The sequence below is a fragment of the Haliotis cracherodii genome, unplaced genomic scaffold, assembly GCF_022045235.1.
Source record: "Haliotis cracherodii isolate W230 unplaced genomic scaffold, xgHalCrac1.p SCAF_6, whole genome shotgun sequence".
In the NCBI taxonomy this organism is placed as follows: Eukaryota; Metazoa; Mollusca; class Gastropoda; order Lepetellida; family Haliotidae; genus Haliotis; species Haliotis cracherodii.
Window position 1 is genome coordinate 65,391,571 of NW_027266319.1, and position 72,089 is coordinate 65,463,659.

The window sequence follows — 72,089 nt, forward strand, 5'->3', positions numbered from 1 at the left end:
CACTTCGGGCTTTCCTCCCACTTTAAGCTGACACGCCGTGATATGACTGGAATACTGTTTCAAGCGGCGTTGAACCCAACTCAATCTTAATGCTGGTTATACACCATGCACGTCGCTTTTGTTTCTAGTGTGGGTGATTATCCTTGATTTACCAGCGTACTGAATAGAGTCAATAGACACCACGTCTCTGAATGGATGATCAGAGAGCATTGAGAGCATGAAGAGTTCATAGAGGATTTAATCTAACGTCATATTCACGTCGAATCACGTCAACCATCGGAACAAACGCTAGATTATGTCACTCTTAAACCCATGACAAACGAAGTGAAAGTTACGTAATGACACGATTACCATTGATTAGCTGCATTCACATCTTCAGCGTTGAGTCCAAGGACTCAAATTGACTTACTTGGTAAAATGTGATTGGCTTCAAATCTATTTGGCCAACAGAGCACAAATGAGACGTTCTATCCTCAGTAATGAAGTCAAGATTGGACATCCATTATTGATGCTTAGAGCCGGGATGGGGGTAATAAGTTTCATGTGTAATTGAACAATAATCTAATAGTTGGGTAAACGGAATGGGTCAAAAGTTTCAAGGGCAAATGTTGGAACCATGTAAATAAAATATTCCTGATCTGAAGTTCCTGAAATTCCAGCACGGTAAAACAAATAAGCCTCTGTTAATGTTGAGGAAGTTGGGAGAAATTATAGCGACATTGGCATCCATGGTCCAGCCGGATATTGCTGCTGGTTGTAATTGAATAAGTTTATCTCCTCGAGAAGCTTTTCTTTCCAACGATAATGGGAAGTGAGGTTGAAAATGACTAGATTTGATTACGGAGAATTTCTCCGCTGTTGAGACAGGAACAGGCGCATTAAACACACATGGGGTTTAGACCGTCTGGGAAAGTGGCCGAAATGACGGTGGAGGGTTTATGGAAATGTCGCCCGATCTGTTTGAGGTGTTGCCTATATTGTTTAGGAAATTGGGGGGTAATCTGTCTGTTGTACGTACTGTGACCTGTTGCTGGAGGAAAAATTTTTTAATTTTTTTTTATAATGGCTCATTGTATAGTCACGTGATACATACTACATCTAAAAGGGACAAAAAAGTTATGTAAAAAATGGGGATACTCTTATACAGTGAAGACTGAGTTTCTTAAAGTCTGTGCGGTATATAAAAGTAGCACATGATGCCTAAATTACCCTGTTCGGTATATTAGCGATCTCGCGTAATTGACGTCAAGGTTTTTCACATAAATGCGCATCTGTTTTTGTGTCTTTCATGAATAGAGAAATAAGCGACGAGGTAGACAGTTTCAAACTCCTCACTGGCCATACAGACACCTTGGCGAACATATATTTCCTATGTCAATACAAAAAATTATTGAAATTGAAATTTACTCTTTGTTGGACATGGGTACAATGTGAGAAGCCCATTTCTGGTGTCCCCTGTCGTGGGATTCGTGGAATATTGCTAAAAGCGGCGTAAAACCATACTCAGTCCTATAGAGAACGTGGGATTTCGAACATGGGCCTTCGACGTGACGAGCGAACGCTTCAACCACTTGGCTAGCCAATCGCCTCTCACAATAGGAACATGAAAGATGTCGAACTAATAATATTAACCCAAAAAACACAGTTGATCTTTCGACATACACCGACATCGCGACACCCATGTGTACTCATGCCTGCAAAGGCGGACCCCCCCACCCCCACCCCCACCACACACACTGCCACCCTCGCCTCCCTTTTGAAAACCAAATGTAGGATTCGCCTTTTGTCTGATAACCAGCTAACAGCTACCCGCAGTGCCAATCCTTGCTTGTGTTAAAACCGCTTGGACATACATTAATTATACGCGGTGTTCGTTAAATATCTATCTGGAACAGACACAAAATGCCATCTAGTTCTTTAGAGTTACTTTGGAAACTTCCCTAATTTGATTTCGGCCTTTGTAAAGAATGATGCTTTCGGTTGGTTGATTTTCATCCGTTTTCCAGTTATATGTACAAAAAATGGGCCAGAAATACTCCAATGCTGAAAATTGAACATGTTACCCAACACACGGAATCTAAATTCTGAGTGATGCCTTTCTTAAACTAGTTATTCGAAGCTTCAGTCTTTCACATTTTCCGGGTCGAGATTGACACGTTACACTGAACCTTGAATTACTTGTCTGCGAGTGATGATGGAATAAATGAACTGTGGCATCCAATCTGAGGGAATCCGTCATCTTCAGTTAACGCCAACGCGTCATGTAATATGCTTATGTCACAGTCTCTCTGCGAGTGGTTAACTTACAATGCATTCCATGTCAAAATACCGACGTGTGGGGGGCTGTGACCTTAGTAGAATAATTGAAATCGACATGGCCCTACAGTCTCAGGCTACATCGTGTCATCTGTCGTCTAGTGGCCTAGTGGTTAAAGCATTCGTTCGTCTCGTTGAAGACCCAGGTTCGATTCCCCACATGGGTACAATAGTTGGTTGGTTTGTTGTGTAACGCCGCACTCAGCAATATTCCAGTTGTATGACGGCGGTCTGTAGATATTCGAGTCTGGACCAGACAATCCAGTGATTGATATCATGAGCATCGATCCACGCAATTGGGATCGATGACATGCATCAACCAAGTCAGCGAGCCTGACCACCCGATCCCGTTAGTCGCCTTTTACGACAAGCATAGTCGCCTTTTACGGCAAACATGGGTTGCTGAAGATCCATTCTACCCCGGATCTTCACGGGTCACATGGGTACAATATGTGAAGCACATTTCTGTATCTCCAGCTATGATACTGATGTAATATTGCTTAAGGCGGCGTAAAACCATACGCACTCACTACTGTTGTGAACGGAGGTCAAGTTAACTTTCCGTGAAAACTGTCAATTTTGAAAGTTAGTTTATTACAACTTTTGCATTTGATAAGTAACCAAAATTTAATGACGATGAAAGATAGTATAATCGTTCATTTCTTGATTATGAAACCCGAAGTATCAACAAAAATAACAATGTCATTCCTCAGATGGAGGATACGCATGTAGCCTGTCCTGGATGGTGGTCTCAGAATGTCTGGCACTCCTAGGCGTGACTCTCTGCTGCCAAGTCTGCCTGAAACAGACAACCCGTGATGATCCGGTGTAGAATAGGTCTTCAACAACCCATGCTCATCGATCCCAATTGCGTGGATCGATGCTCATGATATCAGTCACTGGATTGTCTGGTCCAGACTCGATTATTTACAGACCGCCGTCATATAGATGGAATATTGCTGTAAGTGCAGTCAAAGTTTCACTTCAAACTCACGTTACATTGCACTGGGTACTGTAACACGTTCATTACTCAAGAAATTGGTTTGGTTGTGTGGAGGCAATTGACCCCAAAGTTTGTGTACCGCTATTCAGAGTTTACCCAACATGTCCTTTTTTCAGTTTGGTAACGTTTCGCAAAAGTTGAAAGATGTCCATCATCCATAATCTTATTAAACTGAAAAGTACATTCCTCGAGCATTTGTGAATACAAACCTGTCAATTTGACCAATTTTCTGCCATTCTGAAGATTGCACGCTGGGTTTTCACTACATATGGTATTGTAAAAAAGGTATTCTATTACATAACATGCTTTATCATAATGCTTTTTTCAATGTTCTGTTTTAAAACCATCTACACCTGTATTGTTTTAATAGTGTACAGTGAGAAAACTTAAACAGGCTTTCCTTATGTTCAGTTTGAAATACGACGTAAAAAATCTCATCTCTCTTTTATGATAAATATTTCACTCTCTAACAATGAAGAAAAAAACCATGACCTACCAAACAAAACACCACCCCTGAATATCATATAGCCCGCCCCTTCGATAATATAAACGCTATGAATTTACATGTCACTAGATTTAATCATAAAAAATAGTATGCAACATATGTGTCTGTTATGTTATAATCATGACACAAAATATTAGTGGAAGGAACTATATTCACGCCACCTTACACACGTGTTCATACGCAGCCATTCTACAGCAAGCTTGGCGCTGTCATCACTCCATTGATTAAGCTTCATTGTTGGGCGCTGCGTGGTATACGTTACACAAATATACTTCATCATGCCATTATTCCTGCAACAAGGCAGCACAGTGTCCCGAGAGGTCAGTCACATACCACTTGACTATCTCTTTTTAAACCAGTATACGAAAATTTAAGCAAATTCTCCTCCGGCTGACGTCAAAGCTTTGGCACCATTCCAGATCTACGATTAAGACGCCATTGAGTGCGTTTGTTTGCCAGAGCAACAATAAACGCTTTGTTTATGTGGGCGCAAAGCAAATAATTTCTTCGTAATATTCGCTATGGAGGGGCACATATGGCTGTTCAAGTGAGAATGAAATTTATTCATTGAACTTATGAAAATTAAACTTTCACTGCATGACCCAGGAACTGATCCGTACCATCTGGACCATGGAGAAAATTGGTTCGCGAGGGGACTAGTGAAGTCCGCTTGTACGTGGTCCCCCGGTGAAGGAATGTTTTGTTGATATATCTCGATATAAGGATCAAGCCGTACAGTTGTTCACAAGGAATGGTTTTGAAAATGTGTGGGTGATCATTGGTGAATGTGTCCATTGTGTAATCTTATATCTTGCTTTTTCATAGTGCTAAACTTTCTTCTTGGTATTTATTTGGTAACATTTGTAAACCGTGGCATCATCATCATCATCTTAATCATCATCATCATCATCATCATCATCATCATCATCATCATCATCATCATCATTATTATTATTATTATTATTTACAGATTAAAATAAAAATGCAGCAAGGAGGGTTTGGATGATCCAGGCACAGTAAGGCTGGTTAGGCTCATCATCAGCTCAGAGCCCTTGCAACCTCTACAGGCAACCAAGACAACGAATGAAACTATTTGCCATATTTTTCCTGAATCTTGTCAATAATATAAATGATTTCATTGGATTTATCAAAAAGGACAAGATCTGGTTTGTTGGCCTTGATACGTCTGAGGAATTTTGTATTCATCATTTTCCATGACGCCCTTTACATATTCTTGGTCGTACCTAGGATGAACCTCTGTGTCAAACCCACAAGCATTGTGAAGACGGTAATAAAAGGATCGAGCCACTCCATTATGTCGCTTAAGATACTGTGTTTGTGCCAAAGCTGGGCATCCACTGACAATGTGTTGGGCAGTCTCATTAACTTTATTGCATATTCTACATTTTTTCATATTTACATTTTGAAGGAAAATCACACATTGACATTTTCGAGTGGGAAGTGATTAGTCCTGAGCAGCAAACAGAAGGCCTTCTGTTTAACTTTTCAGGCCAACTGATTTTATCCAAGATGAGGACTCTGCGGGGTTGCTGATCTTCTCAACACACTGCACATAAACTCGATGCAGTGGTCGTTTATATTGCCTCTCCTAGAAATAGTCTGGGCCGATTTGATATGGCACTTCGCTTGATTGACACTCATTTCTGTACCGTCAAGCAGTACAGAACCATCAACAAAATCAACACCGACATTGAGATTATGTTCCACATCCTTGTTTATGGATCGTTTAAGAAAACTGTGGAATGCCTTGTTTTCCTTTTCTTCTTCTTCTTCTTCTTCTTCTTCTTCTTCTTATTATTATTAGTAGTAGTATCAATAATAGAAGTAGTAGTAGTAGTTGTGATATGATGATGCAATGAAAAGCTGCCCCAAGTTTACACGCACACACACACACACACACACACACACACACACACACACACACACACACACATTCCTGCTATACACGCACATTCACGATTAAATACATACACGCACAGAGCAATTTGTACATGCACATTCACACCCTTATAAAGACACACCTACGCGTACAGCTATCCGGAGCCTACACATATATAGATGTTTAACGAAGAGAATTATTCCCCTCAGGTTGAACGAGAATGCTAGACGCGTTGCAATATACAGCCTCTGAACTAATACGTGTTGACAAATCTAGTTGTCGTCTACTGCGATGAAACATTTAGCCTGACCACTTGTATATTCTCAGCTAGAGACAAGTCGGTCTGTCGAACCCTGTTGCCTGTCTGGGAGGCCAGTCGGGCCTTGATTATCAACATATATATGTGCGAAGCTTCCCAGGATACGTCCACAGACAGCGAGACTGATCTAGACAGAGTCTTTCAAAACTTTGATGATGGAACATTTTTATCTCCTCTGGGAGAGCAGTCTGACCTAAGAGCATGTAGTAGACTCTGGACTTGTTGGAATAAGACCTCAGGACTCTTTCCGATTTTGTTTGCTGATAATTCATTTTTTTCTTCTCACATGGTATTCATTATCTGCGCTCCATAAAAACCTTGTTGTAGATTTTAACGCGTGTAAGAAGTATATATATATACCTGCCCCCCCCCCCCCCCCCCCCCTATAATCCAGACGGTAGTTATTCGAACTAAAATCCTGATACACGTGTGACTGTTATGGAGAAGTTCTACGTTGTATGCATGTTATCGTTTCAAACAGTCAAGGTGGGGTTTGCGGATTAACGTTGTCCTGTCTACAGAGGTTCACATATATATTGTTTTTGATTATGATTTGGATATGTAAGGAATATTATCTTTTGAAGCGTGGGGAAGACTTTTTCACATCAAGGTGTGATTTACACAACCAAATTACTTTCAGCTCTAAATGTGCTCCTTTTGAATTCCGGGTCTGAATTGACGAATGACGATCGGATGGTTTCAATGTCTGACTTAGCTGAGTGTAGGTCATTGGGACCCAGCTGTGGGATCATTGCTGAGGCTATGAATACCTGGTTTGGCCTATTCGTACTCTAGTGCATGCAGGTGGCCGAGATATAGCAGAGATCTTAGCCTTACTCTGAGAGTGTAGGTTCGTTTTCCACATGGAACATCACCCTCAAAATTAACAGAATTTGAACTTTCCTAAGAAAGTGTTTGCCCAAATATACCATGTTGCATAGGAACAGATTGTCTGTTCTTCGGCTATGGGAGCCGGGTCAATTTACACGTATCAGGGGGTTACAAAAAGTACGTGATCGGACCTTCATCGTCGTGGAAGCATCGGTGGCTGAGTGGGATAGATCGCTGGCTTTGTGTGCTGGCGATTAGGTTCCTGTCCCTAAGAGTATGGGCACAAATCGCATATGGGTTCGATTCCCGACATGGGTACAATGTGTGAAGCCCATTTCTGGTGTTACCAGCAGTGATATTGCTGGAATATTGCTAAAAGCGGCGTAAAACCGTACTCACTCACTCAGAGGCGCGCAAAGGCATTGATATGATTGAGACCAAACTTCATGACGCGAGTTGACATCATGGTGTCCCGGAAGTAGGCAAATATGTCAGCCTGTTATAGATTGTTGCCGCTGTTGTTCTTTGGGGAGCTGTTTGGATCTGCTGGTGATCATGAATGACACTTGTGACGATTAGATTTCGGCGGTCGGTACTTTTTAGACGTCAGTTGCAGAAGCTGGTACCACCGCTACATCCTGATGATGATGAGTTGTTCCACAATCAGTTGCTGCTGTCGTGAAGCTCGACATCCATTCAGCCTGGACATTTTACAATGCAACACACGTTCTGAGCATCAACAATTTGTGATCACATAACATACCTACCCTGGATGTGTTTCAGTGCAACTACCAAGGCTGGGGTTCCGACGATGCAGACCGCCTCCGTGGTCTAATGGTACAGCGTCCGCCCGGAGAGCGGAAGGTCCGGGGTTCGATCCCCGGCTGCGTCATACCAAAAGACGTTAAAATATGGTACTTGTTGTTATCCTGTCTGGCGCTCGGCATTAAGGGGCTAAAACAAGGACTGGTCGGCTCGGAGTCAGTATACTGTGTCTGAGTGGGGTATTCATGTTAAACTGCGGCATGGTATCTCAGTGGGCTAGCACTATAAATCGGCATAGTCCGGACTAGTACAAGCAGCCACACACACACACACACACACACACACACACACACACACACACACACGTGCATGCATTATATGTCGCTATATAATTGCAATACTCTTGGACGCGACGTTAAATCCAATTTCACCTCACTTCCGACGATGCATGCAGACTTATCAAGTGTTAAGAATCTGACGTCAATATACATGTATCCTTGAGACTGGTTTGCATAACGACATCATTTTTATTATCCGCCATTTTTATGACAAGAACATTTTTTTACAATTACAGCCCATATATATAGATGACGTCGGTATAAATTACACAACAGAGGTACATTTTTCAAATATCTTTTTTATGTTACCTGTACAAGAGACCGATAGCATGTGTTCAGTTTAAGACACATTCGTGACCAACTCGTGTTATTCCGGGACAAGCCGAATAGCGACTCGCGCCCCTCTCATGGCCATTTTTGCGACCGGGTTCCGTCTTAGCGCAAACGGGCATACCTAAAACAATTGTCAACTCGTTGCGTAATGGTTCACATATATTTCCCCATATATTATATATATTTCAGATGCAATTTAAAGCACATCTAGACATGTTGATTTATACAGTATGATTGAACACATTTAACTGTGTCTTGGGTGTATTTTTAAATGCAAGACATATGTAAAATCAAAAATTATTTCTGAGGGATTCTTTGACGAACAACTTAAAATCATACGCGCATTCTGATTGGTTTGTCGTATTTTCGCACAGAACATTCGTCGATAGGGGGACGAGTCTTCTTGAAGGTTACGGAAAGGGGCGAGTGGTGACGAATGTATAAGACGTTGATAGGGAGAGCACGTGTGTCACCATTGATTCGCAGTTATCCATACATATAATTGTCACCGCTGTTTCGCCCTTTACGTCCAATGAAATCTGTTTCGGCGGATAAACGAGGCCGGTTGTTCTCCGGCGTTGACGTTCAGTATTTATAAAGGTGCACTCTGCTGTTATTATTATATTCCATTTTAAAGACTACTTGTTTCTTGGTAATACATATATAATTGATTATTAATACGTAAACATTCATTCATAATGCATACACATACCATTCTTCCTACTCTTACCGGTAACACGGGTGGCCCAGTCGTCCAAGGCGCCGCAATTCACTGTGCATAGTTGCTTCCCTTGAGTACGCCAGAAACCTATGAGTGTGGGTTCGCATCCGGCTCGGCCCCGTTATGATTAGGTTTGTCAGCGCCATACCCGGGCTCGTGGGTTTCACCAAAGTGGTAAACGTCTGAGACCTGCATCACTTCGGGCTTTCCTCCCACATTCATCTGACACGCCGCGATATTACAGGAATACTGTTAAAAGCGGCGTTAAACCTAACTCACTCACTCACTCACTCACTCACTCACCCCGCTTCCCTGTCCCACTTGACAGGCAGTAGTGACAAATGTGATCAATACTCGAAAACTGTTTTCACACTCAGGGCTTGTCTCACAGCCAGGGTAATTGCGGACGATGTCAACAAGATATCCCAAGCGTTACACCGTGTAGCGATGTAATGACCGATCACTACAAGATGTCGGTCGATGGGTCTACGAGGACGGCAGAATGAAGTCTTTGATCTGTAGTATCGTCTAGTTATTGCTCTGTATTGATTACAACGGAGGACTAAAACAAATACATGCATGACACGACATAACAGTTTATTGTTTTTGTTTGGGTTAATCATTCAATCAGCGAAGAAGCGACGATTCAATTGATTTCGATTTATTTACATGTAATGCACGGAATGAATATTAGTAACTCTGAGATTTGTTCACGAATGAATAGTCTTGGCAAATACTGATTGATTTAATAATGCGGGTATTTTTTTAACCACATTCACATTATGCGCTGCAGATTATATGGTTATTCGGATGGGCGTCGATTCTATTTGGTTCCATCAATAGCTGAATTTGGATAAGATGAAATAAACCCTTTCATCCTCACGATGACGATATTGACAGAACATGCGTCCTTTCTGGATGCGGTATCTCCGTGTCCAGTTCTGTCCGCCTCCGTTCATCAAGCCACTATTCAGTCTTAACTGATGACTGGAGTCAGGAGTCAATAATGACTCTATTACCACCAAAGAGATAACACATTAGTTGATTGATAGGATTGTTGGATTGAACCTCCTCCTTGATCCTTGGATGCAAGTGTATAGAAGGCAGCTGCCACGGGGATCGGGGATTAACTGATGGTGTAGGGGACGGTGAAAGTGTAGGAGGACTGTGAAGGTGTAGGAGGACGGTGAAGGTGTAGGGGACGGTGAAGGTGTAGGAGGACTGTGAAAGTGTAGGAGGACTGTGAAGGTGTAGGAGGACTGTGAAGGTGTAGGAGGACTGTGAAGGTGTAGGAGGACGGTGAAGGTGTAGGAGGACGGTGAAGGTGTAGGAGGACTGTGAAGGTGTAGGAGGACTGTGAAGGTGTAGGAGGACTGTGAAGGTGTAGGAGGACTGTGAAGGTGTAGGGGGACGGTGAAGGTGTAGGAGGACGGTGAAGGTGTAGGAGGACGGTGAAGGTGTAGGAGGACGGTGTAGGTGGACGGTGTAGGAGGACGGTGAAGGTGTAGGAGGATGGTGAAGGTGTAGGTGTAGGTGGACGGTGTAGGTGTAGGTGGACGGTGTAGGTGGACGGTGTAGGAGGACGGTGAAGGTGTAGGAGGATGGTGTAGGTGTAGGTGGACGGTGTAGGTGGACGGTGTAGGAGGACGGTGAAGGTGTAGGTGTAGGTGGACGGTGTAGGTGTAGGTGTAGGTGTAGGTGTAGGTGTAGGTGGAAGGTGTAGGTGGACGGTGTAGGAGGACGGTGAAGGTGGACGGTGTAGGAGGACGGTGTAGGTGGACGGTGTAGGAGGACGGTGAAGGTGTAGGTGGATGGTGTAGGTGTAGGTGGACAGTGTAGGTGGAAGGTGTAGGAGGACAGTGTAGGTGGACGGTGTAGGAGGACGGTGAAGGTGTAGGTGGATGGTGTAGGTGGACGGTGTAGGTGGATGGTGTAGGAGGACGGTGAAGGTGTAGGAGGATGGTGTAGGTGTAGGTGGATGGTGTAGGTGGACGGTGTAGGTGGACGGTGTAGGAGGACGGTGAAGGTGTAGGAGGATGGTGAAGGTGTAGGTGGATGGTGTAGGTGTAGGTGTAGGTGGACGGTGTAGGAGGATGGTGAAGGTGTAGGTGGATGGTGTAGGAGGACGGTGAAGGTGTAGGAGGATGGTGAAGGTGTAGGAGGATGGTGTAGGTGTAGGTGGACGGTGTAGGTGTAGGTGTAGGTGGACAGTGTAGGTGGACGGTGAAGGTGTAGGTGGAAGGTGTAGGTGTAGGTGGACGGTGTAGGTGGACGGTGTAGGAGGACGGTGAAGGTGGACGGTGTAGGTGGACGGTGTAGGTGTAGGTGTAGGTGGACGGTGTAGGAGGATGGTGAAGGTGTAGGAGGATGGTGTAGGTGTAGGTGCACGGTGTAGGTGGACGGTGTAGGAGGACAGTGTAGGAGGACGGTGAAGGTGGACGGTGTAGGTGTAGGTGGACGGTGTAGGAGGACGGTGTAGGAGGACGGTGTAGGAGGACGGTGAAGGTGTAGGAGGACGGTGAAGGTGGACGGTGAAGGTGTAGGTGGACGGTGTAGGTGGACGGTGTAGGTGGACGGTGAAGGTGGACGGTGTAGGTGTAGGTGGACGGTGTAGGAGGACGGTGTAGGAGGACGGTGTAGGAGGACGGTGAAGGTGTAGGAGGACGGTGAAGGTGGACGGTGAAGGTGTAGGTGGACGGTGTAGGTGGACGGTGAAGATGTAGGTGGACGGTGTAGGTGGACGGTGTAGGAGGACGGTGTAGGAGGACGGTGAAGGTGTAGGAGGACGGTGAAGGTGGACGGTGTAGGTGGACGGTGTAGGAGGACGGTGAAGGTGTAGGAGGACGGTGAAGGTGGACGGTGAAGGTGTAGGTGGACGGTGTAGGTGGACGGTGAAGATGTAGGTGGACGGGGTAGGTAGACGGTGAAGGTGTAGGAGGACGGTGAAGGTATAGGTGGATGGTGAAGGTGTAGGTGTAGGTGGACGGTGTAGGTGGACGGTGTAGGTGGACGGTGAAGGTGTAGGTGGACGGTGAAGGAGGTGTAGGTGGACGGTGAAGGTGTAGGTGGACGGTGTAGGAGGACGGTGAAGGTGTAGGTGGACGGTGTAGGTGGACGGTGAAGGTGTAGGTGGACGGTGTAGGTGGACGGTGTAGGTGGACGGTGAAGGTGGACGGTGAAGGTGTAGGTGGACGGTGAAGGTGTAGGTGGACGGTGTAGGAGGACGGTGAAGGTGTAGGTGGACGGTGTAGGAGGACGGTGAAGGTGTAGGTGGACGGTGTAGGTGGACGGTGAAGGTGTAGGTGGACGGTGAAGGTGTAGGAGGAAGGTGAAGGTGTAGGTGGACGGTGAAGGTGTAGGTGGACGGTGTAGGTGTATGAGGACGGTGAAGGTGTATGAGGACGGTGTAGGTGGACGGTGAAGGTGTAGGAGGACGGTGAAAGTGAAGGTGTAAAATGAAGGTGTAGGGCGGTGCAGGTGTAGGTACGGTGAATGTGTAGGAGGGCGGTGAAGGTGTAGATGGAATGTGAAGTTTAACCAGGCAGGTCACGGTGTAAAAGCAAGGTGAAGGTATTGGAGGACGAGGAAGTTGCAGGAAGGTGATGACTGTTTGAGAAGGACGATGATGGCGATAATAGATGTGATGACGTAGGAGTGAGTGAGTGAGTTTAATTTTACGCCGCTTTTAGCAATATTCCAGCAGTATCACGGCGGGGGACACCAGAAATGGGCTTCACACGTTGTACCCATGTCGGGAATCGAACCCGGGTCTTCGGCGTGATGACGTAGGAGGGGGTGGGGATGGGGAAGAAGGTGCAGGTGAAGGAGGATAGTAAAGATGTAGATACGCGGTGAAGATGTAGGAGGACGTTGGAGCTGTAGGAGGCAGGTGACGATGGAGATAGACATTCCGTTCGCAATACGTGTAATCCTTTCAGAAATTGAGTGGCCCTCCTCCGTGGTCTTGTGGTAGAGCGTCCGCCCGGAGAGCGGAAGGTCCGGGGTTTGATCCCCAGCCGCGTCATACCAAAAGACGTTAAAAGATGGTACTTGTTGTTACCCTGTCTGGCGCTCGGCATTAAGGGGCTAAAACAAGGACTGGTCGGCTCGGAGTCAGTATACTGTGTCTGAGTGGGGTATTCATGTTAAACTGCGGCATGGTATCTCAGTAAGCTAGCATTATAAATCGGCATCAGTCAGGACTAGTACAGGCAGCCACACATACACACACACACACACACACACACGTGCATGCACGTCGCTATATAAGTGCAATAATCTTGGACGCGACGTTAAACCCAATTTCACCTCACATTTTGATGCTTCATAAAATACAAATGAAAGCAACAAAAATACAGTTACCAAATACAGACGCATGAAACACTTTTATAGTTGTTGTTACATTCTTCTATTTTTTGTAATTATTTTGTGTAAAAATAGAATGCGTCCAGGATCAGTCTCAAATCCATACAGTGAAACTGTTCCAACATACTGACCACCGTTGTCTCGTTGGTGTTTTGTTCGATACAACATGGACGAACAACTATCGATATCTCCGTGTCCACGTGTCTTCGTGTGAAGAACACCTTCCTCGGCACCCATAAATCAATGTCAAACAGGGAAAACATCAGGTGCTCGCAGGGTGAATGTTCTGCTCAGCCGGTAGCATCTGTCCTGTGTGACGGCCAAGGAAGGACACTCCAGAAATCTATGGCGTTTCACAAAGGATGCTCTGGCAGAAAATAGCCAGATAATCCGTAACGATGTTGTCAGAGTGCACACATTGACTATCCCTTGACCATTGGTCAGTTGCCCAATGCAAACTGCAGTCAACAGAAATAATACACTTAAAAACTGGATTTGACCAAAACAAATTACATGCGTTATCAGAAACCAGTCACTGAACCACTGCAAACGTAAGGTCCAAAACACTACTATGATACCTGTATCAAATATACCACTATCGAATAACCATTTCTTGTTGGTTTCATTTTTTGCAACCATCAAACATTAGTGTACACTTTCCTTTACCCAGCAGTTTACTTCATGTCTATATGTTTCTAATAAGACTATAAAGACATATACTGTATTTGTTCAAATACCGGGTACATAGAAAGCAAGGCAAGACTTTCCTTTGCCCTATATAACACGGACTGTTGTCACAACGATTGAACCTATTGATTCGCTTATTGTTCCACGTCAGAGAACACAATTTGCTCTCTGGTCTGAATAATTAGCGATCATAGATGTAATTCACTCAATAACGAAAACTGGAAACTAAACCCTCATTTATGAGGTATTGACCATCAAAGGTTATTGTTTAGCACAATGTTCATGTTGCTACGGCTACAGTCGTATTGGCACGCTATGGAATTACGATATTGTCGAAGCATTCCCAATAACCCTCAATTTGCAAAATACAGCAAATACATAGAGATGATATCGATTCTTGAAGCAATGGTGTCGTTCAACAGACTGACTGTAACAAGGATCAATGGTAAACGTCAAAGCAAAGATTGTTCATATCTTGCACTGCCCAATATTTGTACTTTATTGACTGCGAATGAAGCAACTTATGATATTAATTAAAACATTGATGATTAAACTAGAAAAGTTACCTCAGAAGGCACACGGAATTGTACGGAATGAGAACAAAGAAAATGTTACGTTTAAATGATTTAATATCTATGATCAATGTCATGATACAATCTCTCTCATTACGCGTTGTGAGGAAATAATCAAATCGAAACAGAAATTAGTTAAGTATCTGGAATTCAACAGTGGTCCAGTGTCCATGCCACGAAAAGTCCTCTCTTTGGCTTCACATGAAAATTAACTTACGTTTTTTGCATGCAGATGACCGTCATACCAAATTTCATCATAATATCATTTGGACAATCATGTTATAGGATTAGCGTATATTGTGCATTGCGATTCTATGGTGTGTGGAGTTGAATACTGCTTTTAACAGTGTTTCGGTATATCTAAAGGGAATTAAATCGACAATTATATACCTATACGCCGTGTAATTCCGTCAGGAACCCCTTAATTCTGGTCTGCTTTTCGGAATACTATTGCTGTGAATGTCTACAGGGAATTAACAGGCCAGTACAACGTACATTGTACAGTGCTTCCTCAGTCTGGTCAATGTCACTGGCAATGTATTGGATTAGAGGGGCTTCTGTGTAAACACCTTAACTAAAGTTAACTCAAGGAATACAGTGTATATACATACGTAGAACATATATACAGTGAGTGAGTGAGTTGGGTTTAGCGCCGCTTTTAACAGTATTCCTGTAATATCGCGGCGTGTCAGATGAATGTGGGAGGAAAGTCCGAAGTGATGCAGGCCTCAGACGTTTACCACTTCGGTGAAACCCACGAGGACGGGTAAGGTGCTGACAAACGTAGAATTATAATCGTGGCGAACCGGGATTCGAACCCACAATCAAAGGTATGTGGCGTGCCCAAGGGACGCAACTCTGCACAGCGAATCGCGGCGCCTTAGCCCACTGAGCCACCCGTGCCCCCTCAGATATACAGTGAATACTTTCTTTTTCTTCTTCACGTTATTCAGTACTTGTAGGCCACGGGCCTTTTTTGTACAACCAAAATACAATTTTAGTGCAAACACAACACACTTCTCTGCTTTTTTTTTAAACCGTTTTAACACAAGTGCATTTTATCAAAGTTGGAGTTTTTGTGTTCTTACAGTACTGGCATGAGACAAGTACTTTCCTGTTTTCGTATTGATAATAGTGTCTTGTGATGACAGCAGTATTTTCAGAATACTTCAGAATATTTGAAAAAATTTATAAATTAGATTTTATGTAACTTTGCTTAACGTGGCTATACGTTGCACAAATTAACAAAACGTGATATTCATTTTCAATATGGTTTAAGTTACAAACTTTACATTGGCTAAATTCATGAGGAATATTAAAATGTCGCCAGTGAGTACATTTATGTAAGATGCTAAAGAGTATCTCGGTTATACCATGGTAGCGGGCGGATAACCTAACGTGATTCTGGACGTAAATTTATATCTATGCCGAAATTTCGGATCAAAGATCTAGTGATGATAGATTTGGATAATAATTGGGTACATGTCAGATGTCACCCCGCATCAGAGGATCCTGGCAGCTAAGGGGTGCAACTCTGCATAGCTTGAAGGTGAAGAAAGATTTCAATTCTCGGGCTGTTTGTTTGTTGAAAAAAAATGTTCCAATGTAGCTTTCGTTTGATTTTTGTTTAATGTCCCACTCTAGCCATATGAGGGCGGGCTGTAAATAATCAAGCCTGGACCAGACAATCCAGTGATTGATATCATGAGCATCGATCCACGCAATCGGGATACGAGGACATGCATCAACTAAGTCAGCAAGCCTGACCACCCGAACCCGTTAGTCGCTTTTCTAGAAAGATTGGAATAAAACATATTTCCCTCAGTTTATGAAACTTATGACTAATGGCATGCTTGGATGTCCTGAAAATAATTGCGTTAGGGCGATGAAAATTTGTGATAGCTTATTCACTGTGAACGAACTAGGACTGCTGACGTAGGAGGATGTTATGTTGGGACTAGATACATCATGATGGCAAGCATAAATATGCACACTAGAGAAGTTAAAGTCTACATAATAATAACGTGACTAGCAAATACGGAAAAGACAAATGGCGGCAGCCATCTTGGATTTTAGATTTTTAACATTTTTACGTCTCGTTACGACCGTCCATGCACATTTCTGTGATTGAATAATCATTTGAACAATTACACCTGTCATGTGAGCCACTATTATCCAGTTTTGGGATACGGGAAAGCTACAGACACATAAAAAACAGGGTCAGACATATTGATAGCGAGGTGATTACGTCAATACAGGGATTATCGCTATCTCGGCACTGAACCGATTGTATACGCCTCTATGGCGAGTGAACTGCGGTTAAGACGCTTTGAACATTATTGCACGATTCCATTCAACCACATCTAAAGGATAAAAAAGCATTTTGGTGGCAGAAATTAAAGAAGGCAAAAGATTAGGGGAAATGTGCTTCGTTTAATACGCATGTTTATAAATCAAATGCTGATTTAATAAAAAGAATACATTATACGAAAATAAAAACATATTTATACCATTTTTCTTACATAAATAGTGACAACGACCACTCGTTCCGTAATCTTAAGAACTATCTGGTAACATAGAGACAATTGTATGATTCCAATCACGTTGTAATGAATCCCTATAAAAAAGTGATGATACCAGGTGTTCGCGAAAGTGAGCCTATCCTGCCCCACCAGTCACAAACACATGCAAAGGCAAGACAGTTGTTCACCTGTAAAAAGCATGGGAACATATGGTGGAACTCAAAATAGGGAATTGCGTCGTACAAAAGTTTTGTCACTGATGCGCAATTTGGAATTGTTTTCGACATGTCTACCATAAAACATTTTGAAAACTTTGCTGAGACCTTGAATGTTACAAACAACACTGATCAAACAACGTTTGAGCAAAAGACATCTGACCCTCTTTCAAAATCTTCTTGCTCGTGCTCGAATGTACCCCAAGACTGAAATGTAGACATCAAAGCCTGGAGCTGCAGGAATATTGCTCGAAACACACAATATTCAAAAGGAACAGACAGACGAAAATCATCACCCACATCACTCAACCAACATTATTATAAGCCTCAAAAGATTAAGTGTCGAATGCACTATATCAGAATGGAGGCCATGTCCAAAGTTCAATGACTAGATTAAGATTGGTCGGTTCTCCATCTCTCCATCACCATCAACCGTCCAGAATGATGCTTTATTCCACCAGGAAAAGTCCATGCAAAGTAGACACAAAGAGATTGAGCGTTCCTCCCATGGGACATGGCGCACGGGTGCGCCACAGGAAGTTCTACTTCAGCAGAGGTCACGTGCTGGTCACACTGCTATGAAATATACATTAGTGTTAATCCCCTCCAAGACGATTATCCTTCTGAGAAGGGACACCCTATCCACGTGTTCCTCCAATGCCTATATTAACGCCCCTATGGTTCTTCTCCCATCAATGTCACGCACAGGGGAGACTACATTGATATGATATATATATATATAATTATATACCTTCACCAAGTACTGGGTTCTTGGTGCACACGTGACTCTTTGGTACTGATGATGGGGTCAATCATCAACGTGGGATGCATCGACTACTTTAAAACAAAACAGACACCAAGTTCTGAAATCTTATACGTTAATTAGTCCAGCGGTTGATGAGGTTCGTATATCCCATATGTAGTATGGATCGACTCTGAACTCATGTGTAACTTTATGTGTATTTATTTATATAATTATCTATACTCATGTGACAAATCTATTTTACCTTTTACGCCAAATGAAATTTGTTTCGACTGATAATAAAGACTGGTTGTTCTTTGGCGTTGCCGTTATATTTTCATGGAAAGTGGGATTGTAAACATTTTAAGGAGTTTGGGGCCCAAGTAGATTTGTTTCTGAATTCAAGTTTTAAAACAATTTACATTTAGAAAATACTCTATTCTACTTGGGTACAACTTTAATGTTCTTTTAGAGCAGTCGGGTAGCCTAGTGGTTATAGCGTTGCTCGTCACGCCGAATACCGGGGTTCGATTCCCGACATGGGTACAATGTGTGAAGCCCATTATTGGTGTCCCCCGCCGTGATATTGCTGGAATATTGCTAAAAGCGGCGTAAAACCAAACTCACTCACATATGCTCTTTTTAATCACATCAAGCTGGCGTTAAACACACAAGTATATATGAAATATATCATTTGATATGTTCGAATAGTGAAATGAATGTTTACACAAGAAGAATAAACTCAGAAGCAAATGAAAGCAAGGAACCAAGTTTGTTTTCAATGTAATTGCAAATTGAAGAACTGTTGCTGAAATTGATTATGTCTATTTAATAACCATCACTCATTCCCTGCAACAGTTTCTAAAACGTAATCTGTGGCCGGGTAAGTTTGTGTAAAATAAATTGATTCAATGAAGACTGGTAACAAATGATTTTGCAACCACGTGACACCTACAACGTTTCAAATGTTGTAAATTTGTACCGAATTTTCTTTTATTGAATATAAATCAATGAATGAAGTGAGTGAGTGAGTGAGTGAGTGAGTTGGGTTCAACGCCGCTTTTAACATTATTTCAGTTATATCACGGCGTGTCAGCTTAATGTGGGAGGAAAGCCCGAAGTGATGCAGGTTTCGGACGTTTACCACTTCGGTGTAACCCACCAGCACGGCTATGGTGCTGACAAACCTAGAAACATAATCGGGGCGAACCGGGATTCGAACCCTCAATCATAGGTTTCTGGCGTGCCCAAGGGACGCAACTCTGCATTGCGAATCGCGGCGCCTTAGACGACTGGGCCACCCATGCTAATGAAGGAAGACCCAATTAAACATGGCGAATATAGCCGTCTACTTTCGCCATGTTCTGCCTTGGGGGATTTACGTGCAACACTTCCTAATTGTGTATTTAATTAATTACTGATAGGGCGGTGGGGTAGCCTAGTGGTTGAAGTGTTCGGTTGTCACGCCGAAGGCCCGGGTTCGCGTTCCCACATGGGCTATATGTGTGAGGCCTATTTCTGGGCAGGACATTCTTAACCTTTCCGCGAACACCTGGTGACATCAGTGATTTTCAGTTGTCCATCACATAATTATCACAGCTTCTTTGCCCTTTACATCCAACGGAATCGGATAATCCAGACTGGTTGTTCTCTTCCATTGACGTTTTATGTTTACCAATGCCGTGGAGATGTCTGGCATGCACCACTTATGGATCTCCTCTCACATTAAACCCCAGACTCGATTTTTGGCAGACCGCCGTCATATAGATTGAATATTGCTGAGTGCGGCGTAAAACAACCAACCAACCAACCAACCAACCCACATTAAACTGGCATGCCGTGGTATAACTGAAGTGTTGTTTAAAGTGCATAAAACCCTCACTTACACGAAACTTAAATTCAATTATTCCACCTCTGCATTGCCTGGCAAATAGAGAGGCAATACTGCCAAATCTCCCAATCTGCGAATACATGTGTTTTCCTCTAATGACTAGGAAACATAATTATGTTGGAGTAACCAGTGTTAATATAAAAAGCATTCGATTTCCCACATGGATACAGTTCTGATTCAGGATGCTGGGGTGTTGCCCACAACATTGGGGAGACCTTTATCAACCAGAACATGCTCACAACGGAAAATGCATTAATGCATTCGAGAACCCACAGGTTGCCAAGAAGAGGGTTGAAGTACGCTCAAGGTGTTTGTCTTTGTGGATCATTGATCGTCCCAAATGACCTTCCAGAATCCCTCCAAACTGTGTAAGGATGTCATCACATACTTGCCTTACCGCTTTAATGAACATGGTTCCGGGTTAGAATAGGTCCCCAGGATTCCTCGTCAGTAGAGCTGTCCAGTAGGGCTACAGTGGAGAGTGTGTTTGTGTAGCCGCCGATGTGGATCGTTGACCACTTGACCGTGTTGCCGTCCACTGATCTGCCGTATTCGATCAATAAGAGGCGTAAAACAATATTCAGCCACGTTTCGGATCTTATTGCAACCTCAAATAGCAACCTTCACCAATCTTATCATTTTCTGCTCAAACAACTACCAGGTATATACACGTAGGTATTCACCGGACAAATCATCTGTCAAACAGTCACCATCTGTCAAACACTCACCATCTGTCAAACACTCACCAACTGTTTGTTTGATGGTTCCTGTTCGGATGGAATGATGCAGTTCCGATACAACGACCATCTTTTGAACCTTGTTCCGCCTCCCGTTGTCCCATTAGCCCAGTGATGTTAGCCACCGCATTTCAGAGCTGCATCTCTTAACTGCCATCATCCTCTTGGTTTAGGGTCGAATCCATTATTCTGTCTGGCCCTCGGCATTAAGGACTAACACAAGGACTGGTCGGCTCGGAGTCAGTATACTGTGTCTGAGATGGATATTCATGTTAAACTGTGGCATGGTATTTCAGTGGCCTATCACTATAAAATGGGCATTAGTCTGGACTAGTACACGCAGACACACGCAGACACAAACAGACGCATACACACATATACATAGACACACACACACACACACACGCAACGTTCCGAATATATCCCTTGGTCAGTCAACAGCATACCCGTTCTTCCACTTAACTGATAACTCCTAAAAACCTGTTATGCACCAAATTATCTGTTCATTTCAAAGCAGCATCACAATCCCTCACTCACTCACTCACCGTTTAACGTTTGGATGGACCAGTGAATATCCGGGTTAGAACAGATCTTCATCAACCCATATTTGTTGGAAGAGGCAACTAACTGGATCTGGTGGTCAGGCTAGCTGACTTGGTTGATGATGCGCGTCTCATTTGTATGAATCGATGCTCAAATTTTCAATCACGGGGTTGTCTGGTCCAGACCAGATTATTTACAGACCGCTGTGATATAGTTGAAATGTTGCGGCGTTACACAACAAACAAACAAAAAAACAAACAAACAAACAAACAAACAATAACCGTCGTAACGGAGCAACATAATGATAAGCTGCATGAGCCGATGTTGTGAATGCGCGTAGTTTTCTGCAAACGAAATAAACAAACTCTCACGCAAAGTTGAAGTTAATACTCGAAAGTAAACGCTTAATTTCTTTTATGTGATTACTGTAAACTGAATGGGAATATTGGTGTCAAAGACCATGGAATGTGAGAATGTTCAGCTGCCCAGAGAAACCTGAGCCCCTAATACCAGCCTCGTGCAACACACATCCCTAGGGTATCATAACAGTTGCCATGGAGATATCAACTCACGTTTATTGAAATAAAAAACATAAAAACTTGGGAGAGGCAACATTTTCACGGCTTACTGAATTAGCCAGCGCGATCACCACGATTCTTAATTTAGTCGACCGGCAACGTTGTTAGCATGATAAGATATCTAGCTATCCGTACTTTGAGACAAGCTGATCATCAATTCCAGGTCACAGAAAAATATATTATTCTTATCAGATGGTTCGATGTAGTTTGAGTGAGTATTGTTTTAAGCCGCTGATAGCAGGACTATCACTTCGGGGGACACAGGAAACAGGCTTCGCAAATTTATTCATATGAACAATGGAACCCGGGTCTTCGGCGTGACGAGCGAACGCGTTAACCGCTTGACTAACCCACAGTCCTTGATATTATATTGAAAACATAAATACATTTGCTCGTTTGTTTAGTATAGTAATGTCACGAGAACGTGAATATGACCTGCTACGAATATATTCACATTATTGACATCTGCTTTGAATGTAGAATACATGTATACAATGGAGGTACACAGTCTCCCTAAAACATCTGTGCAACACGAACGGTACATGTACGAAATTGAATTCCAAATGTTTATGTGAAATATTTAAAGAAATTCAGTCACAAGGAGTCATATCGACAATTTTACAGGAAAAAAATTCTTAAACAGACTTAAGAAATATGCATATTACCGAATTGCCCAATATCTGTGTCTTTCATGTCAAATCCCATCTCGATATGATAAATAAAACAAAGTTTTACGATATGATAAATGAAACAAAGCTGGGAAGGGTCGTCTCAAAAACAAAACCATGATATTCGACAGCTTTGATAAAAGGATGATAAAGCGTACAGTGTATACGCTTTATGGACAGGCGGTACCCCGACTTAGGGAGGAAATCTAAGACACAATTAATGTTTCCCGGAGTCGATTAATCATTGCCCTCCTCAAGATGGGATTTCGATACACTGTTTGTGGCGATGACAGAGCAGTTTTCAGGGGAAAATATTCCACCCTGTCTGTGAGGTCACATTATCACCGCACCATTCATGACTCGCAGTCGACGTATTGCCAACATCACAGTTTACTACACTTAGTTCGCCTACATCATAGTTAACTACACTTAGTTCGCCAACATCATAGTTCACTACACTTAGTTCGCCAACATCATAGTTCACTACACTTAGTTCGCCTAAAGTATACCTACAGTATACACATCAAAAACACCGTTAATGGGACAATCCAGTTGGTTGGTTGGCTGGTTGTTTAACGCCGCACTCAGTAATATTCCAGCTATATGACGGAGGTCTGTAAGTAATCGAGTCTGGAACAGACAATCCAGTGATTAATATCATGAGCATCGATCCACGTAATTGGGATGGATGACATGCATCAACCAAGTCAGCAAGCCTGACCACCCGATCCCGCATAGTCGCCTTTTACGACAAGCATAGTCACCTTTTACGGCAAGCATGGGTTCCTGAAGACCTATTCTACCCCGGAATCTTCACGGGACGACAATCCAGTAATATGAACAATAACATGTCAGTGATGTATAGTGTGTAATATACTGCAGAACACCTTGGTACCGTGAGAGTGGTCAGTTGTCATCACATCAGATGGTGAAACAAGATGGGCGCCTCATAATAGTCTCTCTGGTATGGAATCCTTTCTTGAATGGATGGCAATAAGTTTCGTTTAGTTTGTGATTTAAACAATATTAACTTTCAGAAACGAAAACTGTAAGGCATCTCTAATATAAACATATTAGAACAGTTGTGTTAGTACAACACACAGTGTGGATTCGATGAAATATATGCATGTTTACAGAACGTCCCCTTGAGTACGCATTATGTAAATATTCTGAGGCTAATAAAATAGTTCTAGACAGTTTCAACTGTTCTCAAGTTCAGTGGATCTGTTAAATTTTATATATGAATTATACAGCATGGATATCAAAGCCCTTAGTGTAAAAAAACAAGAATTTGATCTTTTATAAATAACTAAAACGTTTAAACACGAAAATACATAATGATGACTGTCTTCGTAGTCATTCCCACAACATGAACGTTAAACAGGAAGAATAAAACGTCTGTGACCACTTGTACAGTCTCTGCCAGTTAGTCTTAGCTCACAGTATTCAATAAGGTTGAATCTTGTTTCATATGTTCTGAATAACTGACGTACATTACTGGCTAAGTTTTTATCTTCATTATTTTTGAATGAAAACACAGATATTCTGAACACCGATGTGTGTCATTCAACAAAGTCCAATCACGGGCAACAAAATATTCCATACATGTTTGGAAGACAAAGTGGAATGTGAATTTTGTTGAACGATCTTGCATCATAGATGGAAATTTGTTCGAATATAATCTGTTAGATATTCAGGCGTTTCGTTTGAGAATATGTTTTGTGACATACCTTTTTTATTGCATAATATTAAATGACTCACTCCTCTAAAAGATCCACATATGGTTCTTAAAGCATCTAAGTGAAGTTTTTCTATGGTAGCCCTTGGCCCCTTTCCCATTTATTCCCAATGTAATCACAATGGTCGAATAATGGTAGGATGACAGAGCTATACAATGTACATCAACTGCTGCATGATATCACAAAACCAAATAAAGTATTTTAATTTCGAAACCCTTTGTGTTCAAGCTGTCTTTTTGTAATATCGTTATTGGCCTTTTGGCTTCTGAACCAAAACAGAGCAACCAGGTAAATGGTTTTAAACAAAGAACAGAGACCAGGCCAATCAGGAATCTAAATAGTTAGTCATGTTTAGTCATAAATACACTTAGATTATGAACATGTTTAGATTTTAAACACAATTCTAAACATGTTTAGACCAAATAATATTGGATAATGAAGATAGGTTTGAGTTTAGTTATCGGTGTTTCAGCTTGATATTGGAGGAAAGCCCAAAGGTGCCCTTGAAGACGTCAACTACATTAGTGACAGCCATGACCGAGAACACGTGTATGGTGGTGACAGAACAAGGATCTTAATCGACACGAATATATCAGAAGTAGGACTGGGAAGGGTTACAGACAGTGCTAACCATTCATACAAATGAATTGTACTAACATGTTTCATTTTTACTTATCGTACATTGGGGGCGAATGCCAAAATGCTCTAGGGGTATTTTCGGCGTTGATCCTTTTGATTTTTGCATTCATGAATGTACACCATATATTTTAACATGGTTATCATTAAATTTACTGCAGTCTATCCAATTAGGCCTGGCAATCATGTGGCTATGCATAATGCATTCAGTCATGGGTTCTCTTGAGTGGATTAAGGTATTACGTTACGAAAGAATACTTTCATACTACGATGAAGAATTATGGTACATGGTATTACAGAACCTTTGACGTGTGCTTGCACGTTTCGTCGTCTGTATATGTGATACGGCTCTGGTATTCGTCAGAATAGGATCTGTTAAGGAAGAAAATGTATGGATGTCCACTTCTTTATTATGAGGATTACAACGTTTCGGGGTATATGCTTACTCCTTCACCACCTGATGTCAACTTCTTTATTAAGAGGATCACAACGTTTCGAGGTATATGTTTACTCCTTAATCACCGGATGAAGAAGTAAGCATATACTCCGACACGTCGTGATCGTCTTCATAAAGAAGTTGACATCAATAAATTCTCTTCCTTGTGTGTATCACTTCGAAACGCCTTTCAAAGACAGGATCTGTGAAGATATACAACAATTAATGTGCACCTCATGTTTCTGAATGTCATCCCAACCAACACACAACCGTCACACACATGCTCTTCATTGTATCTACGACATGAATCAAAAATAATTATCGTATACCTATGCCTCATTGGAAACACCCTGTTTGGGACTGCCAAAGCCGTATTAGCATAACCAGAGTCTCGAAATAGACTTTTTTAGCCTTGGGCTAGGATGTTCTGAATCACTTCTTTCGTCGGTGTGTACTATCAGCGTTAATTCAGACACCTTTGAGCTCTTCTTGTGATTCGCATTATTCTTCGTAGGCCAGCCTCGGTTACACGTTAGTAAAATGTGAATGGAATCATGTCATGTCCTTGTTAACCGTTATTGATGCTATCGCTGCACGGGGCAGCATTAACGGTTTATCCTGTGGCAAATACCGTTAACTTTGTCCATTGTTTTGTAATACCATGTGTGTAGTTTTTATGAAGGAACGTGATAATAAGTTAATGCTCTATCAATCATCCTGGGCAATGTTTGTTTCGCGTGGACAGCGCAGTCGATATTGACATGAAACGAGTCTGCACATACACTCTGTGCTGCAACGTGAAAATAACATACACACAATAACCAGGAACTGTCGGCCATTAGTGAAAGATTTTGATATTGTAGTTCAATAAAGAGACTCTTTCTTTAGCATCCTAACTTGTGTGCATTAAAGGGTGGTGCGAGTCCATATGAGCACCCGCCTCGTTACACATTGTTTATTGAAAGACTGTTGGAGCCAATGCTCTCAATATATGATATATGGCATTCCTGTAATAAAATTACAACACCAAAACACGTTGTATGAAAATTTGCATAACAGTAGCTCACCCTTTCATAACAAAATCACATTAAATTCAATACCGAATTCAATTCTTTACGCTTTCACAAAGAATATAGGTTAATCTATAAAAAATGATAAATTGCCGTTTCCTACACTGCCGGGAATGAGACAGTAAAGTGTAAAAAATCAAACAGAATACCAGCTCAAATAGAATTCTATCATTAACGCAGTTTGTGCAAGGGTATTGAAACTATGTGGAACGTGACATTATAGTGCATTGTTTTAGACATTAGTTGCGTCTTGAAGAGACAGCCATGGTCTTTATTTAGTCATCTTCCAGAAGCAGCTGGTGCTCCTGACGTTCCTCGGTAGTAAATACCCACACACGTGGTGGAAGGAGCTCGTTAGGTGACCATCCTCTGAATAATGCAAGACGATTAGCTGCAAATACTCATTAAATTACACCTCTTATTCAGCCACGATTCTAGTTGTCCATGCTTGTTTTTGTCCTTACTGCGTCTAATGTTACTATGATATGGCTTCATTGTATAAAGTCAAGCTCTTCGCTATTCCTTTAATGACTGTATTAAATAGTGCTCACACTTATGGCTCAGGTAGGTTTGCGAATAAAACAGGTTTTCAAATTTTGTTAGTCCTGGATTGATCATGTATCTAGGAGGATGAAAAACGACTTATTTATCAACACAATTTGAAGTGTTTAAGTTTGACAGAGGAAGGAAAGTTCTTTCATATTTCTTTGATATTAGTTCAGTCGTGGAAAAGGGAGAACACATATATTAGGCATATCCATATGATTCCACTTATAACTCCATACTTGCTATACATGTATTTGTAACATAACTTATTTGTAAGGCATGTGTAAATAAAAGTGACAAAAAAGAATTTCTATAATCATAACCGTAAGAAATCTCCACTACCAGAGTCCATTGTACAATTCCGACTGATTCATAAATATGTGTTTATGCATCACTATCAATTGGTGATGGTTCGCGAAAAGAATTTTTGCATTTTTACTCTTTGAAAAAAAACATGTGTTCTTGGTAGCTACATGAATGGCTACACAAAACCAGTTTTCATATAGTATTGAGATGATTGGGTGTGTTAATAGGGTTGGGGGATGCTTCATTTGCACTGTGTTCAAAACGTCATGATTGCCCAAAGGATCAATATCCATCTTTATTGTAGTTATATATTTCAAAGTATGTTTTTCCAACAGGGGGTTCTGGTAGCTGGACACATGCCACACGTGTTTTCAGTTGCATATACGTCACACTGGGAGACGTATTTGGGATACTCATCTCTTGGGATGCTGGCTCCTTGCACTCAAAGGTATACATGTCATTTGGTTAGTCTCATTACCATGTGATAAAAGAAACGGAGATGCCAAATGGAGTTTACGGGAGAATTACCATTTGCTACCCAGAGCCCAAACCAGAAGCAGCACCCCCTTCGAGTTTAAATACCGATTCCTTGTGGGACCTTGATTGTTCCAGGAGTGCTAAAGTAGGCAGCAGAAATTAGTTAATGGACGTTGAAAGCACACGTCAGAATGGAACGCGAACTGCTGATGCTTGTGTTGTATACGGTATAACAGTTGATATGACTGTACATGTAGTTAATAAGGCCAACTGGGTAACGATAAACAGTTGTCATCATAAATGGACCGTGGTATGTAATTTTCAGTTTTTTTGCTAATGATGACTAGATGCGTAGGCGCTGAACTGTTGATATTACCTACAGCACAAAGGATTAGTTTCAATGAATAATTATGTCTGTTTCAAATGCACCTGCCGGTGACTTGGATTTTAAACGTGCAGCATCAACTGTATGATTAAGTGTAGTATAGACAGTGTGAACACGTGTATATACATTGTATTAATAACTGGCACGAGGGTTCATACTGAGGCCAGGCTTCATACATGTATATACCTTCAATGCTGATCGACCATTATGCTTCAATAACAACGTGTGTCATTTATGTACAAAACATGCGGCTTAATAATGCTCTATTATAGTAATAACTATAGATCCATCATTTAGTGTGTGTTCGAAGCGTAACCTTTGAGAAATAGAAAAAGAATATCATTTCCTGTTAATTTGTATATTTGACAAAAAATATCAGGGAAATATTCCTAATAGTATTCTGTAGACCATCCTTTAAAACAAAAATATCAATATTCTCTACCACTAAAGAATCTATTGCAAAAAATGTGTCCATATACATTTATCAATCAAAACTGGCTCCAACAGGAGATATCGCTTGGATGAGATCAAGCGATATCTACACGGTAGATATCTATCTGTAGATATCACGCGATATCTACACTGTACACTATCTAAAGTGTTACCATGACGTCACAATCAAATGACATCACGTTTTACACTGAAGACACTGCTAATTACTGTCTATAAACTGAAAACGTTGGAAGAATGATGTTGGATGATAAATAAAATCTCACCCTGGTGTCTTTTGATATCAAATATATCAACACTCGTTGATAAAAGTGGCAAAATCCTGGCAAGCCTCGGAATCTTTCCACTTTTATCAACTCGTGTTGTTGATATATTTCATATCAAAAGACACTCGGATGAGATTCTCTATGTAGTTGAAAAATATGATGAAATCATGACTGGTAAACTATCATCCCGACTGTATGTATTTATTAGTGCAAGACACTCGGGTGAGATTCTCTATGAATTTGAAAAATATGACGAAATCATGACTGTAAAACTGTCATCCCGACTGTATGTAATTATTAGTGCAAGTGCACACTATGTGTATTAAGTATGTAACGAACTCTGGGTCATGTGGCCTATTTTAACGAATACATCTTCTTCTTCTTCTCCTTCTTCTTCTTGTGTGTCAGTATATGGTGTGACAACTATTGTCACGTGATTGTGGAGCCAGACAGGGTGTGAGTTTGGGGGGGGGGGGGGGGGGGGGGGGGGGAGGGACAGAGGGTTTACCCTCACTTTTATCTGAAGCATTCAGTTTCAATTTGTGCCAATCACAAGTATTCTTCTTCACTTGGTGATTTGGAGAACATTTGTGCACTCCCACCTCCTTTTATTCAAAATTCCATATTGGCTATCTTTACAGTCCACGTATCACTGAATTGTCTTACATCATTATGTAGCTAGTACGGTGGCCCATAAGGGACATGGAGTCTGTATAAAATCATGTACAAAAACAACCGAAAACATGGAAAATGTACTTTTAAGTAGCTATCGAATCGCTGAAATGTCAAGTGAAAATGTCAAAAACTAATATGGAAATGTCGTTTTTGTTTTTGACATTTTTATTTTAGTTTTGGGCATTTTCGCTTCACTTTGCAGCGATTCAATATCTTCTTTATACATGATGTATCACATATTTGTATGACAAATCGTGTTAATTTGCAAAAGGTTACGATAACAGTAAGTTAAATATCAAAATATTGAAAAACTTCATGTCCCTTATGGGCCACCGTAAGCCAGGGGAAATAACTGTGAAATGTAAACTTAACACAGTTGCGCTCAATTAAAAGTACGTATTTTGAGGTCTGTACTTGTAATCTAAAAAGGCGAACGAGGAGGCGTGCCTAAATGAGCGCGGCTTGCTCCAAGATGGGGATCATCCTGACTAACTTCGTCACTATTGTCGGTACAGGTTCAAACGTGTAGTGGTGCACTTGTTCCTTCTTCCTCATAAATCATAAATTCATCTTCCGAGACATATTCACATTCCATGATCATTTTATACACAGATCAGCGAATATTTAAATAAAGAAAAATCTCACAACAAAATGAACGAAAGTACCGAAACGCGAACAAAAGTTAAACGCAAGTGGAGATATATTATGTTCGCACATCGTTTTCTCATCGAATATAGTGAACTTAGTTTGTGATAATTGACTTTTGTCACATTTCCTTGGTTCTAAGAGAGAGGAGTATATTTTAATCCCTGTACCCCATACGAAAGAAAGTATGGTGAAAAACGATCATTGTTTAACTGCGGATAGGAGAATGCCTAAGGGTTACGAAGAGTCAAGAAAAGGTTTGCTTTGTCGGGCTTGTTGTGCGATCAAGTGTGTAATTTTGAGGGCAATTTCCTCCAATATGACCATATCTGGGTTGCTGTATACCTAAGCCCCGACTCCATATTTTCGTTTCAGCCTTCGAAATTGATAGACAGGACTAAAGTGAAAATTAACCTTATTTACACGACGCTGTTTTGAATACGACATTTGCATTAACAATGTTAACCTATTACTTAGCTATGGTAACTTAAGAACTGGCTTCCCTACCTTCAGCGCTAATTACTGTAAAGTTTTGTCTTCCATTGTCTATTGCTAATCACCTATCAGCGCCAATCATCTGTTGGTCTCCAGTCTTAGTTTCTACCCTTTGTTATTTTCCACCTTTTGTTATCTTATTATTTTGTTGTCCTTACATGTACATATATATGCTCTCTGCCTCATGGCATTCATTCACCTGATGAAGGAGTAAGTATATACAACGAAATTTTCCTCATGACAAAAGCAAATATATCGTGTACACTCCATATTTATTTTACGTCTGTCTCAAAGAAAACAAGGTTCGCCAAACACAATACCAGATACGGATGGTCGTCTTCGATTGTGACATTGTTGGTGTTATTAAGATTAGGGAATGATCTATGCATTGAACTGTGCCAGACACTTTTGTTGAATGTGGCATAGTCGTGGTATCGGGGTTGTGAAGTACAACCACACACTGTTCACCTCGTTCTGTCACCATTCTCTTCAAATGCTCCCGAGGGAGATGCTCTGCTTCCAAATTAGTGAGCGAGTGAGTGAGTGAGTAGGGTTTAACGCCGCTTTTAACAGTATTCCAGTTATATCACGGCGTGTCAGCTTAATGTGGGAGGAAAGCCCGAAGTGATGCAGGTCACTTCCAAATTAGGAATATATGTGTGACAAATTGTGTTCTATGCACGCTATTAGTAAATGATGTGTGGATTTGCAATTCTCAAAATCTCACCCATTACCCTTGAATCATTCGCTCCTTGAATCATTCCAGCCCCTTGGGATTCCGGGTCAGAATACGTCCCCAGCAATCAATGATGGTCGTAAGAGGCGACCAAATGGATCGGGGGTCAGGCGCGATGACGGGGTTGATATTGTGCCTCTTACTCTGAGGGCCAGACGACCTAGATTGTTGCTTACAATATCAATCACTGGATTGTCTAATCCAGGATCGATTATTTTTGGCCGCCGTCATACAGCTGGTATATTGCAGAGTATGGCGTTAAACATCAAACAACCTGAATCAATACTGTTGGCGCCTGGTAGAGTAAATCTGATCTCACTGATCTCACTGATATCGGAACCGATAAAAAATACAAGACATTTCCGATCGTATGTTTTGTATATGTTTGTGTCCTTATACTCATATGCGTTAGTCTTTTTCAGAAATGTCAACAAAAAAAGTTTCATATTTGTTGAGTAATTCATGAACTATGAAACACGTAGAAAGCGTTTCCATTAGTTATTAAGTAAAGTAGAAGTACTAGTGGTAGTAGTAGTAGTAGTAGTAGAAACCGTTTCCTGTAGATATAAAGTAAAGTACCATTATTATTATTATTATTATTATTATTATTATTATTATTATTATTAGTAGTAGTAGTAGTAGTAGAAAGCGTTTCCAGTAGTTATTGAGTAAAGTACCATTATCGTTATCATTATTATTATTATTAGTAGTAGTAGTTGTAGTAGTAGTAGTAGTAGTGGTGGTAGAAAGCGTTTCCAGTAGTAAAGTAAAGTATTGTTATTATTATTATTATTATTATTATTATTATTAAGTAGTACCTGTATATTTATTTTTATATATTATATAATATTCTAGCTTTCTGCGAATCACTGCAATGTGTAAATGTCCCCATGTAATTGTAATGAAATGTATTATGTCGACAAATATGAGAATAAAAAGAAAAAGAATTGAAGCAGTAAATGATCCACACCACAGTCAGCATTATGTAGTGTACGATGACTCCCTCATTCAAACCGCCATCACCCCATTTGGGCCCAGACATGGTACACAGATCACTCCTACCACATATTCCCCAAGGGTAAAGAAGCTGTTAAACCACGTATCTCTCTTCATTAACAGCCTTGGCTTGTCCCAAATAAACAGCCGACCGGCATGGGAAAAATAACATTTATCGAGGAGTTATTAAGGAAATGCACTGAAATTGCTTCCTAATCTTCGAAAGCGAAGTCGGAATATAAGGCTTACAATGAGTACAAGAGTTGGAACCGAGACTCAACCGGGTCAACTCGCTCCCTTTGGTCTCTGACGGTGACATTGCGGAAGAATTGTTCAACGTTAAGGAATGATCCATTCAATCACTCTAGATAGGCGGGTATTAGAACCTTCACATCTTCCCCGGCTACGACATCTCAGTGCTCAATGGGCATTAACTGTACACTGATCATATTTAAAGTATTCCCCACCAGGCGAAACACTCTTCCAAACTTAGTTATGTTAATCGCTCATCGAAACCATGCTGCTGGTTCAAGGCGGTGCAGAATGTGCAGGCTTGCATTGTGCTGCACGGCAATGCACCACAGAGCAGCGTTTGACATACGTGATTAATAAAATGGTTAGTTTTTAGACAACGATTCATATATGAAAAAGGGGTGACATGTCCCTTCAGCGAATAGAGGTCGGGTGAAGTGGAGCTTCGACACGACCATTGTGGAATAGTAGCATGCGTGTATCTGCAATAAATGGGATATTCCCATTGGTCTACTTAGGTATTCGAAGAATGAATAGGACACCGTTTGAGTGCCGAAAATCAATAGTTATTCACTGAGCGTCCAATATTCTGATACTTAACTGGACCTACATTACATATGATCTCTATGATGTAGATGTGAATTCAAAGCGCATGCGGAAACAGACAAAAACGCCCCATTTCAAATTGTGTCGAATTAAGCGCTATATTTGGAGTAAGTCATTTAATGAGAAATGTTCCAAAATGCTCTTCATGTTTAGATTGGTTTCGCGATTTATTCTAGTTTTTCGTTTATTAAAGTAATACTCAGAATTCTCAACCGATCATATGTGACAGATGCTGCAGGCGTACTGAATAAATTATTCATCTTCACAAATTCGAGATCAGAGATAAACACAATTTGACGGTTGTGAATATTCTATTTACCATATACTCTTCAGTGATATTCGGACCCGTGAAGATCCGGGGTAGAATAGGTCTTCAGCAACCCACGCTTGACGCAAAGGTTGATGTATGTCATCATATCCCAACTGCGTGGACCGATGCTCATGATATCAACTACTCGATTGCCTGGTCCAGACTCGATTATTTACAGACAGCCGTCATATGGACCAGACAATCCAGTGATTGGCATCATGAGCATCGAGGATCGATGACATGCATCAACCAAGTCAGCGAGCCTGACCACCCGATCCCGTTAGTCGCATCTTACGACAAGCATAGTCGCCTTTTACGGCAAGCATAGGCTGCTGAAAACCTATTCTTCCCCGGATCTTCACGCGTTAGCCATACTTAAGTATTTTGTCATCCTTTTGAACATGTCTGATACTTAATTGAATATTTATAGTGTGCCGGAAAGGACCATTACCCTACCTCGTCCCTACTTCTATTCTTCCAGGATCTAAGCGATGTATACATAAATGAAATGAATTACTTTTAGGGGCTAATGTATATATACGCGCGTTAACTATTAATGTTTCTATGAATGTTCTTGTAGAAGGTGATACACGCCGTTTGGACCAAGACAACAACAGGTCCTAAACATCTGCTACATGTAAGAGGTGACAACAGTGACCCGATAGCTTGGAACGTTGCTCTTAACATCAGACTTGAAACAATGTCGCAATTAATGACATTTTGTCCACTTCAGTTGAAATGTATGCCCCAGGGCTCTGCTGATTGTAAGAAAAATAAGCATTGACTCGACGGCATAGGACATTACTCTTAGCATCAGAAATGAAAAGTTGTCCAATGGTTCCGTTGAATGTTCCAATGAAGTTCACATCTATGTTGCGACAGGGTTCTCTACGGAGTGTTTAGGACAAGGTCCCACAAAACATTACATTCTATTCGTAAACCTCAAAATTATATAGGGTAGACGATTATGTAAAGACAGTCATATATATATGATACACCAACATGATACATCATTCAAGTTTTAGCGGGGGTACGGGTAGCCCAGTCGTCTAAGGCGCCGAATTCGCTGTGCAGAGTTGCGTCCCTTGGGCACGCCAGAAACCTTTGATTGTGGGTTCGAATCCCGGTTCGCCCTGGTTATGTTTCTAGGTTTGTCAGCACCATATCTGTGCTCGTGGGTTTCATCAAAGTGGTAAACGTCTGAGACCTGCATCACTTCGGGCTTTCCTCCCACATCAAGCTGACATGCCGTGATATAACTTGAATACTGTTAAAAGCGGTGTTAAACACAACTCACTCACTCATGTTTCAGCAGTGACGTTAATACATATCTTTTAATGCGATTGGAGGCAAATAATCTGACGCATACTCATAAACTAGTACAGCACATACTCTCTGTGTTTGTTTGTTTGCTGGTGTTAAATGCCGCACTCAGCAATATTCCAGCTATATGACGACGGTCTGTAAATAATCGAGCCTGGACCAGACGATCCAGTGATTAACATCATGAACATCCACGCAATTTGGATTCGATGACATGCTTCAACCAAGTCAGCGAGCCTGACCACCCGATCCCGATAGTCACCTTTTACGACAAGCATAGTTGCTTTTACGGCAAGCATGGGTTGCTGAAGACCGATTCTTCCCCTGATCTTTACGGGTCTGGGCCAGTGGGGTAGCCTTGTGGTTTATGTTTAAAGATGCTAAAATATGGGACGTGTTGTTTCCCTGCCTGGCGCTCGACATTAACGGGATAAAACAAAGACTGGTCGGTTCGGAATCAGTATGCTGTGAGTGAGTGAGGTATCCATGTACACTGCGACATGGTGTCTCAGTTGGCTCTATAAGAGAGCCCCGAACAGTCATCCACACACAAACGAACATGCACGTTGCGATATAAACGCACTGATCTTGAACGCAAAGTTAAACCCCATTTCACCTCACCCATACATTCAAGAGTAAGACACTGCATGTATGCAGGTACTGTAGCTCTGTGTCCTGTAAATCGCCACCACCACTAAACTATACTGTTTCAAAGCAATGAAAAGGTTTGTTGTAACCAGTCCCAAAATAGCTGTGCGATATTGGATTCGTTTATTGCATTATAATTCAGCTGAAACTGTTTATGGACAAAGTGTGTATCAACTAGGCTGGCCTAAAAGCCAGTTTCAATAGACCATTCACTTAAACAAAAGCAAGCTAAGTCTCTTGTTCCATATCATTACGTGCTTACAATTAACTGTGTATGCATATCTCTGTTAGTTAATACTCTATCAATCTCGAGTAACAAAAATGCTTGACACGGGAGAGGATTAACGGCTGCGGGAGCAAACTAGTGCACAATTAGATATGTCGTAACCGCGCTGGGTAGCTTTCGTCAATAAAGGGAAACTGACTCGGTCGATTAATGAGTCGTGACATCTGACAATATTCGACTTGCTATTTACCCATTATAACCGTTGAACCTTGGAATGTATCAAGTTTGGTGAATTGGAACGTTTTGATTACTCACCTGAAAAAATGGTTGAAACCATCTGTCGAAACGTCCATGGTGATACAAAATGATGTGTTCAAATACTCATTCTCAGCAAATATAATACCTGGAATTCAGAAACACAATATTTGACCCCCTTGGGTATTCCCCATTGGTCCCGAGCAAACTATGCTTCCTTAGGACAAGATTAAAGGGATGGGGTGTTCAGGCTTGGTGACTTGGTTGATGGCGTGGCCTCGTACCCCGACGGCGTGGAAGTTACTATGTTTAGATGCTAGTGTGCTGTGTACACTTCCGGTTCGGTATACCGCGGGCGGTGATAGTATGTTATAGAATTCCAGTACCGCTAGACTGGTGAGAGCACAGTGTAGAAAGTTCTGGAAGCTAGTTAGACGATACATACGACATACGACATACGACATACGACATACACCATGAAGTTAAACCCAGTTAAATAGTTCCCATTAACCAACATCTGCAAACATGACGTGTATATGCTACGAATCCGAATGTCCGCCTTTAAGTCGCTTGAATATTGCTAAGTGCGGCGTTACACAAAAACCACACACACACACACACTCACACATAATACAAAACAATGTATACATATAAAATAAAGACATATTTCTTGGTATGAAAAGTATTTGCATATTGCATGGAATAACAGTTCTCAAGCCATCCGTTGTTCTTTAGTCGAACAATAAAAGAAAGTTAGGAAATTAAGTTGTGTGTCGGATCCTTAGCATGCCAGGTGGCAAGATGTTCGTGTTTCGTATATGTGCATGCTATCTTACTAGGCCTATACAAGTACGGTGGTGACAGGTGGCCGTGTGTACAGTGTACAGGTCACGCATTAGATGTAGTTATGCAAAGTTGGAGTGAAGGTGATACGAGACTGTGTTCGGAAGCTTGACTCCTGTGAATTTCCAGGACTTCAGTCCGGCTCCACACTGAAGCACATGTGGTGTCTCCTTGGGCAAGTGGCTTTGCTCGGAATATGCCTCTCTTCACGTTCACCCAGTAGCGAATGGGTCCTTGATAGGGTGAGATGGTAATGTGACTGTTAATCTTCTAGCGCCTCACAGGCACCTTGTGTTATATACTCCCCAGTGAGCTGAGAATGAAAATCGATCGACCCAGGCAATAATGGCGCAGCGCTATTATTATGCCACTGTGTAGTGTGGAAATATAACGGAGTATAAATGGCCTTATTATCATCATCATCTTCATAATCATCATCATATCGCAAACAGATGCAATTTCATTGACAGCAGATTTTTACTCCGATACAATACTCCTATGTGAAGATGTGTGGATATCTCCATTGGAGGTCGTGTTAGGTGAGTCCTGGGCGAACTTTGACCGTCCAATCTATACAAAGGATGCGCGATTTTTTTAGCCAATCAGATGTCACCTTTCTAAAACGATTCGTCTTCGTTTCTTTGTCAGTCAGTCAGAATCTTACAATAGTAAAAAAGAGAACTTTCCTTGACGTTTGAATCAACTGTTCATAATAACATCAGCGTAGACGTGGTAGAATGACGTGCGAATTATCACCCAAATCACGAGCGTATGTCACGGTATATTTAAAAGAAAGGCGCTTTGTATTCATTTTAAATGATCAAATAGACATAGCCACACTCCTAATGTTCAATGATGTGTTCTACCTTGATACAAAACCTGATTAAATAGACATGGTCATACTCTAAATGTTTAACGATGTATTCTACCTTGATACAAAACCTGATTAAATGGAAATTGTCACACTCCAGAAAGTTTAGCGAAGTGTTCTCCCTTGACACAAAACCTGATTAAATGGACATGACCAAACTCCAAATGTTTAACGGTGTGTTCTCCCTTGAAAACAAAACCTGATTAAATGGACATGACCAAACTCCAAATTTTTAACGGTGTGTTCTCCCTTGACACAAAACCTGATTAAATGGACATGACCAAACTCCAAATGTTTAACGGTGTGTTCTCCCTTGACACAAAACCTGATTAAATGGACATGACCAAACTCCAAAAGTTTAACGGTGTGTTCTCCCTTCACACAAAACCTGGTTAAATGGACATGGCCACACTCCAAATGTTTAACGGTGTGTTCTCCCTTGACACAAAACCTGGTTAAATGGACATGGCCACACTCCAAATGTTTAACGGTGTGTTCTCCCTTGACACAAAACCTGGTTAAATGGACATGGCCACACTCCAGAATGTTAAATGATGTATTCTCCCTTGACACAAAACCTGGTTAAATGGACATGACCAAACTCCAGAATGTTAAATGATGTATTCTCACTTGACACAAAACCTGGTTAAATGGACATGGCCGCACTCCAGAATGTTAAATGAGGTGTTTTAACTTGATACAAAACCTGATTAAATGGAAATTGTCACACTCCAGAATGTTTAGCGAAGTGTTCTCCCTTGACACAAAACCTGATTAAATGGACATGGCCACACTCCAGAATGTTTAACGTTGTGTAATTAACCTGACACAAACTCAGTCAAATTTAACAAAACAGATCTATTGAGACATTAAGTTTCTGGTATGAGGAAAAAACAGCATTTCGAAGTTGGCGTTGAGTGTCTAGAAAAATGAGGGTCGCAAAATGAATAACATGCATGTACTCTCATTTACATAGTAGCACATCCATTACCCTCTTGTCAAGTACTATGATTTCCCCTTCGAATGAATGAGAAATCGTTACATTGTCATGTGTGTCGCGGTCACGATAGATAATAACCCTATTTATCTCCAAAGTCTCCAACCTAACAGATTATTACTCAAAGCCACATGATTCATCTTTGCCTTGGTTGCAGTGTAGCATTCTGACGCGGCGGACTTTAATGGTATTCACGAATTCCAAAAAAAATCCAACCTGTATGCTAATTCGTCAGATATCGGATACCACACAACACAGCCAAAACAGTGTAGGTTTCCTTTTTACGGAAACCTTCCAGATACCTTTAGCAACCTTCAGTTTTCGTGGTAATTTTCAGATAATTTTTGTATGTGTTTCACACTTAATTGAACAAAATGCACCCTCCAAATTTTGACATTTTTTTAAGGTTTCCGGGAGGTATCCGGGCCGGATCGAAAGTGAGAAGGTATCCGGAAGATTTCCAGAAGGTTTCCGGAAAACGGACACCTACATCTTTTTGGCTGTGAAATCCAATATCATTGTAATCAATCAGCAGGATATATATTATATTTGTAAATAAAGCTATCTTACTGGCAGATACATGACCCAAGCACTTATATATTGTATTTAAATATTGACATAGAATATATGTGCAAAGGAGAACCTTCCATCCAAAAAACATGTCCGTCTCTATCCTCTTGAGCAGATTCGATTTACAAGGCGAGACAGAGTTAATGAATAACACACTTTCTTGCCGAAATTCTACGACTCTAGTATTGATTTTCTTTTGCGAAAATGTCATATAAATTGATCATGGTTCGTCTTGAATTGAACGCAACAAAGGTTAAAAGTGGTCTTTACATGACTGATTATATTGTCTTCTCATGGGACGTGTTAATCACCTATGCAGAGGGACATTGACTGAGCAGTTTAGACCCAGGCCCACGTTAATAGCTCACCTAAATACGGTAACAAATGGGCAACAGTGGTAACGTCAATACGCATGACGTTGCCGTTCCCGTGTTGCCAATGGACCTATATTGGACAGTGCTCGTTGGAGAGTGATCAATTGCACTTTTACAGATTCATGGTGAATGAGTGAGTTGGGTTTAATGGTGGATTGAAGAATATTGACGTGTCAGTTTATGTTGAAGGGATGTTGAGAGTAACAAATTTTGTTGACTGTGGTACTTTTGTGGAATGGTGCTGTTAGACATGGGGACGTAATCGGGGCGAAGCTTGAACTTTCGGAGAGTTTCAAAATCGAATGATCACGTGGCAGTCTTGGATATGTCATTTTGCCAACGAGTGATGATTGTGTGTTTAAACAACACGATAAACTGATGAACTCCCAGCTTAAACGCCACCTCATAGTGCGTGAGTGAGTGAGTTGAGTTTAACACCGCTTTTAACAGTATTCCAGCTATATCACGGCGTGTCAGCTTAATGTGGGAGGAAGGCCCGAAGTGATGCAGGTCTCAGACGTTTACCACTTCGGTGAAACCCACGAGCACGGGTATGATGCTGACAAACCTAGAAACATAATCGGGGCGAACCAGGATTCGAACCCACAATCATAGGTTTCTGGCGTGCCACAAGGGACGCAACTCTGCACAGCGAATTCCGGCGCCTTAGACGACTGGGCCACCAGTGCCCCCCTTTATCCCAGCGAGTAAACTTCAATGGAAGGAAACCGTATTATGAACGAGTAGACTTGTTAAGGTATCATCAGCGGCAACTTCCTACGATAAATGTTGTAGAAACGTCGTGCTAGCAGAAGAGAAGTACAGCCTCGCCTCTTATGGTGTCATCATTGTAACGCTGTAAAGTTGTCGAAAGTATCACTTCAACTTGATCAAGACTCCAACGTTACCACCGTTACGCTCACGTTTCTAGGTCGCCAACTGTTGCCGTCTTGAACGGATGATCAATCGAGAATGTTTCCCCACGGACGCTCCGTACGTTTTCATTACATGATAAAAAACACACGCATGCAATTGCAATGAAAATGAGGATCCGTGAAAAGGGACATGCGTTCCCAGCCAATATGATCCCAGTCTTAGCATTTCAATCGGGGCCAGGTCATGCCCTGCGTTATACCTAACATGTCTATCGGGGCCAGGCCATGCCCTTCGTTATACGGTAGCATTTCAATCGGGGCCTGGTCATGCCCTGCGATATACTTAACATTTCAATCGGGGCCAGGTCATGCCCTGCGTTATACCTAACATGTCAATCGGGGCCAGGTCATTTCCTGCGTTATACCTAACATGTCAATCGGGGCCAGGCCATGCCCTGTGTTATACTTAGCATTTCAATCGGGGCCAGGTCATGCCCTGCGTTATATCTAACATGTCAATCGGGGCCAGATCATGCCCTGCGTTATGTCTAAAATGACAATCGGAGCCAGATCATGCCCTGCATTATACCTAACATTTCAATCGGGGCCAGTTCATGCTCTGCGTTATACGTAGCATTTCAATCGGGGCCAGGTCATGCCCTGCGTTATACGTAACATGTCAGTCGAGGCAAGGTCATGCCCTGCGTTATATCTAACATGTCAATCGGGGCCAGGTCATGCCCTAGGTTATACTTGACATGTCAATCGTGGCCAGGTCATGCCCTGCGTTATGCCTAAAATGTCAATCTGGGCCAGGTCATGCCCTGCTTTATCCCTAAAATGTCAGTCGGAGCGATGTCATGCCATGCGTTATACCTAACATTTCAATCGGGGCCAGTTCATGCCCTGCGTTATACGTAGCATTTCAATCGGGGTCAGGTCATGCCATGCGTTATACTTAACATTTCAATCGGGGCCAGCTCATGCCCTGCGTTATACCTAATATGTCAATCGGGGCCAGGTCATGCCCTGCGTTTTACTTAACATGTCAATCGGGGGCAGGTCATGCCCTGTGTTATACTTAACATGTCAACCGGAACCATGTCATGCCCTGCGTTATACTTAACATGTCAATCGGGGCCAGGTCATGCCCTGTGTTATGCTTAGCATTTCAATCGGGGCCAGGTCATGCCCTGCGTTATATCTAACATGTCAATCGGGGCCAGATCATGCCCTGCGTTATGTCTAAAATGACAATCGGAGCCAGATCATGCCCTGCATTATACCTAACATTTCAATCGGGGCCAGTTCATGCTCTTCGTTATACGGTAGCATTTCAATCGGGGCCAGCTCATGCCCTGCGTTATACCTAATATGTCAATCGGGGCCAGGTCATGCCCTGCGTTATACTTAACATGTCAATCGGGGGCAGGTCATGCCCTGTGTTAACATGTCAACCGGAACCATGTCATGCCCTGCGTTATACTTAACATGTCAATCGGGGCCAGGTCATGCCCTGCGTTATACTTAACATGTTAATCGGGGGCAGGTCATGCCCTGTGTTAACATGTCAACCGGAACCATGTCATGCCCTGCGTTATACTTAACATGTCAATCGGGGCCAGGTCATGCCCTGCGTTATTAGTATATGAAGAGTTCCGAGTCTAACTTTGATGGACAGCGTTGATGGAATTGGCTGCTAATTATATTTCAACATGATCCACCCCGAGGTCCTCACGCTTCTGCCAACGAGTTGGTTGGATCTCTGATGTGGAAGGCTTCCTCTTTGCGGTTTAGCTACTCATCCACTCGTCCACAAATGACGTCATCGTCATTTGAATAATGTTTGCATGATATGTAGTTCTTCAAGTGTGGACAGAGGTGGGAATCTGACGGTACATCTGGTGAATGCGGAGGATCTTCAATGAGTTTACAGCAATGGCGACAGCATATTTGTGCACAGGTGCATTTTCCTGCTGGAGCAATATATGTTTTTACACCAGTTCAGTGACCTATTCTGACGTAGGTGCCTGAGCAGACTGTCCAAAAGTTGACCATTATGGCCTGACCCTTCTAGAGGAAGCTCACCAGTAGAATTTCTTTGGAATCCAAGAAAACCAAAACTGTCTCTTATACCCCCATTACACCGGACGGCGACCTTTCTGCGACCGTTCTGCGTTCTTAGGTTTTGCCAGGTCGGCATTGAAGGCAGATGGGTCGCAGAACGGCCGCGTAGAGCGCACAAGGGAGGCAGAGGGAACGCCCAGCCATCGCCAAGAGCGCCACTGTCGCTGAAAAGTTTTGAACCTGCTTAAAACAGTCGCAGTGAGATCGCCGTCGATGTAAGTCGCTCAAGGGAGGCAGAACGGAGGCAGAGGGAACGCAGAAAGGAGGCAGAGGCATCGCCATGGTCGCAGAGAGAAGGCACAGAGGTCGCTGAATGATCTTCATATGAATCTGTGATGTAATCCTGTTTACCTTGTGCCTTCTCTCTGCGTCCTCTCTGCGACCTCTCTGCCTTTATTCGCCGACCATAACGACTCTTGTACGTCCTCGGCTATCCCTGTGCCTCCTTTCTGCGTCTCCTCTGCCTTCATGAAGCCACGTGTTTTACAGTAGGTAATATATTTATATTGCCTGCTTTAAAAAAGCTTAACGACTGATGTTATTATATATACATTCTGGAAACATATTGTGTTGACTGTTCCTACGGATGTGTATTGATGCTTCAATAATTGGTGTTGTTTTACATTTAATTAGCGTTATATTTGAACTTCAAATATATCTCTATTTTCTCTTCTTTTCATTTCAGAGTTCAATTTATTGTAATCTTTCATTAGAGTGTTCACAGCAATGCTTGCTATGCTTTTTCTGATTAAATAAAGTTTATTAAAGCATGGTTCACTTCACTTATTCTGAGAGTATGTTTCATTTGTTATAAAATTAATTTAAGCATTCTCAACAAATTTGTTTTAATAATTTGTTTAATAACATTAAAAACACAACAAGAGTTAATATGTTGGTAACTCAGAGAAAATAAATAAGAAATAAATACAATAACAACCGTTTCCAAATGTACAAAATGCTACCAATTTAAAATTTACTGCACTGTTAAAATACAACTTGAGATACTCTCGTTGTTGTTTTCCTGCTCGTGTTGCACAGTTGGGTCCGACTACTTGATCGACATCACATATGTTTACTAGCTGTCGCCAGTTTCCAGGAATAAGGTTATGATTCTCATCCTCTGTATCAAGTGCTGCATTTTGTAGAGCTGGATATCTCGTGCGCATTAAATTGTGCAGGCAGATGCATGCTTCTACAACATACTGTACAAATTTTGGTAACAGCTGCATTGTTGTGAGGAATACTTGAAAACGCTGAGCTAAAATGCCGAAAGCATTCTCTACCACGCGTCTACCACGAGAAATACGGTAATTGAAGATTACGCTGCTCTTTAGTCAGTCTTCTTGTAGAGTAAGGCTTTATCATGTATGTCCTACGAGCAAATGCGTCATCACTTAGCATGAAGAATGGAATGTTCATGTCATCATGTGACAGAGGCTCCGAAACTGGAACTTTGATTGTATCGTCTTCAAGACATTCCTTCAATTCAGATTCATTAAATATCTGGGAATCTGACATCGAACCAAACCCGCCAACATCACAACATAGAAATTTGTAGTTAGCATCCACCAACGCAAGGAGCAAAAGAATCCTTTGTAATTGTAATACAAGCTTCCTGTGTTTGGGGGACATCGCAAGGTCACATGTTTTCCATCAATAGCACTTCATGCATGAGGTACATTCCATCGGTTCTTAAAGTCTGCAACTGTCTTCCACTGATAGGGGTTTCTTGGACATTGGACAACTTTGTTCTTGTACTCTTCTCGGATTGCTCTACAAACCTCAGGTACAAACACAGAGACAGTGCTACGTGATACACGATACTGGTATTGTAGCGAAGGATACTTGTCTCCTGTAGCAAGGTATCGGAGAGTCACAGCAAGTTTAAGACCAGGGTCCAAATATTCTCTGTAATAAGTATTTTGTCTTAATATTCTTGGGCTTACTCTTTGAAGTATTTCATCAAACATTCTTGGTTCCATTCTAAGGTAATTGAAAAATGAACCTTCGTCCTCCAAACGTAGCTCGTGCAACAATTGGCTATAATGTCCGAATTGGAACCTTCTTTGATCCGTCAACCGTGGGCGAACCCACCAGGTTCTCATTTTCCTTCTTTGTCTGTTCAGTTTGCGTTCCATTATACCAATACTCATTTGGTGTAACAACAGTGCTTGATGACCTTGTATGATAGCAATTTTCAAGCGTTGGTTGTCCATCACTAGTTGTATCACCAGGAGCTGACATAGACTGATAAAAAATCGTCTGCAGATGAACCTTTTATAGTCAGGATGTTCAGCTGTCGCAAAGAAGGCAGAAGCATCGCTGAATGGTCGTTGAGCGATCGCCTAGGAGGCAGAGGCATCGCTGAAAGGTCGTTGAGCGATCGCCATTGGTCGTAGAGGGGTGCCAGCGGTAGTTAGTTGCAATAAGGAGGCGGAGGGGAGGCAGAGGGAACGCAGAGGGAACGCAGAGGAGACGCAGAGGGAGCGCAGGGATATCGCACAGTAAACGCCTAGGTTGTTCAGGGAACGAAGTGACATTGACAAAAGTAACATATTTAGTCGCAGAAGGAAGGCAGAACGGTCGTAGGAGCGATTACACCAAAAGAGAGTTTTCTTGAGTATGGCGACCCCACTGCGCTCTAGTCACATTTTAGGACGCAGAAGGAGCGCAGAGCATGATAAAACCTTACTCTACAAGAGGACTGACTAAAGAGCAGCGTAATCTTCAATTACCGTATTTCTCGTGGTAGACGCGTGGTAGAGAATGCTTTCGGCATTTTAGCTCAGCGTTTTCAAGTATTCCTCACAACAATGCAGCTGTTACCAAAATTTGTACAGTATGTTGTAGAAGCATGCATCTGTCTGCACAATTTAATGCGCACGAGATATCCAGCTCTACAAAATGCAGCACTTGATACAGAGGATGAGAATCATAACCTTATTCCTGGAAACTGGGGACAGCTAGTAAACATATGTGATTATTAAAACAAATTTACTGAGAATGCTTAAATTAATTTTATAACAAATGAAACATACTCTCAGAATAAGTGAAGTGAACCATGCTTTAATAAACTTTATTTAATCAGAAAAAGCATAGCAAGCATTGCTATGAACACTCTAATGAAAGTTTACAATAAATTGAACATTGAAATGAAAAAAAGAGAAAATAGAGATATATTTGAAGTTCAAATATAACGCTAATTAAATGTAAAACAACACCAATTATTGAAGCATCAATACACATCCGTAGGAACAGTCAACACAATATGTTTCCAGAATGTATATATAATAACATCAGTCGTTAAGCTTTTTTAAAGCAGGCAATATAAATATATTACCTACTGTAAAACACGTGGCTTTATGAAGGCAGAGGAGACGCAGAAAGGAGGCACAGGGATAGCCGAGGACGTACAAGAGTCGTTATGGTCGGCGAATAAAGGCAGAGAGGTCGCAGAGAGGACGCAGAGAGGACGCAGAGAGAAGGCACAAGGTAAACAGGATTACATCACAGATTCATATGAAGATCATTCAGCGACCTCTGTGCCTTCTCTCTGCGACCATGGCGATGCCTCTGCCTCCTTTCTGCGTTCCCTCTGCCTCCGTTCTGCCTCCCTTGAGCGACTTACATCGACGGCGATCTCACTGCGACTGTTTTAAGCAGGTTCAAAACTTTTCAGCGACAGTGGCGCTCTTGGCGATGGCTGAGCGTTCCCTCTGCCTCCCTTGTGCGCTCTACGCGGCCGTTCTGCGACCCCTCTACCTTCAACGCCGACCTGGCAAAACCTAAGAACGCAGAACGGTCGCAGAAAGGTCGCCGTCCGGTGTAATGGGGGTATTAGAAGGATGACAGTTTCGTTAGAAGCGTCCACTGCTTTGACTGTTATTGACTCTGATAACGCAAGACTAATACATGTTCACAAGTCGTCCAACAAAATGAGCTGGGTCTGCTTCCATAGGACGAAGTTCACCAGGGATGATGAAGCTAGAGTCTGAAACCTTGGACCCCGCGTGCCGAAATGTTTTCCATGCCCAGTTCATCCTCAGAATGTTTTTTTAACTTTCTCATAGGAGATGCCAACATGTATTTGGTGTATGATGTGTGGTGAACCGTTCATCATCCATAATCACATCATGTGTTTTATCAATATTTTCGTAAGTGTTAGCAATTGAGAGTATTTCTGGTCTTGGATTGTCTTCGTGGTTCTCTCTTTCCCTCTTGAACCCGTGAAGATCCAGTTTAGAATAGGTCTTCAGCAACTCATTCTTGCTGTAACATACAACTATGCTTATCGTGAGAGGCGACCAACGGGATCGGGTGCCAGGCTCGCTGACTTGGTTGATGCATGTCATCGTATCCCAATTGCTCGGATCGGTGCTCATGATGTCAATCACTGGATTGTCTGGTCCAGACTCAATTATTTACAGATCGACGTCATATAGCTGGAATATTGCTAAGTGCGGCGTTTAACAACAAAAAAACAACAAATCTTCGTTGTAAGGCGCAGAACCTTTTCAGCCACCTTCGTATTCTCAGGCGTTGTCATTTTCGAAAATTTCTAAAAATAACAGGATTATCGAACATCAAAACAAGAACTTCAGTCCTTGCAATTATGCATTCTTGTCGTTCATGCGCCATTTTGTCTGCTAATTCAAAATTACGGAGCATATCAAACTGAATAACAGTTAAATTACGGAGCAGCAAACTGGTTGAAACACTCGTTCGTAACGCCAAAGGTCCAAGTTCGATTCCCATTTGGGCACACTTTATATCTCGTTGTGGTTTCTCCGCCTTAATATTGACAGAAAGCGGTGTTAAACAATATCGACTTCTCATTTATCAGTACATTTAACATCACATAATGGGTTCATGTACTTATCTTCAAAGTTTCAAAATTGATTTAATCATTCTGTTAGCAAGAAAGTTCATAACAGAAAGGACAGCCTCCGTGGTCTAGTGGTAGAGCGTCCGCCCGGAGAGCGGAAGGTCCGGAGTTCGATCCCCGGCCGCGTCATACCAAAATACGTTAAAAGATGGTACTTGTTGTTACCCTGTCAGGCGCTCGGGCATTAAGGGGCTAAAACAAGGACTGGTCGGCTCGGAGACAGTATACTGTGTCTGAGTGGGTTTCATGTTAAACTGCAGCATGGTATCGCAGTGGGCTTGCACTATAAATCGGCATCAGTCCGGACTAGTAGAAGCAGCCACACACACGAGCATGCACGTCGCTATATAAGTGCAATAATCTTGGACGCGACGATAAACCCAATTTCACCTCACCTCACATAACAGACAGAGTTCACAAAAAGTCCAGTGAACAAGATCTATGCGTTCATGGTTTCAGATCTGGCAAATTTCATCCAACGGAACATGACCAATCAATATACACGTTATGGTTGAGAAAGCCTTTTAAAAACACATTCTAGTAATTCCTGCAGAGTTATTGATATAATTACCATCCTTTTCTTCTCTGACTGTTGAACAAATTCTATCGCTGTGGATATAGATTTAGATGTTTTATAAAAGCTAGTTTGTTTTGTATTATTCGCAAGTCGTAAAAATTACCGTAAATCGATTTAGCCATTCAGAACAAAGTCACGTGACTGGGCACACACAATGGTGCAAGGTTCTGTGCAGCTTTTGTGTTGAGGGAACAGTCACCACGCTGTCACACAATATGTAGCATCGCTTGATCTCGTGATTCACGTTACTTGACGAGATTTCTGAGTCATGGATACATAGTGATGCTGTGCAGATTCAACATGTGTGTTTCCCTGCGTTTAATGCATACTATTTCACAATTACATCAGCAATATTTTGGGCGACCCTCCCACGTCCTTTCTAATATAATCACATTATTCGGGTCTAGATAAGAGTGTGTATGATAACAATTTTTAAAACTTAGTTTCCAGTGAAATGTATTTAAATATTGATTTTTAAAATTTGTGTGAAAAAGGTGATTACGTGATATATATGGAGTTATGTATGGTTCGAGATAAGCGGAGTACCATTATGTCGAGTTATGTATTGTTCAACGATATATCGAGTTATGTATGGTTCGAGATAACGGGAGTATCATATATCGAGTTATGTATTGTTCAACGATATATCGAGTTATGTAAGGTTCGAGATAAGCGGAGTATCATTATATCGAGTTATGTATGGTTCAACGATAGATCGAGTTATGTAAGGTTCGAGATAAGCGGAGTATCATTATGTCGAGGTATGTATGGTTCAACGATATATCGAGTTATGTATGGTTCAACGATATATCGAGTTCGAAATGTATGTCACAAGGGTTTACTGCGCATGCCTTATAAATGTGCATGTTTGTCGAGATTCGTCATCAACATAATTCAGAATATCTCAAGTCAGGAATAAAACCCATAAGTACTGATATGACGATCTGTATAGCAGTTTCAGTCGTGGGAAGCTTTGTTAGTTGACTGAACACATGTTAGCCATTAATTCAAAATAAACAACTACAGTCTGTTCAATATGAAATTTTTCGCGAATTGATCTGTTCATTAATGCGTGTAATTATCGATTATGTAATTATGGTGAATGTGAATAAAAGAAAGAATGCGGAAACACTTAGTCTACTAAAATATTAAATTGACAATTTGTCATTGTCGAAGTTCGAGGGATATTCTGACTTGTCATTTTGACATGACTTTCTAAGTGTGTCTGTGCTACGTTTTACACGACGAGACAAGTCGGGCTTATCTGAAATACTGTAAACTACGTTTATAACGAACACGCTTATAACGAACGTATATTTTGTCCCAACATTTGCTGCATATATGCTGTACACATGTATATGCTTATAACGAACTACGGTGATAACGAATTAAACTTAGTGGTCCCTTTGAGTTCGTAATAACCGTAGTTTACTGTATCTTGAAGCTTCCTTCATCACGAACTTATCAGACCAGATTCCATTTACGCCAGACACTCACGTTTTGAAACGTGCGTGTACAATTAAAGGGACATAACTATGTATCAATGATTCGTTATTCCAGACATACGCTAATATGGACGATTTCTCTGGTAGCACTGTCTGGAATAACCTGTATTCACTGTACACAATTCCGTCGCTTATTGATAACTGTCACGAAAGCAAAGTCACACATGTAAACTATCACTTTCCATTGATCGGTATCGTAATTAATTATAGGTTCGCTTGGAAAATAAAACATTCTTATCTTTCACAAATCAAGGCGAACTTGGTTGATCGTAATCCGTTAATGACCTCATTAGGCAAGCCTAATTCTGGCTCCAAGATAAATGTTTCATTATCCGCCCCGTCTTACAATGGGACATGACCTGTCTTCCCGAATTTTCACAGATGAATTTTACAGTTCCCTTGGGCTTCATCAAAGATACAGACGAGTAGCGATGTACAGAACCTAATTCCGTGTCGGGGACCATTACTTCAGGCTTGGCTGAAGATTTCTCTACGCTTTGCCATAGCATATAAACAATAGGGTGATGGCGGCGGAACAATCGAACGTCTTGCTTCTGGTGGCACGTTGGTTCTCTGCCAGTGTAAGGAAAACTGTTAAAAATGTCTGAGGAACTAGCACTTGTCCCAATGCATTGCTTCCAAATACTTGTATATGTGTATGTGTAAAATCGATTATAAGAGAGACACATATTTTTCTTTCCTCAGCTGAAGGATTTGGGGATGAATCATCTGGAATGTTTGCCAAATATTTTTTAATAATTTTTTGTGAATAGGCTCATGCTACATCTGCTGTCTATGATTCATTCAATGGAACCAATGTTTAAGGCAATGATGTTATAATGTGGTGTTAAAGGAGTGAGTGAGTGAGTTGGGTTTAACGCCGCTTTTAACAGTGTTCCAGTTATAGGAAAGCCCGAAGTGATGCAGGTCTCAGACGTTGACCACTTCGGTGAAACCCACGAGCACGGATATGGTGCTGACAAACCTAGCAACATAATCGGCGCGAACCCGGATTCGAACCCACAATCATAGGTTTTTGGCGTGTCCAAGGGACGCAACCCTGCACAGCGAATTGCTGCGCCCCTAGACGACTGGGCCACCGTGCCCCCATAGATCACGGCGAGTAACCTATTAGGTATTGCATCGAAAGTTGTATTACCTGTCTTACCAGATCGTCAGTTACATAAGCCAGCTATCTCACAAACGGCAACCGCTAAACTTTAGAGGCAGTGTCAGTAAATGGATTGAAGCCAAAACCTAATGCTCCTTCAGTAGTCAGGAAGCGTCCTTGGCACCTGACCTTCACCTGACCTCATGACCTTGCCTTGACCTTGCACGATAGTTCCTGGGAAGTTTGGTGCAACAGTGTTGTACATCTTCCAGTTTAGTTCCTCTTCCTGCTGCTCCCCCAGTTTAACTATGGATCTCTTCTCCCTTCTCAAACACATACAACCAACTACTTGTCTGGTCCGGGTTAGAACGGGATCGGTTGGTCAGGTTTGCTGACTTGCTTGATGCATGTCATCGATCCCAATTGCGTGGATCGATGCTTATGATATCAATCACTGGATTGTCTGGTCCAGACTCGATTATTGACAGACCGCCATCATATAGCTGGAATATTGCTGAGTGCGGCGTTAAACAACAAACAAAACAAAAAAATCAGGTAACGGTAATACTATACAAGACAGTTTTTACTCGAATGTTTAATTAACTGCTTGGTAAAATATACCCTCCCGTCATATAGCATCAGTTCAGAACGAAACACCATCGGCTATCCGTATCTTGCCGGAACAATTATGATTGGCCCTGCCAACATATATATCATACCAACGTGACCTTTCTTAAGTCATTTCCTGATAACAGGCTGTCACTAATTAGTAGCTTTGAGCCACTACACTGCATCCATAACCTGGGGATGTCCTTCACAATGTCAGAACTAACAGACTGAGAAATCTCCACGACATTTTGGGATCATAACGATCTCTGTTGCAGTAATTAACCCATTGTCGTATTTCTTGGAGATATGTGTAGATTTGGCGATATTGACGCCTAACTCTCAGATACACCATCCCGAGGCAATATGAACGGTAATTAATGAAACACGCTACTAAATCCGTGTATGGTGGCTGTCGTTTTCGTTTGACCTTAATAGTTCTTCTTCAAAGTACAACTGGTGGTGTAGCTCTGACTACAGAGACACCAGGCGTTATATTTAAATCACACTGTTTATGATAACATCAACCTACAATGACCATTAATTCTACACGACACTGTATAGTTATCGCAGCAGAGACTGGACAGTATCATTGATATACCGCAAGGTCGCCCTCGTAAAGGTTTGTGTAATGGGACTGAGATGGGTGTCACGTCGCGTTGACAAGTGTTTTCGCGAACTCCTGTTGTCATCTGTAATTTTAATCATCCTTTCATAGATTCTTTACAACTATTTTGTCTGTTACGTTCAATGGAATCTGTTTCAGCGGATAATCGAGACTGGTTATGTTCTGGCTTTGGCGTTTTATATTTCAGTACTGTCACGAATGGAAACAAGTGACGCTGGTCAATGATGAATACCGTTTTGGTGAAACTCACGAACTGGGCATGATTGTGCCTGACCAGAGACTTAATTCGGATTGGGATTCGGACCCACGGTCATAGATTTTTGGCCATTGCCATGAAGGTTCGAATCCTATTTTCTGTCTGATTATGAGCCTTGGTTTGTCTGCCCCATATCTCCGTTCTCGTTCGTGTCATTCAAATTGATAAACTTTTCTCCCAGTTTGAAATTAAGCTGAAATTCCGTGCAGTAACCGAACATATTCAAAGCGTTGTTGCAAATCAATTACAACTCATTCAGGCAATTCTATACTAACTTAAGGGAGGCTGATCAGGTTGTCAGCACCATACCCTTGGTCGTGTGTTCCACGAAAGTGGTAAACGTCTGAGACCTGCATCACTTCGGGCTTACTCTCACATGACACTGACACGCCGTGGTGATAATAATGTCCCTTTTGACAGTTATGTGATTGGCAAGATTGAGGAAAAACACGGCAAATATGCGGACCTCTCTTTCGAAATGTCACGCTTGCATCCCAAGTACCAAGTTGTCCGACTCCCCATTGTTCTCGGTGCCTTAGGTTTGGTACCTCCCAATCTGTTGACTGACATTGTGAGAGTTCCCGGGTTTGCTGCCAGGAATACAGCCCTTCTGACAATCTGGGTAATGCAGAAGGCTGCAGTGTTGGGGAGTCTTCACATTCTCCGAAACGTTCTGGGTGGGTTTGACTAGGCAGCGCTTCCTGGGAGAAGTCCCATTCGCTGTCTGGGCTGCGTGTAGAGGGGGCAAGGGCCCTGAGCTGATGATGAGCCTAACCAGCCTGACTGTGCCAGGATCACCCAAACTCTCTTTGCTGCATTTTTTAATTATTATATTTACTACTACTACTACTTCTACTACTTCTACTACTACTACTAACAATAATAAACAGAACAATTATAATAATAATGAGGAGGTTTCTTGCTAGCCTCCATATACTCGGTGCATGCTCAGAGCGCCATCATCAACACCCCAAACATTAGATCAGTCTGCAATATTTCATTCTCAGCTGCCTGGGGAGCATACAACCAAAGCTGTCTTATCAGGCGCTAGAAGGTTACTGAATACTTGTCAACTCACTCACGAATAATTCAGCATGTGCTTACATGTATGCTCGTGTATGCTCGCGTATGCTCGTGGCATCCATTATCGCGTATGCAGCATCAGGACCCGCTGTCGTATGCAGATGCTTGTTCGTTTTCACCAGCCGAACGGGACGCTGTACAAGGCATAGCAACAATCAACACAGTTGCGATAAACTAGTTTCTGGACCCAGCATTGCCCTCGCACAGGCAACCAAGTCAATTCAAGATATTTCCTCAGACAATACTCTTATTCAGACCCAAACTGCGGCGTTTCGGGAACAATATTCCCACAAAGCGTTACTATGACAACCTATTCATCTCACTGGGGATATTTTTCTCGATTAAATGCGATTATAGTGACATATTTCTGAGGGACGATCCCTTGGGTTGAACGAATCATTCAAATAGGTATTCGTAATGGTTGGACGGCTGCATCCACTCAGAAGAACCCTCCGTTCTCCCTCGTGAAGGTTCCCATTCTGAGATCCTATGATCCTATGATCCTATGAGGTACAGCTGATTTCTAATTGGGTTGTTAATTTAATTGGACTCCTTGTCCGAATACTGGCACTGTGTTCACAAAGTGGTTGAAGTGCTATAATCATCATTACTCCTAAAGATTGTTTTGTTTGTTTGTTGTTTGATGCCGCACTTAGCAATATTCCAGCTATAGGACACCAGTCTGTAAATAATCGAGTCTGGACCAGACAATGCAGTGATTGACATCATGAGCATCGATCCACGCTATTTGGATACGATGACATGTGATTGACTGCACATTGATGTCATGTTTTGGTTTGGTTTGGTTTGTTGTTTAACGCCGCACTCAGCAATATTCCAGCTATGTGACACCATTCTGTAAATAATCGAGTCTGGACCAGACAACCCAGTGATTTATATCATGAGCCTCGATCCACGCAATTGGGATACGATGACATGCATCAACCAAGTCAGCAAGCATGACCACCCGATCCTGTTAGTCGCCTCTTACGAAAAGCATAGTCGCCTTTTACAGCAAGCATTGTTTGCAATTGTTGAAGAACAGTTGTAACCCGGATCTTCACGGGGATCTTAATGTTTATCATATACTTCGACACCCGGAGTAACTGGGTGAGTATGGTTTTATATCACTTTTAGCAACATTCCGGCAATAGCACGGCAAGATAAAAAAATGTACCAATGTCGGGAATCGAACCCGGGCCTTCGGTGTGACGAGCGAACCCTTTATCCACCCGTTACCACACGACACTAAAAACGCTGCAATACCTTAGACACAGGGAACAAAGGTCCGGCTCCATAAAGTTATCTTAATGCTACTCATCCGATGCTTGGACAGCCGTTGTGCTAAGATCGCTTGGTAAGCTTGCCGTGAACTTTATCTCCCTCTGCCAAATCCTTTGTTTAGATGCCCATCAAATTCTTTGAACTTCTCGACCTCTGTTCTTTCGCTTTGTCGTTTAAATCTATGCAGCTTCGTCTAAGGCGCCGCGATTCGCTGTGCAGAGTTGCGTCCCCTGGGCACACCAGAAACCTATGATGGTGGGTTCGAATCCCGGTTCGCCCCGATAATGTTTCTAGGTTTGTTAGCACCATAATCGTGCTCGTGGGTTTCACCGAAGTGGTAAACGTCTGAGACCTGCATCACTTAGGGCTGTCCTCCCACATTAAGCCGACACGCCGTGATATAACTGGAATACTGTTAAAAGCGGCGTTAAACCCAAATCAATCACTCACTCTATGCAGCTTTATGACCGCGATAGATTCCTTATCTGTACCATATCACTGGTACCCGAACAATGGACGAATTGGCATAATACTACTGCAAACAAGTTCAAGAACACCATATCGTTCATATAACTGTCGTTTGTCTGCACCGCCTCCATGGTCTAGAGGTAGAGCGTCCGCCCGGAGAGCGGAAGGTCCGGGGTTCGATCCCCGGCCGCGTCATACCAAAGACGTTAAAAGATGGTACTCTTTGTTACCCTGCCTGGCGCTCTGCATTAAGGGTCTAAAACAAGGACTGGTCGGCTCGGAGTCATTATACTGTGTCTGAGTGGGGTATTCATGTTAAACTGCGCTAGCACTATAAATCGACATCAGTCCGGACTAGTACAAACAGCCACACACACACGTGCATGCACGTCGCCATGTAAGTGCAATAATCTTGGACGTGACGTTAATCCCCATTTCACCTCACCCGTTAGTCTGCGGTGGCATGACTGTGTAGGATAGGGTTTGCTTTACTTCATTTGAGTAGTATAATTTACGTTGTCCACATTTCGACTTTTTTACTATTTCTTAAGTATATAAATGCTTTCAACCCTGACCCCAACATGAACATGACGTCATCGCTCTTGAGATCTTACTAACATTGAAGTATCACCACAAGACAATTCAACTCTACATCCAACAACTCGGGCGGTGTTAAAAAGGAAGTTTGGCGTTTTCCTGAAAATTTGGAATGCCGTCCTGGTGATGAAATTGACCATATGCCAGATCCTCGCGAAGCCTCCTTTCTGCACTCATTAATCCAGCCCTCATGAATAATAGATCCAGCGCTATATGCATTTCCGCTGTATACAGTCTTAGTTTCCTCGGACCATTTCCTCTGTCCTTCAAAACCTAATACATTAAACCTCCTTTGTCTCGAATTCCTGTGTATCAGCAAAAATAGTTCGACATATCCGATTCGACACGAATAGCATCTGACAACGGAACATGAACGCACCATGTCGCGAATGGTATGTTCAAACATTGGCAGAAATAATATGAAATCCCGATTTGTTTCGACATATCCAGTTCGAATCATCAGTTGAAATAAAAGTACCGTATTCGACGTAATACGCGCCCCGCTCTAATAAGCGCCCACGGCGATATTTGCTTTTGTATTGGCTAGTGAACAATCGCAATTAGCACCACTTCCGATTGGTCAATGTTCAAAAGACTTATTTATTCGCGTATATGTTATATGCACCCTAAATTATGGGCATTTAAATTCTGGAAAAATATATCTTTCGTATATAAACATTTCGGGCTGTCAGCATAAACCACAAAATTTATCTTTCAACTCCTATTTCTAATTTTGAGAGCGCCCTCGGCGTTTATTACGTCGACTACGGTAAATAAAATAAGAGTTTCCGGAACCGGACTGTGAGTTCGACAACGAAGTTCAACTTAGGTGTACATTTCGGACACAGTTGGATCAACAAACTGATCAATAACTGCTTTGATCAAATGAAACGCTAGTGTCATGACCTTCAAATGAAGTCAGGGGGCACGGGTGGCCCAGTCGTCTATGGCGCCGCGATTCGCTGTGCAGAGTTGCGTCCCTTGGGCACACCAGAAACCTATGATTGTGGGTTCGAATCCCGGTTCGCCCCAGTTATGTTTCTAGGTTTGTCAGCACCATACCCGTGCTCGTGGGTTTCACCGAAGTGGTAAACGTCTGAGACGTGCATCACTTCGGGCTTTCCTCCCGCATTAAGCTGACACGCCGTGATATAACTGGAATACTGTTAAAAGCGGCGTTAAACCCAACTCACTCACTCAAATGAAGTTACGTGTTAAGCTAATATGAACGCTGTTTTTAGGGTACCGTTACAAATCCATATCGTCATGACTATTAAATAACATATCAGCCGAGTCCAATCGAATCTACATCTGAAACCGCGTGCGCCCCACGCAGCCAATATCCCCGGAGATCTCGAACTCGCGATTGCTGAATTGTCAGCGGAATTTGAATTTCTTGCAGAAAAATTGCAGAATCTAATCTGCCGTTTTGTCCAGTCAACACAGTAATTCAGTTACGTCTTTTTGCTAAGTCATATGTTGATGGATTAAAAGAAATTCGATAACAAAGTTCAACTTTGCTAATTTAAACAGAGAAGCAAAGAAACTGTACCTCTCAGTTGATTTAATCATCGATTTTCAATTGAAAATACTTTATAGCGTTATTATATTCAAATAATGAATTGTACTCATCAACACTCAAAGAATATTTCCACATGGTTTTATTTTTTAAATATAATTTGATTTTAAACTTTAAAAAGGAAAAAATGACATCATACAAAACTGCTGATGGGATCTTAACCAGACATATCAATTTTTCAAAATCAAACAAATTTGCTTTTCACGGCACAAATTTACAGCATTGCAAACATGGTACGTGTCACGTGGTTGCAACTTCATTTCTTACCCCAGTCGTCATTGAACCCATTTATTTTTACACACAATTACCCAACCACAGATTACTTTTTACAAACTGTTGGAGGAATGAGTTATGGTTAAATGGACATATAACAAAAGTTCTTTCAATTTTCAATTACATTTAAAAAAACTCGGTATACTTTCTTTTGCATCTCAGTTAATAAACAAAACAGCGAATTGAGGAACTGAAATGATACCCCATCACAACTGTATTACGTTCGGTGTGGAATGTGTTTTTGGCTGAGGCGCGCGGGTTCAAATTAAAATATGGGGCGGTCGGGTAGCCTAGTGGTTAAAGCGTTCGCTCGTCACGCCGAAGACCCGAGTTCGATTCCCGACATGGGTACAACGTGTGAAGCCCATTTCTGGTGTCCCCCGCCGTGATATTGCTGGAATATTGCTTACTCACTTAAATTAGAATAAGAGGTAGTGAATCATGAGTTGCACTATCTCAAATTTCAAACCACAGTAGGTTTATCACCTTAATATATGCTGTACACTTGGCTATGGATCATATATGTCATTGTAGCTGGAAGAGTGAGTGAGTTGAGTTAACGCCGGTTCGAATAGTACACCAGTTATATCACGGCGTGTCAGTTCAATGTGGGAAGAGAGCTTGAAGTGATGCAGGTCTCAGACGTTTACCACTTTGGTGAAACAGGTATGGTGCTGACAAACCTAGAAACATAATCGAGGTGAACCGGGGTTCGAACCAACAATCATAGGTTCCTGGCGTGCCTAAGGGGCGCAACTCTTCATATCGATTTCGGCGCCTCAGACGAGTAGACCACCCGTGACCCCTGTGGCTGGGAGTTATTTTGTCCTTGAACTTGGTGAGACAAAGTGTCAACAGCATAGAAGTAGTTTAATCCAAGGTGGGAGATTTGATCATTTACGCGCATCAAGATATTAAACATTCAGGCAGCGTTTCCTTTTAGCCCCGATTGCAGTGTTAAATATACATGTGAAGAAGGTATTTGAGGATTTCCACTCTAAGGGAAGGAGACCCCCGTGAATCAGAATGTCAGAACTAATAAATGAAGATTGTGCTTGTTTGTTTGTTTGTTTGTTGTTTAACGCCACACGCAGAAATATTCCAGCTATATGACGGCGGTCTGTAAATAATCGAGTCTGGAACAGACAATCCAGTGATTGGTATCATGAGCATCTATCCACACAATTGGGATACAATGACATGCATCAACCAAGTCAGCGAGCCTGACCACCGATCCCGTTAATCGCCTCTTACGACAAGCATGGGTTGCTGAAGACCTATTCTGACCCGGATCTTCACGGGTCTGAATGGGTGAGTGAATGTTGTTGTATGGCGCAGTGACCAAAAGATGATCGATTCTGAACCAAGCGGACCAGTAGTTTAAAGCAGGAATAGCAATGCATGACGTCGGTCATGACGTCAGACAGACTTGGTCATACTTGCAAAAAGTGAACTTTGCGCACAGGTCACCGTTATTCTCATTGTTTACTATAATCATACCACAATTGTTATTATACTATAACCTATACTATTATAATACTATGAATTTAAATCTGGTTGTCTCGACAGCTCGTACCTCCTCTTATCCAGTCAACCCCGTATATTACGAAGTCACATGTAGCTCGAAGCTTACATGTATTGTGAGCCCCCAGTCCTATTCAAAGGAATGGACATGAATACTTTCGTAAACATGAACATTGAATATCACGAGCATTTTTAGGGTGATCTGTATGTGTTATCCACAGATTATTTCCATGCTTTGTAACTCCTTGTGCTGTAGAATATGTGTATACTCCCAAGGGAGCTGAGAATGTAATTCGAGAGGCACCGATCCAAAGACCAGGGTCCTAAAAATGTACCGCCATCAACATGCACAAGAGGTTGAGGCCACCAAATTCTCTCATGTTAAGTTCATATTAAACTGAGGGGCAAAAGAAAGCATACCGATTTTGTTTTTTATGTAATTGAAAATTGAAATACATTTTGTTAAATTTAATGATCATCACTCATTCCTGAACATTTTGTAAAAAGTGGCTGGGTAATTTTGTGCAAAAATGAATTGGCTCAATGAAGACTGGGATAAGAGTGAGTGAGTGAGTGAGTGAGTGAGTGAGTGAGTGAGTGAGTGAGTGAGTGAGTGACTGAGTGAGTGAGTGAGTGAGTGAGTGAGTGAGTGAGTGAGTGAGTGTGGTTTTACGCTGCTTTTAGCAATATTCCAGCAATATCACGACGGGGGACACCAGAAATGGGCTTCACACATTTTTCCCATGTCAGGAATCGAACCCGGGTTTTCGGCGTGACGAGCGAACGCTTTAACCACTAGGCTACCCGACCGCCCCTCACTGGGATAAGAAATGCACTAGCATCCACATAACCCATACCATGTTTGAAATGTAAATTTGTGCCCCAAAAGGCAGATTTATTGATCTTTTAAGATAAGATGTTTAAGACAGCATGTTTGAAATTTCTTTTTAAAATTATTTAAAGTTTTAAATCAAATTTTAAAAATGAAACCATGTAGAAGCATTCTATGAGTGCTGACTAGACAGTTCATTGTTTGAATATGATACCGCTAACTTATATGTAATTAAGATGTTTTAAGTTAAAATTCAAACACATGATAAAATCAACTGAGAGGTAAATGTATAGTTTCTTATAACCGTTAGTCGGGTGGTCCTTAACTGTTCAGTAGTGTATTCCTTACAATTTTTACAACCGGCGTAACCGGACTACGAGTTGTCATGCACAGATTCGGGGAATGGAGCCTAACCATTGCAAGAAGAGGAGGGTCAATGCAATAATGCGTTTCCTTTTAAAAATATGCCAAATGGTTATTGATTCATTTCAACAAACTACTCCCAACTCGGGAAATATAATGGTTAAAGTGATGTCATATATAAGTTTTCTAAACTTGGGCAAAATCACTTACCGTTTCAATAAATAACAATTTCCAAATTTACGCATTATCTTTTATAGCCTGGTTTGGAGCCTCATTACTCTGCAAACTTTACTGTTACAGAACCGTCTCAGACGAATCTTTCCACTTTGATAAAACTAAGTATAAATGTACGTGTTTGAAGCCCAAGTTAACACAAGGATTTGAAAGTGAGTAAAATGGGATTTCCGTATTTAATGTTTTTCATTTTCTTTAAAGTATGAGATTAAGTTACTGTGTAATGTCTCGAAGTTTCAGCGAAATTGTATCAATTTCCTTTGAAGATTAAGATAAAGTGTAATTGGTCCAAAAATTCTCAGGATCAATACCGCACTCAGGCCTTAACAATACAACATTTGGTAATATCTATTTTTAATTGTTGTAAATTTCTTTATGTTTTTATACTGAGACAATAATGAATATCAGCCATTGTTCTGATCTATTTTTAATCAAGTTCCGGGGTAGAATAGGTCTTCAGCAACCCATGCTTGCCGTAAAAGGCGACTATGCTTGTCGTAAGAGGCGACTAACGGGATCGGGGTGGTCAAGCTCGCTGACTTGGTTGATGCATGTCATCATATCCCAATTGCGGAGATCGATGCTCATGATATCACTCACTGGATTGTCTGTTCCAGACTAGATTATTTACAGACCGCCGTCATATAGCTTGAATATTGTTGAGTGGGGCGTTAAACAACAAATAAACAAACAAACAAACAAATATGTCATGACTGACTATTCTCGCGAAGCTTCAGGAATAGGCATAAGAATTGAGTCATCACTCCATTTAGTTTTAGGGATAGACATTACGTCTGTAGAAATAGATGCCCAAGGAGACACTACATGTGTATAAGCATAAACACTTACCCACAAATTCGATCCGTCAGACAGAATCCGTGAGAATCCCTTATTTGCATCGATTATGACTGGGAAACGGCTGTCGAAGTTGCCTGTGCAGAGTTGCGTCCCTTGGGCACGCCAGAAGCCTATGATTATGGGTTCGGATCCCTGTTCGCCCCAATAAGTTTCTAGGTTTGTCAGCATCATACCCGTGCTCGTAGGTTTCACCAAAGCGAACCTTCCTCCCACATCAAGCTGACACACCGTTACATAACGGTAATACTATAATAAACGGCGTAAAACTCAACTCACTCACTCCAACACTTCGAGATAGCGATATCTCTGTTTACAAATACAGTGTCTACGTGTACACACCAACAGTGAATCACTCTCGGCCACCTATGACTCCATGGAGAACTTCTGAACAGCCAAGGAATATCAATAGACTCGTCACAGTGTACGTTCAGCCACGTCAAACACCATCACGATACAGGCCACACTTAAATGAGACTGACATGGAATAGACAATTCCCAGAATGTGACTAGACAGCCGAAACGTCTCACACTCATCTGTTATTCAGACGTCGCCATGACTGTTGAGAGGGACAACAGGAAAGCCTTGATTAACCACGAGGAATTTGACGTGGCCATTTAGTAAGCTATTACTTATACATGGCGTGTGTCGTTCGTGTGATGAACACCTATAAGAGATGAAGTTGCTGATGCAGCTAGTGGAATCAATGTGTACATGCTCTGGATATTCCAGCAGCTGAATTATTTTCACATTTGAAATCGTATCATCTCCACAAAGATGTCCTCGGAGATTCTTTGTCGAATACAGTAAACTATGGTTATAACGAACTCAAAGGGACTACTAATTTTAGTTCGTCATAACCGCAATTCGTTATAAGCATATATACAGCTTAACTACAGCAAATAGTCGGGACTAAAAAGTTAGTTCGTTATATCCGTCAGTTCGTTATAAGCGTGTTCGTTATAACCGTAGTTTACTGTATATACTTATATTTTATCCTACATATTTATATCCAGATACTAATATCAGCTAAATGTGGTATATTTGTTCCCGACCAATGGATCCGTATGTATTCTAGATATCATTCTCATCTCGCAGTTGCTATTACAACTTGCGATTCATGACATGACAGAGATGCCATTTAAATGAATTTGAAAAACTAATAAACAGTTCACTCACTTTTGAATAAAGTAAACACAATCTGCGGATATCAACTTCTTTAATGTGCTATTATAGCGATACGGTAAAGATCCTTACATCTTTGTCAAGTGAACGAGTGAGTATGGTTTTACGCCACTTTTAGCAATATTCCAGCAATATCACGGCGGGGGACACCAGAAAAGGGCTTCACACATTGTACCCATGTCGGGAATCGAACCCGGGTCTTCGGCGTGACGAGCGAACGCTTTAATCACTAGGCTACCCCTTTGTCAAGCAAGACCGATGAAAATAATAGTACATTTAAGAGATTGTTTCCATTAATAGTGACTACTTTGTCATCAGTCAACTTATTAATAAAGCGTCAAAACCCTTTCCTTAGCCAAAAGAAATCTTCTTAAAACAGAATCGACAGTAAGATCCCGACTGTGTGATGATCATGTGTATAGTAATCACTATCAAATAGTGATGATACCAGTCGCGAAGAGGTGAGCGCAGCCTGCCTCACCTGCGACGCCCGTCACAAACACACGCATAGGCAAGTCAAGAAACACCTATCCATTTACTTTCCATTTTAACTGTTTGCGTTTTTTAGATCGGAAAACAAACTATACCACAAATATAATTAGGGTCCGATTAACATACTGTCGTTTAGTGACTCAGTTACATAGAGAACAGTGATATGGACGCTCAGTCGCGTTTCATCAAAAACAAACACAATGACAGATACGCATCCTTTGGTTACAGATGCTGATTGATTTGTGTTGCAGTTCAGAAGAGGATGCACTTTAATCAATAAGAACATACGCTCACGACAGTACACCTCAGAGCGTATGTACACTCTAGTTCGATAAAATGTCTGCCTGCATCTAAAATACAGGACCAATACTTAGTTCACTGAACATGAAATTAATTTAGTCTCTGTTACTTGGAGGCTTGGTAAATCGATAACACCGTTCTGCTCAATAGTCACAGTTAATTGCGGACGCGGATGCAGATAGGGCATTCTCAGGCAAGGAACAATAACGTTGGATTATGTATTTGTAACTGTGTAACTATGTCGCTTGGTATTTCATTGTCTACTAAAACACGGATGTGGGGGACGTGTTATACTAGGAGTAGGATGGGGTGTTCTCCTACTGAATCCGTCCATCTTTGTTTCAGTATAACGGTGTGTATTGTGTTCATATAGCAACATCGACATCTGTGGCCGTTTCGAAAATGCGCTCCGACTGTTGTATGTCAATAGTAAATACTGGGATTTAAGATACAGTAAACTACGGTTATAACGAACTCAAAGGGACTACTAATTGTAGTTCGTTATAACCGTAGTTCGTTATAAGCATATATACAGCATAACTACAGCAAATAGTCGGGAGCAAAAAAAGTAAGTTCGTTATATCCGTCAGTTCGTTATAAGCGTGTTCGTTATAAGCGTAGTTTACTGTAGTCTTAGTATTAATATCGTTTTGTGGAACCGGGCACTATTCGAAATTTGTTCTCGGTCATTTAAATCTTCCACGCCTGATATAACGAATATTCGGTTATAACGAACTCAATTGTTCTCGACCATTAACGGTGTCGACGTTGGATAAAACGAAATTTTGGCTACACCGAAATCGGCTGTGGTCCTGTGAAGTGCAGCGCGAATTGTAAATTACGAATTGTGAAGACCAAAGTTGTCCCCCTTTAGCTGTCAGGATTCGATAGGCGTGGGTTCGAATCTCAGATAACCCTTTCTGTGTCGCACCCAGTATATCTGATTTGTTCGGCAGCTTGGAAAACGTGGAGATCAAACGTCTTTGATCAATCATCCCACAAGAAAGGGAACTGTGGCATGGATTGAAATCAATTCTAAGACTAGATGTATTCTTTGAAGTCATTGCGATATGTGAATGTGTTGTCTCTGTTTGGCTTTTATATATGCATCATATATTCCGAGTGTGTAGACAAACACTAAGTCGTGTAATAGTGAGTGAGTGAGTTGGGTTTAACGCCGCTTTTAACAGTATTCTAGCTATATTACGGCGTGTCAGCTTAATGTGGGAGGAAAGTCCGAAGTGATGCAGGTCTAAGACGTTTACCACTTCGGTGAAACCCACAAGCACGGGTATGGTGCTGACAAACCTAGAAACATAATCGGGGCGAACCAGGATTCGAACCTACAATCATAGGTTTCTGGCGTGTCCAAGGGACGCAACTCTGCACAACGAATCGCGGCGCCTTAGACGTATGGGCCACCCGTGCCCCCAAGTCGCGTAATGACACTGTGAATATACTGGCCAGTTGACTCGAGCCTCCTTCACAGGACCGACGTTGTTGTGTGCGTGTAGCGGGGGAAGTGTGTGTGTGTGTGTGGTGGGGGGTGGGGGTTGGGTGTGGGTGTGGGGGTGTGTGTGTGGGGGGGGGGGGGGGGGGGGAATGTGGGTGTGTGTTAGAGTTTATGTAAACAGAGGGAAGAATAGGGAGGGGTGGGGTGTAGCTAAAATGGTAACGGTCAACAACAATTTGTTCCTGTTTATAATTAAGATAAAAATAAGTTTTGATACTTACTTTTTCATGCATAATGTTTGAATGGCGGGTGCTACCGGTGGGTACGGACATGCTTACCCTTTTCGCGAACACCTGGTGTCATCACTGATTTTCCATTCATATAACTTTCACAGCTATTCCCCCCCTACGCAGATTGGAATAGGTTTCGGGGGATAATCAAGACATGGCAATTCTCTTGCATTGACATTTTATATTTTGTTAAATTATTATACTGTTTTACGTAAATAGGGAGTTGAGTTGACAAAGGAAGTGTTTCTAATCAAGTGGCATATATTTGCCAGGGCTGCCAGTCGGACCGACCGTAGTGCCTCTTTAAAGATGATCACTGTGACATTATTGAGGTGGTGCAAATACACACTGAAGCCAAGGTCACACATCCACACTGACCCGTGAAGATCCGGGGTAGAATAGGTCTTCAGCAACCAATGCTAAGCCTTGCCGAAACAGGCGACAATGCTCGTCGTAAGAGGCGACCAACGGGATCAGGTGGTCAGGCTTGCTGACTTGGTTGATGCATGTCATCGTATCCCAATTGCGGATATCGATGCTCATGATGTTAATCACTGGATTGTCAGGTCCAAACTTCAATATTCGCAGACCGACTTTATATAACTGGAATTTTGCTGAGTGCGGCGTTAAACAACAAACAAACAACATACATACAAATATTCTATCGCAATTCAGTATGATGCAGCAGCTGCAGCTAGGCTTCTGTTTGACTAAGCGATCTTAGCGCTACGATCATCGCAAGCTTACGTTAGCACATGGAAGTTACGATCACAAACTTAACGCAAAGATCGCTCTGCTGAAAGGTGTTGTTTGATGAAATTGGGTTTTAGGTCGCGTCCCAGATTATTCGGGTGCACTTATACAGCGACTTGCATGCACGTGTGTGTGGCTGATTGTACTAGTCCGGACTGATGCCGATTTAAAGTGCTAGCGCAGTTTAACATGAATACCACACTCAGACACAGAAAAGGGCTCCGAGCCGACCAGTCCTTGTTTTAGCTACTTTATGCGCTAGACAGGGTAACAACAAGTACCATCCTTTAACGTCTTCCGGTATGACGCGGCCAGGGAATCGAACCCCGGACCTTCCGCTCTCCGGGCGGACGCTCTACCACTAGACCACGGAGGCGGTCTCTGCTGAAAGGGGCTCTGGGTTACGTTTATAATGCGAATATGCGAATAACCTAGTCTAGCTTGATGTATTCTGTGCAAACACTCATGAAACTTGTACAATGCTTTAACTACATCCATACATTAAGCATCAATTGAAAACGAACACATTGGAAGTATTTGATAATAGTAAAAGATAATCCATCACGGTCACCTATAAAACACAGTGGTACGTCAAGCAGCGATTCCAATCTGTACCATGTGACGAATTGCCGATGATAAACCTGTCAGCAAAATATTAAGAAAAGGGTATTTGTTCTTTGCCTTATCGATATTTCAAATACGCCAATAAATGTTCTCAAAGGAAATCAATTATTGATGCATTGAGTTCCCGTGAAAGAACGAATGAGTTTTTCTACAAATCAAGTCCAGTAAGACTATAGTGTTCACGTAGTGCGTGTGAATGTGCCTTCTTTATTAAATAAACATAAGCCAATTTCGACCAATTCCAGAAGCTGGGTATTTTGTTCGTTTATGATGTACGTTTGAATGCTCTGTCGATTCCGTGGGCGTGTCGCTTGACAGTCAGCGTGTCACAGGCGATCAGGACAAAGCATTTCGCTGTGGAAATCCCCGGGTAAGCAGTGGTGTCCTGTGCCACGGAGACCCCCGAACATTGTAGTTATTGAAACCATAAAACAATAAAAGTTCAGGGTCACATCCTGGTGGTTAGATATAGTCAACTTTTACATGGTTTGTTGGTGTGTGGGTGGTGTGTTTTTCTGCTGAAGATTTGTTTGTTTGTTTGTTTGTTGTTTAACGCCGCACACAGCAATATTCCAGCTATATGACGGCGGGCTGTAAATAATCGAGTCTGAACCAGACACGCCAGTGATTCACATCATGCGCATCGATCCACGCAATTGGGATACGATGACATGCATCAACCAAGTCATCGAGCCTGACCACCCGATCCCGTTAGTCGCTGGGGTATGTGCGAGGCCATGCAGTTTGGACAGAAAACACGAAAGGTCGACTAGGAGAGTGGATTTAGATTTGAGGGATATCAGAGACTCTGACATTTGTGGAGTTTCTGTAGACGAATGTAACGTCATGGCTTTTGCGTTACAGTGAGCGCGTTGTCATGACAATACTGAGTGAGTGAGTATGGTTTAACGCCGCTTTTAGCAATATTCCAGCAATATCACGGCGGTTGACACCAGAAATGGGCTTCACACATTGTACCCATGTCGGGAATCGAACCCGGGTCTTCGGCGTGACGAGCGAACGACCACCCCTTATGACACTACTGACGTGCGTCGTAAGCCTAAACATTCCGAGGCAGCTTCTTCTTCCTTGGAATGTGCCCAGTTGATGTTAGATTGGAATTCGGTGATGAAGCAAACAAACTGTTTCAATCAGAGGTGGTTAATATAATTTGAAACCTCAGATTGACCAATGAGATCGCGTATTTTCCAAATCATAATGGAATACAGCTACAAACCCAACTCACATTTTTCCCTAATATATTCCCTCCATGGAGACCTTCACGAGTCCTTTGTCACTTAATGTAATAAGGGTATTTGAATTGCCCATGTAAGATATATATTCTTGTGTATCCTGTCCATACCTCATTATACCGTTACCCGTAAAACCTGTTCAAGCTTTACGTGTGTCTGAGCATGTAGACATTATCGCTATAAAACCTATAATACGCCGGGATATGCTTATTAACACGATCGTTATGATGCATAGGGTAAACGGTGTTTCTTCACCAGAAAATATTATAAAGAATTATATTTCATTTTTAACGGAATATTTACGAACAGAACACTTACAGTCTAAAAATAAATCACAGGAATTCACATACATTCATCTTCATGTTTACGTCTATATCCAACGCAATGTTTTCCTGCAACTCTTTTGATAACAATTGTATAAAATTCATTATAACGATCGTATTATCCCCACATGCCTCCGTTTAAATAAATCACATATTGTTGTTTATTTATCTATAAATATCTTATCTCTGCCGATATTCTGAAGGACCACGGATTGTTATTGTGCTGCATGTCTAACATCCAGACCGAATTATCTATTACGTCTATCAACAAAATATCCCTCATCCTTCCAAAAGACTCACATCATGAATTATGCATCTCACTTATGAATGGCTCCATCCATGGTATGAATATATGACGAATATATCTGTTTGATGGGTCTATTTGACGCACCTTGTCATAATACATACCTCACCATAGCAACGCGATGTAGACAATTTAGGAATATTCCAAAGCGAATTTCAATTCCATTAAAACACATCTGTGACGTCATTCTATTGTTTGAACGCTCCATCATGTTTCAGGAATGGAGAGTTGCTTGTCAACTGTACATTATCTTGAAGCAGCATTTGAATTTTTCAAATATATTCAACTACAGAATATTTTGTCAAAGTGTAAAAGTAGGATGAGTTTTAAGTAGGGGAATATCTCGTAACTCTCCATTCCTTAAAAATAATTGGCCTCGGCCCCTGCGGGGCCTCTGCTCCATTATTTTTAAGGAATGGAGAGTTACTCGGACATCCCCCTCTACATCAGTACCCTTGGCTACAGTGTTACAATACAAACTACCGTTACTCGGTGCTTGAATAAACCTGTATACTACCCAATTGAAGTGAAAGAACACCCGCGCCGACTCTTACGATCGTTCATCTGTCATGCAATGTAGCGGGTATTCTGTATAGTATTATATCGTTTTAAATGATATATACTACTCTAATGAAGTTATGGAATGAGTGAGTGAGTTGGGTTTAACGCCGCTTTTAACAGTATTCCAGTTATATCACGGCGTGTCAGCTTAATGTGGGAGGAAAGCCCGAAGTGATGCAGGTCTCAGACGTTTACCACTTCGGTGAAACCCACGAGCACGGGTATGGTGCTGACAAACCTAGAAACATAATCGTGGCGAACCGGGATTCGAACCAACAATCATAGGTTTCTAGCGTGCCCGAGGGACGCAACTCTGCACAGCGAATCGCGGTGCCTTAGACGACTGGGCCACCCGTGCCCCTGAAGTTAAGGAACACCCGACTATAGTTCATCTGTCGTGTCGAGTAACGGGTATTCTGTATAGTGTTATAACATTTTATATACTACCCAAAAGAACACGCGTGTTTCATATTACTATAGGGGCGGTCGGGTAGCCTAGTGGTTAAAGCGTTCGATCGTCACGCCGAAGACCCGGGTTCGATTCCCGACATTGGTACAATGTGTGAAACCCATTTCTGGTGTCCCCCGCCGTGATATTGCTGGAATATTGCTAAAAGCGGCGTAAAACCATACTCACTCACTCATATTACTATAGTTATTACATGACAGATTAACTACAGTAATATGAAAGAATCGGGTGTTCTTTAACTTTTTTTGAATAGTATATATAATTTAAAACGATATATCACCATGACCTGACCATCTTCGACGGCACGCTTGTCTCGAACATCGGGCAACTCGAAATGGTGTTGTTTATAACAAACCTTCGACCTCAATTAGTATTATACATCTTTGTACCTGAAATAGAAGTTAATTTTTTTAAGAATGTTATGGTAGGTAGTATAGTATAAAGTTATATTTTCCCTTTGGCATTTTTGTGAAATAAGACAGAAATATTAAACATGATAGATCGTCTAAACGGAAACATTGCACTCGTTGCTTGGTGAGGTGAAATGGGGTTTAACGTCGCGTCAAAGATTATTGCACTTATACAGCGACGTGCATGTACGTGTGTGTGTGTGTGTGTTTGTGTGGCTGCTGGTACTAGTCCGACTGATGCCGATTTATAGTGCTAGCTCACTGAAATACCATGTCGCAGTTTAACATGAATACCCCACTCAGACAGAGTATACTGACTCCGAGCCGACCAGTCCTTGTTTTAGCACCTTAATGCCGAGCGCCAGCCAGGGTAACAACAAGTACAATCTTTTAACGTCTTTTGGTATGACGCGGTCGGGGATCGAACCCCGGACCTTCCGCTCTCCAGACGGACGCTCTACCACTAGACCACGGAGGCGGTCTCGTTGCTAGTAGGTATATAAGCTAGGAATTGTATATGAGGAAGATTTATGGGTCGTTGAACATGCACTTGCCCCAGACAGGGAAAGGAATTGTGATGTTTTATTAATAAGCAGGCTTTGCGTACATAATAAAGTTTGAACTGTTTTTTCACATTCCTGATTGTCAGGTCAGCGGATCGTTGAGCAAAGCAATAAAAGATAAAACATCTAATGTGTGTACGACAATAGCCGGGTTCTTTCCACTCAACAAACGTAACGCTACGACTTTTGTGATAAAATATATATAGCAACGTACTAGTGTGCAGCCTTAATATGTGAGTGTGGAATGGAGATTAACATAAAACGTTTAAATGATGAAGATCTATTCACATGGCTATTATTGTGATAAAAATTCACTCAAACGCTGAGAATCTCAAAAGAGAACAGCAAAGGGTAAATTTATCTTTTTCCATGACGCCCGCTACATATTCCGGGTCGCTCCATGGATGGACCTCTGTGTCAAAACCACACGCATGGGGAAGACGGTAATAATATGATCGAGCCAGCCCATCATGTCTCTTAAGATACTGTGTTTGTGCCAAAGCTGGGCATCCACTGACAATCTGTTGGAATGTCTCATTAAATTCATTGCATTTTCTACATTTCATATTTACATTTTGATGCAAAAAAACAAATCACACATTTACAGTTTCGAGGGGGAAGTATCTAGTCTTGAGCAGCCAGCAGAAAGCCTGCTGTTTCACTTTTCAGGCCAGTCGACTTCATCCAAGCGAAGGACTCTGCAGGGTTGCTGATCCTCTCAACACACTGCATATAAACTCGATGCAGTGGTCGGTCAAATAGCCTCTCCTTGAAAAACTGAGTCTGGGCCGATATGATAAGGCACTTCGATTGGTTGACACTCATTTCTGTACCGTCCAGCAGTACAGAACCATCAACAAAATCAACACTGACATTGATATTATGTCCCACATACTTGGCTCGTTTAAGAAAACTGTGGAATGCCTTTTTTATCTTGACATGTCTTGACATGCTTCACAAGAGGATCATCAGACAAACAAAAGTGTCCAAAAGTGCACAATGCAATTCTACTACGAAGAGCCTCCACGTCAATAAAATCACGCCCTCCCATCATAATTGGTAAATATAAGCGATTGAGGGAAGAGCGAGGGTGGTGGGATCTACTGTCTGCCACGATTCTTCGTGTGAGGTTGTCAATACCCTGAATTTCTTGTTTTGTCCAATCAACAACACAAAAATACGAAAGGACGGATACAGCGTAAGTATTTGTAACTTTATAGCGAATGTTCAGCCCTGGACTCCAGATTTTCTTAAATCTACATTTGTATTCTACCGTAAGTTTGTCTTTGAGATGGCCATTCCGGAGTGTGTCTTTAACCTGCATCCCGAATTACGTATTGACCTGACCATCCAAATTTCAAATGTACTGACAGCAAAGCTTATTTATCTATATTTTTCATTGTTCCGTGTTTCGTTTCCATCAGTATACATTGGCAGGTAGGTTTGCCTTTTGATGACAAGGTAAGATGCATTGCTGTAATCTTGTCAGACGTGTTTGACGTTGTATACAACAGATAATGTTAACATATAGTGTTAGGTATCATGAATAATTTCCTCAGATTTTTTTGTAGTAAAGACTGGTCACAAAATGTTATAAAAATATCACCAAAAATATTCCAAGCAGCTTCTGTTTAGTATCTGTTTCGGCGAGTGTATTGAAGGTTTCCTTGTCTTGGTGCAGTTCCATGACGTCTATGGACATTGGCACATACTTCGTGATTGTCAAGTAACCGATCTACCCCTGCAATCATCTTTCAACAAA

General features: G+C 41.8%; 1 protein-coding gene across 1 annotated transcript; it reads right to left on the reverse strand.

Annotated features, from left to right (window-relative positions):
• Positions 1 to 10,157: 10,157 nt before the first annotated feature.
• LOC139446600 (uncharacterized) lies at positions 10,158 to 51,101 on the reverse strand. Its single transcript, XM_071227887.1, has 2 exons — positions 50,954 to 51,101; positions 10,158 to 12,637 (listed from the first exon to the last, which is right to left on the reverse strand). The coding sequence occupies exons 1-2, from the start codon at positions 51,099 to 51,101 to the stop codon at positions 10,158 to 10,160; spliced, it is 2,628 nt and encodes an 875-aa protein (XP_071083988.1).
• Positions 51,102 to 72,089: the final 20,988 nt, after the last annotated feature.

Bases quoted from the DNA above. Each gene is read 5' to 3' on its own strand.
- LOC139446600 (XM_071227887.1), bottom strand. From the start codon at position 51,101: ATGTGTTTGAGAAGGGAGAAGAGATCCATAGTTAAACTGGGGGAGCAG. The intron at 12,638-50,953 runs GTCAGGTGCCAA...CTTCTCAAACAG, and splicing joins GGTCATGAGGTCAGGTGAAG to TCATCACCTTCCTGCAACTT.